The 61,378-nt window shown below is 38.6% G+C and overlaps 1 pseudogene; it reads right to left on the bottom strand.

Moving 5' to 3' along the window:
- Nucleotides 1–2,839: 2,839 nt before the first annotated feature.
- LOC141336085 (uncharacterized) lies at nt 2,840–42,311 on the bottom strand (annotated as a pseudogene).
- Nucleotides 42,312–61,378: the final 19,067 nt, after the last annotated feature.

The following is a 61,378-nucleotide window of genomic DNA, read 5'->3' as shown; positions in this document are numbered from 1 at the left end:
AGTAACATTATTAGGTAAGTTGCGTTACTTGTAACACGTTACCCCAGCACTGGTTATGATTATTGGTACTGATATAGTTATTGTAATAGTCTGTGATGTGATGAGGGTTATGTGAGCGCAGGTGCGGCGTCCCGTACACCAGATGTGTCTGGATCTGGACGAGCGTCTCTCTGAGCGTCAGAACGATCCTCTCAACGCTAACCTCATCTACGTGTGTAATCTATCCTCCAAACCGCATCGGCATGAAGACCAGCTCCAGACCTTCAGACGGTTCGGCTCTATTCAACACATCAGCGCTACAGATCATTCTGGGAAACGCAACAGACAGGCCTTCATCAGTGCGTATCAATCCACCAGAGTGTGTTAATGTGTGAATGGTGAATGACTCGGGTGTTTATGTGTTATTGCTAGGGTTCGAGTGTGCTGAAAGCGCTCAGGCCGCAGTGGACCACGCTCTCCAGAACAACAGGAAGCTGTCAGTGTGTCACGCTCTGACTCCGCCCCACTTGACCTCATGGATACACTCGTGCCCTGTTACCACGGAAACCAGCCCAAACACAGACGAGCAGGGGGAGGAGTGTGACGTGAGTGACAGCTGTCAATCAAACACAAACTCTATCTTTATCATCTCATAATGCTCTCCTGCATAGAGACATAATCTGAAAACTACGTCCATCAGGGGAAAACAATCCAGTGCTCTCCATTGACTTTGTATTACGAGAAGCTGCCTCCTTGTCATTTCTGACTTATAACAAAAATCAGAGCCATGTCTAAAAGCTGCGATGAGACAAAGTGAACAGTAAACAAGCTAAAAAAAGACACGACTACATTTTTATAAGCTGTCGACCTAAAAAATAAATGAGAATGCAATAAGTAGCCCAATGTGTCTTATTACTCAGAGCTATGTCTGCTGGAGGGAAATTTAACGGCGACAGTAAACAATCATTATTTATTTATTTATTTATTTATTTAATTGTTTGCCCACAGAAACAAATAACATTAACAATATCAGACTATATATATATGTTACAGAATGTTCAAACCCCTAAAAAATAATGGAAAAAAGCAAAGAAAAGACTTGATAAAAAAGGGTCACACCATTTCAAAGCAGTTCTTAAATAAAGCATTAAAGAAAAATTTAAGGAAAATAAAAGATTGTACATCAGAAGAGCGTTTTTATATATTCCCAAAGGATCAGCCAGAATTTGTCAGATTTTTGATGTTTATCATAAGTGAGCTTTCAAGCGGCAATCTGTGATATCCACATTTTGAAAGATGGAGCCTGTGATGCAAACCAAAGTAACAATATACTTTTTTTTTTTGCTAAATATACCAGGACAGTAAATAAGTGTATTGCAAACTGTTCACACATTCATTATTTCTAACCATGTCAAAGGACTATTTCACCACCCTGAAAAGGAGGAGATATATTGAGAAACTCAATCGTATTGGTCTACATCAGTGCTCCTTTTCCTGACCTTCCTTTTGTTGGAGAAATGATCTGAACGGCCCAACGTGAAATACCCTGACATCTACAACTATTTGTGTCTTTAAACTCTCATTTTTTGTCAACAGCTTATAAAAACGTAGTTGTGTGTTTTTTAGTTTGTTTACTGTACACCTGTCTCATAGCAGCTTTTAGACATTGTTCTGTTTTTTGTTATAAGTCAGAAATGACAAGGAGTCCGCTTCCCGCAATACAAGTCAATGGAGAGCACTGGATTGTTTCTCCAGTGGGCGTGGCCTAAATGTTCTCTGTCTCTGATTATTGGTGTCATGTGACCCTCAGGAGCAACTGCTGGAGCGGAAGATGAAGAAACTGGATGCAAGAGTGGGGAAAGTGTTCAGAGCGCTGGAGGACAACTGTCTGAGTGTTGTGATCCTGCCCGGATACAGAAGGTCCGTCTGACACACACACACACACACACACACACACACACACACACACACACACACACACACATAAGTGTATGAGTTAGTTTCAGAAAGACTGATGTTCTGTGTGTGTTTACAGCAAGAGCGGTGATCATCCTGGTCTCTGCTTCATTCACATCAAGCAGAGCGACTGAGAAATGCCTGAAGTTCAGAGGCCTTCCTGCTTTGACTCCGTCCAGCTCATCTGTGATTGGCTGAGCTGATTGACACCTATTTCTATGAATGTTTTTACAGCACAAACTTTCATAAATGTGAGCAGATTTTTTAATGTATCTAAAAACTGTTCAGAATAAACACAACTGAAATGAGCTTTTGTTCCTAGACTCTGAGCATCACCAGAGACATTGAGATACTCCGCTGCTTTACTGTATGAATGCTCATCTCTTACAAATAACTAATACACGACACAGAGGAGAAGAAGTGCCTGATGCATCTAAAAATGGCTGTCTTTCTACTAATAGTGAAGCTGTGAAGCAAAAGATGGGTCATGCCTCACCACTTTGTGCCAGATTTCATGGGAGAATAGTGAAATCATATTTGTATTTGGGTATTTTACCGACTACCATTCATAATATGTAACTCTGGCACAAAACCAGTCTTAAGTAGCACAGGAATATTTGTAGCAATAGACAATAATACATGGTATGGGTCAAAAATATAAAAAGAAATTTAAGCCAAAAATCATTAGGATATTGCATAAAGATGCTTTGTACATTTCCTACCATAAATATATCAAAACCTATTTTTGATGAGTAATATGCATTGCTGAGAACTTCATTTGGACAGCTTTAAAGGCGATTTACTCAATATTTAGATTTTTTTGCACCCTCAGATTCCAGATTTTCAATAGCTGTATCTCAGGCAAATATTGTCCTGTCCTAACAAACCAGACATCAATGGGAAGCTGATTTATTCAGCTTTTCTATTTATTTTTATTGACCCTTATGACTGTTTTTTTTGTGGTCCAGTGTCACATATTGTGAAAAGATTCAGGGAATCCAGATAAATGTCAGTTCGTACAGAGAAAACTCCTGAATGTGACGTTTGAGCCTCAAATGGCATGAGAAACAGCGTTACAGTAGTCAACATTTGAAGTGGATCAAAACCTTTTATCAGTTGTCCTAAAACTAAAATAATACCCGTTCTTGTCCTATGACAACTTTGATGAACTTTTTTTGATCCTCTTCAAATGTTGACTACTGTATAGCCACATGGGCTCAGGAGAACCTCAGAAAACTGCTGTCACTTAAACGAGTCAAGACATGGATTTTTGTGTTATTATTTTAATGTTTCTTAACCCTTATGTGTTGTTGGGGATGTTTCCGTCCACTGAGGGATGCTGTTGAGTCTTAACTTTTTCTCTGTTAAAGCAAATTAAATGATTTTTTGTGAGACATCTTATTTTGACACATATTTTAAGAAAATGCTTTGACATTTTAAAAAAAAACTTAACCGTATGCTCTGGGCAAATTTACTAACCTCTCATTATGTTTGTGGATTAAAACATCCACTGAATTAAACTGCTGTAAAAATTTATCAGATAAATATATTTTTTGTTTATTTGTTTTGCATAAACCTCTTAATCAACCTTAGTCCTGATCAAAACTACCAAATCTTTTGAAACAGTTCAGGATTTTGACTCTTTAAATGGCAAGGTCATAAATGATGTCACTGATTTTGGTTAAAAAAACTGACTTATTTCCAATATAAAAGGTAATTGTTGACTGGATTTTTTTTAAACCTATTTAACAGTCTTGGACATGTGAAAGATTAGTAAGAACATTGTCTTTCATGCATTGTTAGTTTTGGCGCAGCATCAGATTTTTAGCTCTCAGAACTACATGAAGTAAACAAATAAACAAAGCAAGTATATTTATGTTTACCATATAGTTCTGAGAGCTGAGGTGCTTATTTTGATTTTCTCTTGAAGGTCTCTCACACACACACACACACACACACACACACACACACACACACACACACACACACACACACACACACTATAATATGCCGTTATACTCCATAGATCTCAATGTAAAACTAAGCTTTTTTTTTTTTTGCAAAGGCCTATCTAAAGGGTTAATGGGGCCAACTGATAATCAACAGTAAAATGGACTAATTTTATCTCTTCCCAACAGAGAAAACCACAAACATCAGAAAGAGGATTTACAGACAGTCTCTCTATCGTTTAATATCACACAGAGACACTGAGGAATCAGGATAAACCCAAAATCCAGCACAGAGTGGTTCAGTGAATGTGGTGTTGAATGTGTGTAAGTGTGTGAGTGTGTGTGTGTCAGAGACTCTGTAGAAGGACAGAGAGCCGATCGACACGTCCACATACACTCCTACTCTATTAGAGGATGAACTGATGTCAGGTATATCAGTGTAGTTCTTATTGTGATAGACAGTGAATCTGTGATCAGAGCACATAAGACTCCAGGATTTGACATTAAATCCAAACTGACAGTCTTTACTCTCTCCTTTCCTGTTGATTCCTTTATATGACACTGATATATCAGCATTATCTCCGCTCCATTCAGTCTCCCAGTAACAGCGTCCAGTCAGACTCTCAACACACAGAACCTGAGGATATTGATCAAATCTGTCTGGATGATCAGGATACGGCTGATGATATTCCACAAATGTGATCTTCCTGTTGTCATCAGACAGAACGAGTCGAGTGTTTGCTGTGTTTGGATCCAGAGTGAGATCACAGGCATCTGAACACAAGAAGAGAGAAACATCAAGAACAGCTCAACAGTGAAGATGTCTGTGTGTGTTTACAGCTTTGACTAGATTTGTCCAGAATGTCCTCACTATTCACAGATGTGTTCACTAATATAGAGAAAGCTGGTTTAAATGTTAAAGCATAACGATAGCAGGTTTCTGCAGCAGCGGCTCGCTTTGGTTTTCAGATGATCCTGTGTGTGTTTGTGTGACTGTGAACAACATCAACACTTTCTATTTACAGTGTGTTTCTGCAGCGTTGATCATTGGAGCCAATCACAGACGAGTTTGTTGAGAGTGTGAACACAACGGCCAATCAGAGTCATTTATTCAGAATCTGCTCAATACACCAGAGTTTGTTCAACATGAGCTCTCCCAGAAATATGAGAATAAATATATAAATATTTGTACTTAAATATATTTTAGGAAATGTTTTTCTTGGCCATTTTTTGTTTATACAATATGTCACGACTTTCACTTTGTGTGTACATATACATATATATATACACACACACACACACACACACACACACACACACATACAGTATATATTTTTTCACAGTATATTTTAAATGTATAAATATACTTCTAAAATTTATATATATATTAGGGCTGTCAAACGATTAATCGCGATTAATCACATCCAAAATAAAAGTTTATGATTACATACTGTATGTGTGTGTACTGTGTGTATATATAATGTATGTATAAATACACACACAAACATGTATATTAAAGAAAACTGTTTTAGATTTATATATAAAATATTTATAATTCTATATATAATCTAAATTAAATACAAGTATAACTATCCATACATATAAGTATTTTTTTAAGTCTATACATGTATGTGTGTGTATTTATATATACATAATAAATATACACAGTAAACACACATTTAGTATGTAAACATAAACTTTTATTTTGGATGCGATTAATCGTTTGACAGCCCTAATATATATATATATATATATATATATTAGGGCTGGGCGATATGGCTGAAAACTATATCACGATATCAGTGTTTCATATCGGTCGATATCAATAATTATTGATATTTTTATGACCCATTTAAAATAAGGACCAGGAGAAAAAAATATTACACTCAAGCATTTTTATTTTAAACTTAACCTGCCTCTGATCATAATCCCCTCAGTTATTAAGACAGAAATGTCAACAACCATGGAAAACTCAAATAATGTAATGTAAACATAAGTCTAAAGTCACAATATACACTTAATTATCTCTTAATCTTCAATTCAAACCCCATTCATTGTGGATGAAGTGAATGGTCAAGCTAATGTATGGCCCAGAAGTACGGCTTGATCACAGGTCAGAGGTTGTTGCAAAGTACTTGGCTGATAATATTTATTTCTGCACAGATTGCTGGTTGCCAGTAGCCAACGTTACACCTTTCCCGGTACTTTAGCCTACTTTCTGTAATAACGAAAACATTTATTTCAGTGAAAAAATAAGTCCAAAACTTTCAACATTTTGAACAATAGGGCCCTACAATCTATTGCTTTTTTCAGAAATTTTTCTTTTAATTTTTCTGATAATCAAATGAAAGCAAAATCACTGATTTATTTTTAAAAATAAAGATAATTGGAGCTTTACTGTTAAAATTAATACATAGGAGAAAAAATATATACAGTTATAAAAAGGTTTAATAATAATAGTATTTTCTCAACAATTAAGTGGTGACTCTTTTTATTTTATTTTTTATCATATATATTGTTTTATGTAAATTATTTAAATGTGAACATATAAACACCTGCATTATACTGTACAGTAATACAAGACTAAAATTGTTCTGTTACATGTTAAACTGTACTTTTATTTTGACAGGTTGCCGTGAAGTTTCAGTGTGTAATACAGTATGAATGATGCTAGTTTCACTAATGAAACGACAAAAAGTGACACGTGCGCTTCAGTATGCGTGTAGTGAAAATAAAACAAGTCTCCTCTATTCATACATATAGAGGCAAACGGAACATGCAGGATTCTTATTGAAACGGTCCTTTTGCATTTCAGTTTTCACAGACACTAGTCCATATCGCGATCGGAATTAATTAACAGACCAACTTTTGATCTATTGGTCCAAAATAGAATGGAGTCCGCGATCCCGTCTGTGAGGAGAATATAGGTGTGTTCGAGCTCATGCTGCGCTGCACAGACCGATCAGCGGGATTAGCCGAAAGCAGTCGGGAGGAGCTGAAAATGGAGCCGGTGTTCTGAAATATTCAGTGTTTGAGATTTTCTGTGACACTGGGCGGGGCTAACATGAATATTCATGTATTTCCTGTTGTTCATGAGTTTCGTCTTAAAGTTGCACTTAAATATTAGTGCTCCTGATTCAAAAAATACAGCTTTCTGTAACGTAATTTAATTTCAGTTTCGAGCTAATATATATTGCGCACAGACATTTATTAATTACATAAGAAATCCAGATCCAAATTTATTGTTAGAATATGCATCATATAGCCTAATAAAGCCAACAACTCTCGTCTTTTTGTCATTTACCCTACTTCGGTTTTACATTTGAGTGCGTTTTAAATGGCTTGATTTGATTTGATTTGTACAGAATATACTTATGCATTTGATTTGGCATAATAAAGTTTGATTTGTGATCAATCATGTCCAACATTCCTTTTATATGAAGGTATTTTTGGTGCAAAACTACTGAACATATGTGAGAGTGAAATGTGTAGCTGTAGAGCACACCCACACATGTGTGTCAATAAATTTGAAGTCACAGAGAATAACCAGCGCATATATTAAAACTACTTAAACAAATGTATAACGGTGAATGATTCCAGGGGGAAGATGAGAAAAAAGCATAGCTTTATTGTTTCTTCACATCGCCAGCGCGAGAAGATGGTCACGTTTTTTTTCCCGCTTTCTCGGTCGCGCGCCGACGGCTCAAACGAGCTCTTCTGATTGGCCGAAATTCTCTGCTCTCTGAACAGGGCCTGCCGCTGCCTCACAGATGCACAGATCACTTTTGCTCCACATTTCACGGAGTATATGGTGCAAAAGTGAGAGCGCGCGGAACTTGTCATTTGAAGGCGAAAAATCTGCGTTTGAGACTCGTAGCAGCAGATTCAAGCAGTTGTAGTAATTGGACTTGCGATTATGTTAGAAAACTATCCAAGAAAAGTAATGCATTTGTGACCAGATATTCTACAAGTTTGCAACTCTCATTGTATGGATTCACATATTAATTTGCGGGTGTGTAAAATTTGTCCGTGACTTCACATTTTTGATACGGGTGTGTGAATGCGTTTTGCACCATATTCACTGCAGCAACTGGACAAAAAATGTGAGCGTATGAGTTTCTTCATGTGTGATTCGTAGAATAGGATTTGTGCACCTGCAGTGAAGAATGTGTGAAGGTGTAACTGTTGTGTTGTGTTTGTAGGAGAGGAAAAAAATCTACAAGTTTACAACTCCTAAAAAAATTTCCTCTGTGACTTCAAATTTATTGACACACATGTGTGGGTGTGCTCTACAGATTCCGCTCTCACATGTGTTCAGTAGTTGTGCACCAAAAATACCTTCATACTTTTATTGCTGGTTCAGCTGTTAAATAAATTAAGATATTTTACTTGCTTTTTTTTTACTTTATTCACAGAGTAAAATTAATTAAAATGTAGCATGGACTATATTAATTTGCACTTTAGTTGGCATTTAATACAATCAAATGATTATCATCCTCCGTATATATATATATATATATATATATATATATATATATATGTATATATATGTATATATATGAAGTTACTTTGAAGTAACGTAAGCTTGTACTGTAGAATTGTAGAACATTTTGAAATAAAAGCATGGATTCTGACTTCACCATTAATGAATTCATGAAAAAGAGAAACATTAATAGAACCATTAATTTAATATTAAAGTCTGGTTGAAGTTATGTATGCTACCAACTAAGCCAAAAATAAGGAACGACAGAAATATCACAGCGGAAACTTTATTTTTTCATCAAAGATGCATTTTATACCAGTTATCAACAGTTTTACAGACTCTCGAAGTAAAACATCAGCACAAAGCAAAAATGACTTAAATATACCACAGCGTTTTTTACGATAGCGTTTTAGTGCCACATAAAAAAATTGTAAAATTACGAGATTAATATGTCGATAATATAGTCGAAATATTATGAGAATAAAGACAAAATATTACGATAATAATGTCAAAATATTACAAGAATAAAGTCAAAATATTATTTAATTTAATAAAAATGTGGGGAATAAAAGATTGGACGCCACAGACATTTTTGCGGAGCAGGTGGAGGAATTTTCACAAAGAATTTTGATAAGAATTTTCAAAGATTTTGAGACTTTATATTAGAAATGTTTTATATTACAAACAACGAATGCCATCTAAAACATATTATTTCCCAGCATACTGTCCCCGTATGACACAATATATTTCTGCTAATAATCCCACATACACTGCGAAAAAAAAAAAAAAAAAGAATTTCTTACTTGTTTGAGTCTTGTTTATTTGCTTACCCCAATGGCAGATTATTTAGCTTTTTCTAAGCAAAAACTCATTTAATTTCGACTTGTTCTTTCTAAAAACAAGTCCATTTTTTTTACTAGAATATCCTTCTTGATTTAAAAATTGTTAAATATTTTGGCTAAATACAAGACAAAAATTCTAAGTAAGAAAATGATTTTTTTCGTAGTGTATATATTTGTAGTGTATTATTACACGCTCTTTGGAATGCTTGATTCTGATTGGTCAGTTGAGACATTTGCAGGTTCGTTCTTTTCAAATAATCACCGCTCCAAAGTAATAACGCATAGCCGGTACTACTTGTATGTTTAAAATCCCTCCGTGCCAACAAAGATTACCGTTTGGCGCCATCTTGTGACAAACACTGGACAACCACAATTAACAATGGAAAATTTCGACATTAATCTATTTAAATTGTCTTACTAACGTACATAGTTTGAATGTTAGTCACGTGGTACTATATCGTTTCGCGGAAGGATAAAAATAAAAGGTTTCAAATTCATATTCATGTCCAGTTTTTTTTCCTTATGTGGCAAGTAGCCGTGTAATAAGCGGGATAATGCACAGGCAGCCGGTAGTTATCGCGAAATAAGCCCCTTCAGTGTGATACAAGACCCTCCTGATCACACTATCGGGGCTTACTTCTGCGATAACTACCGGCTGCCTGTGCATTATCCCTTACTTAAAATAGTCAAATAAGAGAGCTAGCGCCCCCCAAAGGAATGTCCAATGGGTGTATGAGCTGAATAAAAAGTTGGTCCTGTTCAGTCTTTTAATAAATATAAAATATTTTTAATATTAAGCTGTTTTCGCAAGTCAGTAAAATGGCTCTTCCTCATCCCGGTAAAATGATGCGGCCACTCGGAGGCATCAATCCAGGCCTTTGCATGCGCAAAATAGGCTATAGCCTACTCTAAATTTAACTGAGTTATAACTTTAATTTCTATGATTTAAATTCTTGAAACATTTCGACTCTATTCTCGTAATATTCCGGCTTTATTATCGTAATATTTCAACTTTATTTTTGTATTTCGACTTTATTCTTGTAATATTTTGACTTTATTCTCGTAGTATTTCAACTTCATTTTTGTAGTACTTTGTCTTTATTCTCAAAATATTACAACCTTAATCTTGTAATCTTAGATTTTTTTTTTATGTGGCACTAAAACGCTGTCCTACAAATGCCTATAGGCTCATTAGTTAGAACATGTCCTTAAATTAAATCATATTAAAAGCATAATATCTATGTCAAGTATTATTTTCAGTGAGTGTATATACAACATATTAAAATGAAGCCATTTTATTCAGGTCATATCAAATCAAACTTACAGCACACAATCTACAAATGAAATCAACAATCTAAAGGAATTAAAAATTAAAGGAATAAAAAACTTAAATTAGTTCGACGCTGAAATTAAATTAATTTACAGTAACGAAAACAGTTTATATGGTCCAAGGAGCACTAAAAATTTTAGTGGCGCTTTAAAGGTCCACTGAAGTGCCTTGAAACACGCAGCGTTATTCTATGTGGTGACGTACTTTTAACTGAAACAAAAACATGCCCACTAATTTTGAATAGCCAATAGCGTTCCATTAATATCTGCTCGGGGAAGAGCCGTTGAACTCGGTAAAGCCGCGTTTGTAAGCTTATGACAGCCACAGACTAATAAATTACCCCACAGATTCAATATGAAACTTGCTAAAACGAAATAGTGATCATTATCATGCTAAGGCTGTGTAGTTTAATACATGCCGTCCGCACATATGAGCGCATATGATCTGCTCCGCGTCTCTGTGTAGGGGGTGGGACACTACGGACTCTAGAGAGCATTTGATTGGACAGAACATTTGATGAGAAACTGAAGTGCACAGTGATATCATCAAAATCGTTGATTCATATTGGCGGAAGTGACGAGACTGTAAGTTTTGAATGCCCATATCTTGTAAATGCGAATTTTGCCTTTGTTTTGCTGCACACTAGCTTATAGATCACCTTAAGGCTAATATATTCATACTAAAAGCTAAAAAAATTTAATTTTGATTTCAGGGGGACTTTAACATGAAACAGGAAACTAATGAATATTCATGTTAGCTCCGCCCCGTGTCACAGAAAATCTCAGGCACCGAATATTTCAGAACACCGTCAAGTCGGACACGTTGGGGATCTCGTTGCTTCCTCAAACATGGCAGATCACGTGGCGTTTGCCTACTTTATTGCAGATGAACTGGAAGCTATAGAAATGCCTTTTTTGTTGAAAGAAATGCAGCACATGCAAGTGAAGCAGAAACTACAGATTTCAGCATCAATCAGTGTTGACCACATTACATTAAATGTCTGTGACATTTTAGTTACTCCATAAAAAATATCACTTAAATATGCAGCTGAATACTATAAGTGGTCTGTATGAAAAAAGTACAATAATAAACTTATGCACAAATCCAATATAAAGAATTTAAGGGAAAAAAAATGTACTGCAGTCAAAAGAACGTAAACTATTTACGAAATGGCATGCAAATTGATTTGTTATGCACGAAACACGTGTGATCATCGTCACGTGGTGGATGTGGCCAATCATGAGGAGCTGTGACGTCATCACAGCCTATAGTCTCCAACGGCGTTCCATAGTGCAGTCCCTATGGCAAGCCAAAAGGGTCAGAATTACGCTATAGATGAAACGCGTTTACATACAAAACGCCTTTAAATACGGCGTTTTAAACAGCATTGGCGCCGCAAAATACGCTGTTGTGACTATAAACGCCGTAAAAAACGCGCGAAAATAGGTCAATGACGCCGTATTTTACGGCGTTTTAATGTGCAAGAAAAGCGCCGCTTTTTACGCCATTCATTTTGCCATTTAACGCCGTAAAAAACGCCGTTTTGGTTGCGCAGAGCGTGCGTCACTTACGGCGCTTTGCTTATAGTATAATGAGTCACACCCATTGATTTCCATAGCCAGTAATATTGAATGGTTCTCATCCAATCAATGATGAACAGAACCAGACCAGACCAATTCAGCACAGATCATTTGTGGTAATCCAATTTGCATTAGTTATTTGCCATTAAATAAGCTGAAAAATCCAGTTTGCTTTAAAATGAACAAAATAAGCTTAATTTTGAGCTGCAATCGAACATTAAATGTTTGCACTTGCCAGCTTACAGAGAATACGGTATGAAGGTAAAACAGAGGCAACACTTGAGAGCTTGTTGATTTGAACGTGCACGCTTGTCATTATAATATTCCTATTTGTAAGTTGAAATTTGAACTGGCAGCTATGATGTGAGAAGCTGAATATGCCGATTTGCACACACAGACAATGATCAAAGCACCCGTGTTTTGAATCTGAATAGCTACAATTGTGTAAAATGACATCCAACAAAATGACAGACACAAACGTGTACGACATACCTGCATATTGCAGAGTAATATCGCTGTACCAGAACCGCTGAGAAAGAGTTGTGACATGCTTTGATCTCGTGCCACACGGTCATGTAGTTCATGGAGCTCTCAATAGTTCCAAAAACTCCGTGCTGTGAACATATTTGAATAAGATTAATCAGGACAGACGTTTGGCTGTGTTTGCAGCAATTTCTAGAAATTATTAACACATAATGTGCATTGATTTTGGTTCTAAATAAAATGCTCCATATTTTGGATGGCCATTTAAAAACAAAATGTTTTTTAATATGCCTATTCTTCCAGTGCAACGAGGCAAATTGGAGGCATTTAGTGGCGAGAAAGAAAATACTCTTATGTAATGCCATGTTTTCACCACTAGATGCCCTAATGGCTTTTTAACGAATTCTTTAGCTCTAGTTGCTCAAAACAGTATTGCCGGTCATGACTGCTTCTATTTTTAATACTTTGCTTTATGATTTACATTTAGGCATTATCAAGCACTCGATTTTTATACGTTTTTATTTTTTTTATTTTTGCATTTAAAAAGGTTCATTAATGACATACCATGTTATTTTATGATAGTCATATAAGCACAAGTGAATAGACAAGCAAATAAGGAAAGACAAGCAAATAAGGAATTTAACCCAATAAAGAATTTTAAATTATATATATATATATATATATATATATATATATATATATATATATTATATATATATATATAATAAAAACAACAGTTATATGTCAACTTTGGTACAGCTAATGCTACTGAGTTGGTTCATTTGCGGTTCACGGCTCTGCGAAAGTTCACGGAAAGGACAACGAGATGCCAGAAATAAATGTAAACACTGTTTTGTTGTCTTGTTTTGTTCTGAAAACCATTTAAAATAGTATAGGCTATTTATTGTGTTTAATGATTGTACATTATAAACAATAGGCGGAGCGTGTGTAAGGCTATAGGGAAGGCCACCGGGACCTGGGGCAAAAAAAAAAAGCACCTAAATTGGACATAGGCCCTACTCCCCTGCACAAACAAATTCAATATATTGCGTCTGTTGCTAATAAAATGAAAATGAATAGAAAGCAATTGCGGCATTACATTAAGATCTGCACCGTAATTCTTTTTAGGCGTTTTTACAATGTTGTTGTATTATAACCAATCACACACGATTGTGTTGAGTTTAGGAATGCGTTCAAATGAGTCTTATCAGTTTTGTTGAGTGCTTCAACTCTTGATAAAAAAAAAAAAAAAAATTCATAAACAACAAAGCTCAGACGCACCTACAATGTAGCTAAGTAAGAGATTCATTACACAGGGAATACATCGAAATCATGGTTTACATTTAAGATACAAGAACATTTAAGATATAAGATAACATGTATATTGAAAAGTTCTTTAAAAGCATCTGGATGCAATAAAGTAATTTTTAAAGGTGTTATTAAAGCATTTGCGGTATGGATTAAAATACTAATAGGCTAATAAATAATTTGCATATAGGACAAAATTGCGTTACAGCAAATCCTCTAAATTTTAAGATATTTAGAACAGGGAAACATAAAAATCAGAAAATATAAACAGCTACAATAATTAAAGTTTTAATATACCTTATGCCAGTATAATTTGTAATTATAATTATAATTTTATAGTATATTCTATAAAATTTTAATTTGAATAGAATTATAAAATAAATATAATCGGGCCTGTTTTAGGCTTTTCCTAATTTTTAGATTTTAGACATTTATCAGTAATGGAGATGAAGAAATAAATTACTCGCCATCTCTTCTTTGGACGTGCCTTTATATAGAAATATCTTTACATCTTTACAGATTACATAATGAACGGTTCTATTTTCGATTTGAATTATTTCATTTTAGAGTGGTAATTTAAAGCTTTCTGTGTTCATTGTGAAGCGATGCTGTTCAAGAACAGACGGCAGAAAGCGCATTCTGTTTTCCTTTATTTTATAAACGCACCACAAGTTGTTTATAGGCTATTGTGAGTGCACTAAAAAAAAAGACACGTTACAGGTCAGAATGATGTATTACTCCTACCTTTATGAGTAAAAATGAAGAAATGTTTTTTGATTGTTTTCGCACACACAAAAAGTGATTGCACTGGTGCCTCCATTTCAAGCTGCTTCAGCTCCCTTCAAGTCTCCACACAAACGATTGGATATTCATCCAACAGCGCGCATTTATCAAGGTTAAACGTTTAAAGTAACATGTGTGATATGCTTGAACTGTTTTATACATATATTTTTTTTTTCCAAATGGAATTTACTTTAATTTTTTTTTTTTTTTTTCTTTTTACAAAATTTTAAAGTGGAAGATGGATGGACTTGCAAGTGCAATTTGTGTCATAATATAAAACAACAATGCCAGAAAAACCATAAGTCTTTGTGTGGATAAAAGGCCAAAATATTGAGAAATACTTGCATTTTCCAATGTATCTAGATTAATATGGATGTAGCTTACCGTTTTTGTCATCTGCTTACACACACAATCTTTACTTGTCACACAATTTGTGAAAGCTGACACTCAAACACCAGAAGCACACACCAAATCTGCAAAACCATACGCTAATTCTCAGTCTTTGACTCGGTTTTTAATTTCGTAAAGCACTTTTTGCAAAACAACACACAATTCTCTATGTAACACATAAATCTCAGGAAGTATCTTGATTTCCTTTTTCAAACACAAGCGATGAAGATGCCACACTAATAGATCAGTGCCTCATTTTTATTGTCTTCTGCTCACCAAACCTGCATCTATGTGATCCAAAATACAGCAAGACCAGTAATATTGGGATATATTTTACTATTTACAGTTTTTCTCAGTTGCAAAAACACTATAACCAGGCTTTTTAACTAAAATTTCAAAACCATAAAAATGACACCCATTTCCCTAAACTATAAACACTATTCCCCTGCTTTAGTCAGATTTGGTGAACTGTTGCTGCAAAACTCTACACACAAATCTCTGCATTTCTCCTCAAAGACCATGTGGTCATTTAGAAACACTAGCATTCAATATTGTTCACTTGAGTCTGCAAAGTTTGAGCTCAATTAGCACACAATTATCCGTAATTACAGAGAGCCAGTATTTATGTGCTTGTCAAAACCATTCACACACTTTTTTGTTAACTGCGAAACAGAACGTTGAATTTTTCAAGCAGCAGATCTGCAATTCCTCTCCATAACAAACTCCCTCTTATCCAGATTTTTGTAGTCGCTCTGGCGTTTGTCAAAAAGCTCTTTGTGTTCAGACACCAAAGACACCAGCAACTCCACATTCATCTTGTCTTGAGGACTCTTCATCTACTTTCCTCTTCCTCATTACATCCTCAGCAACACAAGAAAGCAAAAGTGAAGCACAACCGCAACACGGCTGTTGTCATTTACACACAATAATTCAAAATTCTTCACACTTGTTTATAAATATTTAAATATACAAAATCAAAGCCAGATGGCAAGGCTGCATCCGTGGTTTTGAGAGTTACAGAAGAGTGCAAATACCAGATGCAGAAAGAGGAGTAAGAGCAAAACCAAAAACAGTCTTTTCAGATTAAATCAGAGCTACTGTAATAGACCATGTTCTTGTGCATGGAATGACAGAGACAGAACAAAGAGTTACACAGATTTTACTATTTATTATCTTTGTTCTAATGTCCGTCCTTCAATTTTACTTCTTCAAATGTTATTTCAATTTACTTGATTGCTCCAAATTACCATCTGTTGTATATATTCTCTATTCTTATGTATGCTTTGGCAATGCAAAATGTGCTTTTGTCATGCCAATAAAGCTGTTTGAATTGAATTGAATTGAATTGAGAGAGAGAGAGTGAGAGAGTGTGTGTTTATAGACCTACACTTTCGTATTCCAGCTGTCATCCTGATCTCTCCTCCATGATCCATACTATAAACACACAAACACACATTAATGTCGATCTGCATCACACACACACACACACACACACACACACACACACACACACACACACACACACACACACACACACACACATTTAGTATGTCAGAATCAGTGTTGGACATACTTGAGTATCTGCAGTTTATAGTTTGGATCCTCCAGTCTGTGTTTGAGCAGCTGTACTCCTGATTCTCCTGGGTGATTGTAGCTCAGATCCAGCTCTCTCAGGTGTGAGGGGTTTGAACTCAGAGCTGAAGACAAATAACCACAGCCTTCCTCTGTCACCATACAGCCTGACAACCTACAGACACACACAGTCAGATCATCTACAGACAAACACAATCAATATTATGACCGGCTGACTGTACATTATCTCTTGTATGTTCTTCAGTACCTCAGTATCTGCAGCTGACAGTTTGGACTCTTCAGTCCATCAGAAATAATCTTTACACCAGAGTCCTGCAGGTGATTGTTACTCAGATCCAGCTCTCTCAGGACACAGTTTGAGGATTGAAGAGCTGATGACAAACTCTCACAACACTGAGCAGAGAGATTACAGCCAGAAAACCTGAAAGAGAGCAGAACACACACATCAACATTCAGATCATCTACAGACACACATCAACATTATGACCGACTAACTGTACATTCAATTACACTTAATTACACTTTATTGTTGGAATTTCTTCCAAAAATGTTCTTGCATCTCACAGTGTGTACTGTTTCACATCAATACACTTCCACACCAATGAATAACCAAACAGTACAATAGACTCAACTTAATAAAACAATAACAGCAATACAAATACATGGCTACAGTGCATTAGTATAGTCCTTTCTACTTTCCGGAGCCCAGAGGCCTACAAGACCCCTAATTCTCATTTATAAATATTACAGACTTATAAACAAAGGATTTACATAATCTGCAACTCTAAGCCTCTGCTTGAAGACAAAAAGTGATATGCCTCATACAAAATGTGAGAAGGGTCAGACATAACTTTTCCTATGACACCCTGAAGCCCCCTGCAGTGACAGACCCCTTCACCCCCAGAATATGATTTTAAACACGAAAAACTAAACCGAATGCGATTTGGACTGAAATATCGGTATCCCTCTGATCTGACTGTGCCACCTCAGATTCAATTTCATCCTCATCTGCAGAATGTTTAAAAAATTTGTCTAGTCTTTCTATAGCCTTCCAAAAAAAAAAAAAAAACTTGTTCAAACATCAACTAAATGATCTGACCACTCAGGTATGAATGGATTAAGAATATTAACCCTGACCATCTCATTATCTACTACTATAGGTTTCTGTGTTGTTGACAATCTGATCTCCTTTTCTAGAGGATTTAATTCTGTTGTATCCTTCTTCTTAAAAGCATTTTTCTCTAGATTCATCACATGCCTAACATCTTTAGTAATGTACATCTCATTATTCGGACAGACTGTAATCTCCTTAGTTGGCATCACTGACTGCACACAGAAACCTATGTAGTCTGTTAATGCTTTTTTCTCTGGTTTACTGCTTTTCAGCTTAGATTTATACATTTCTACTAGGGATGCAACAATACAGTTAGTCCACGGTTCAATACGTACCTTGGTTTTTAACCACGGTTTTCGGTTCGGTTCGGTTCTGATATCTTGCCACTTCAGTGTGGGTTTTTTTGGAACAATTTAACAAAATACTCCTGTAAACCTCTGCACACTAGATAAAGTGTGGTTTAGTATGTGTCTGCTTCATTTTTCTTTTGAGAGAGGTATAATTTTTTAGATTTTTACGCAAAATAGAATGGGTTTCATTCATACTGGATGCCAGAGGGCGCCCTTGTGCAAAAAAACAAAACACATATGCATCAAATTAGTAGCGCTAACAACGTTCCGTTCCAGCTTCTCTAATATGGATAAAAGCATCGCTATTGCTGTAACTTATTAAAAACAAGATATAACGGTAAACGTTTTGAATGATGAAATCTAAGGACAATAAACACTCGTCTGCAATAATATATGGTTTATCTGTGTTCTTCAAGCCATCTCGGGTATTTTCATAAGCCATTGCTAATCGACATACATTGAATATGAGTATAGAATTTATCGTCTGCCTCATTCTGTGATGAGAATCCACATCAGATCACAACATAAGGAAGTTATTTCACACACTCGACTGATGTTGTGAATTAAAAACAAGTTATAATGTTTTTGTAACTTTATTTTATAACTTTTGTTGGACAACAGGTTTAGAAAGGCTTATCATTGCATGTCATTAGAATGGAAGATGCTCTGCGTGTTGCGTTATTTTTTTCAAATATAAGAGGGGAAGCGTTTTCTCATTTCAGCACATGAAATCATGGGCAAACATTCAGCAAATTCCAAGAGAAATAAAAGGAAGGAAGATATTTAGATGCAAAACCGAAAAACCGCAAATCACAAGCGCGTATTGAACCGTGGATGTCGTACCGATCGGTTCGATATTATATTGAGTATTGTGACATCCCTAATTTCTACAAGATGTACCACATTATGATCCGAGTTTGCAACCAGTGACCTTATCCTGGACACACATGCTCCCTCCACATTTACTAAACAATTAGCAGCAAGTTACTCTTCTTTGATTGGCCCTTTACATATCGCTTAAAACCCAGCATTGTTATTTCCAGTTTAAAATAGTTGATATCAACAAGTACTGGAGCGTCTGGATGCTGCATATGAACACAATCTGCCACAGCAGTCACCACTCTCATTGACTTTCCACTGTGAGCTACATAAACCACCACCAGAACACAACCAAATTACCTGGACAGGTAGAAATCAGACTCAAATACTAAATCTCCATGTCTGTGTCACAAATCTTTCCATTCACTTTATACTGATGACACCATATATCTTTATATAGACAGATCCCACATTATCTCTTGTATGTTCTTCAGTACCTCAGTATCTGCAGCTGACAGTTTGGACTCTTCAGTCCATCAGAAATAATCTTCACTCCAGAGTCCTGCAGGTCATTGTTACTCAGATCCAGCTCTCTCAGGACACAGTTTGAGGATTGAAGAGCTGAAGACAAACTCTCACAACACTGAGCAGAGAGATTACAGCCAACAAACCTGAAAGAGAGCAGAACACACACATCAACATTCAGATCATCTACAGACACACATCAACATTATGACCAGCTAACTGTACATTCAATTAAACTTAATTACACTTTATTGTTGGAATTTCTTCCAAAAATGTTCTTGCATCTCACAGTGTGTACTGTTTCACATCAATACACTTCCACACCAATGAATAACCAAACAGTACAATAGACTCAACTTAATAAAACAATAACAGCAATACAAATACATGGCTACAGTGCATTAGTATAGTCCTTTCTACTTTCCGGAGCCCAGAGGCCAACAAGACCCCTAATTCTCATTTATACATTTTACAGATTTATAAACAAAGCATTTATATAATCTGCAACTCTAAGCCTCTGCTTGAAGATAAAAAGTGATATGCCTCATACAAAATGTGAGAAGGGTCAGACATAACTTTTCCTATGACACCCTGAAGCCCCCTGCAGTGACAGACCCCTTCACCCCCAGAATATGATTTTAAACATGAACTAAACCGAATGCATTTCGACTGAAATATCGGTACCCCTCTGATCTGACTGAGCCACCTCAGATTCAATTTCATCCTCATCTGCAGAATGTTTAAAAAAATTAGTCTAGTCTTTCTATAGCCTTCCAAAAAAATAAAAAAATAATAACTTGTTCAAACATAAACTAAATGATCTGACCACTCAGGTATGAATGAATTAAGAATATTAACACTCTGACCTAAAATATTCCTTTCATCAAAACTAGAGAAAAATGTATCCGGCATTGTTATATCCAGTTTAAAATAGTTGATATCAACAAGTACTGGAGCGTCTGGATGCTGCATATGAACACAATCTGCCACAGCAGTCACCACTCTCATTGACTTTCCACTGTGAGCTACATAAACCACCACCAGAACACAACCAAATTACCTGGACAGGTAGAAATCAGACTCAAATACTAAATCTCAATGTCTGTGTCACAAATCTTTCCATTCACTTTATACTGATGACACCATATATCTTTATATAGACAGATCCCACATTATCTCTTATATGTTCTTCAGTACCTCAGTATCTGCAGCTGACAGTTTGGACTCTTCAGTCCATCAGAAATAATCTTCACTCCAGAGTCCTGCAGGTCATTGTTACTCAGATCCAGCTCTCTCAGGACACAGTTTGAGGATTGAAGAGCTGAAGACAAACTCTCACAACACTGAGCAGAGAGATTACAGCCAGCAAACCTGAAAGAGAGCAGAACACACACATCAACAGTCAGATAATTTACAGACACACATCAACATTATGACCAGTTGACTGTAAATGATCTCTTATATGTTCTTCAGTACCTCAGTATCTGCAGCTGACAGTTTGGACTCTTCAGTCCATCAGAAATAATCTTTACACCAGAGTCCTGCAGGTGATTGTTCCTCAGATCCAGCTCTCTCAGGACACAGTTTGAGGATTGAAGAGCTGAAGACAAACTCTCACAACACTGAGCAGAGAGATTACAGCCAGCAAACCTGAAAGAGAGCAGAACACACACATCAACAGTCAGATAATTTACAGACACACATCAACATTATGACCAGTTGACTGTAAATGATCTCTTATATGTTCTTCAGTACCTCAGTATCTGCAGCTGACAGTTTGGACTCTTCAGTCCATCAGAAATAATCTTTACACCAGAGTCCTGCAGGTCATTGTTACTCAGATCCAGCTCTCTCAGGACACAGTTTGAGGATTGAAGAACTGATGACAAACTCTCACAACACTGATCAGAGAGATTACAGCCAGAAAGTCTGGAAGAGATAAATAATAATAATAATAATAAAGACATGTAAAGAGGTTTTTAATAGTACAATGACAAAACAACAGAAAAGAACAAGTAGAAGAAGAATAAGTTACTAATCAACTGAAATCATTAACAAAATTCATTTGTACTACAGAAGTGGCACAGAAGAACAAAAGTGTCTTGTAGGTGTATTTTCATGTTTAATGAAGCTCAGAGGCAGCAAGAGAGCAATCAAATTCATAAATTCATGTTGAAAATAATGTTTTAAACATAACATTTTGAATATAGAAATATTAAATGATTTAAATCACTGAAAAGATATTTAAAACTGATTTAATTACTGAATCATATCATCCATTTGATTTGTTTGAACGGCTGATTTATTCAGGAATAAAACAAGTGACTGTCTTTATGAATGGGAATAGTTTATAAACTAAACACCGCTGTGTTTGAATGGAGATGCGCAGCGGCTCATTTGTGACTTGTTTCAAACTATTTGTGACGACAAATTAGAGCAAAATCAGACAATAGTGTTACAGTCAGACAATGTAAGACACTTAATAATAACTTCTTGTGTAACTGTTGTATTAAAGCTGTCGGCTGATATCCTCATGGGCAGTGCATTGATATGCAGCACCTTTGCACTTCGGGCACTTTAGTTTGGGCACATAATGTCCTTACGACAGAAGAAAGAAAGACACAAACATCTTGGATGACAAGAGAGTGAGTACATATCTGTATATCTGTTTATCTGTTTTGTTTGTTAAATGTAAGTTTTCATTTTTTTAAAGTAACGATCAAGCGGCAGACAGTGAGTTGATCAGAGCATATGTTTGATCAATTTAGTCTTCTTAAATCATCACGACTTGCCTAAAATAAAAATTCTAGATATACAACAGTTCAAGCATATCACAATGTTAAATGCTTAACCGATATAAATGTGTGCTGCTAGACCCATATCCAGTCGTTTGTGTGGAGAGTGGAAGCTGAAGTGCAGGACATGGAGGCTTCAGATGATCACTCTTTAAGATTTTTTTCAGTGGAAATAATTTAAAATACGAAACCCCATTCGAGACGCTGTTGATAGTCGCAGTAGCCTGGTATCGTGTTGTTTCCATCAGCATGCCAAGTTTTTTCCTCACCATTATTGATGAATGTGTAAAATATAAACATAAGGAGAAGCCTAAAACAAGCCCGATCCAGACCCACATCTGAGCTATGACCTGAGAATTGTCCAGCTCAGCCCTAGGGCCGTAAATAAGTCCGCTGGGGTCCGTCTGGCTCTGGCTAAAATGCAAGGCTCCAACCCAGAAGAGTTTCACTGAACTTACAATTGTGACATAAATATTATGATTGTACTTCTGACAAATTGTGACCATTTACTTGTTTCTTAATACATAAATACAGCGCTTTCATGTTTTAACTCATTCAAAGGAACAATTTCATGAAAAACTGATCATCATTTTCTTATCTCATGGACATATATTTGTTGTCTTGTCATGAGGACTGTTCTGTAAACCAGAATAGATGTGTCAAAGATGGACAGATAATGAATAAGAACATGTGTGACCTGCTGAAATGTTTCTAAACCTGTTGTGACATTAATTTGATCCTGATGGTGACAAAGTAATTATGTGTTAGAAAACTAAACCTATATCTCTCATAATAGTTACTGTAATAGTCCAACAGCTGGAACATTAAACATTTATTATGAATAATTAGTGAAGATTAAATGCTATATTATTATTGCTATTGATATTACCAGTAATGTATATCACTATTTTATCTTCATTCACAAGTGAAAATGTCTGAATTCCAGCTTTACTGATGAATAGTGTCTGTCTCTTTGCTTCATCTGCTGCTGATTTAATGAATGAGTTTCACATCAGACTGAGTGTATTTACTGCAGCACTAACACACATTTTGATCAACTATCTACTGTATTAAGAGTGTTGTGACTCATTTAAGATTCTGGCCTGTTATTTAGGAGAAAATCTCTCATTAGGAACTTTTATTTTAAAGGGGTCAGATTCATTATTTAATATGATAGTTTAGTTAATGATTAAACACTCACAGAGCTTTTCTGCAGTTGATCACAGCTGGTATCAGTCTTCTTCTGCCCTCATCTGATGTGTTGTATTTCATGGTGTCCAGCTCATCCAGCACCTCCTCTGACATCTGAATCATGTAGGAGATTGTTGAGCAGTGAGCAGGAGTGAGTTTCTCATCTGAGTGTTTGTCTGATTTCAGAAACTTCTGAATCTCTCTGGACAGAGTCTGATCTTTCACTTCCAGCAGACAGAGGAACAGATTGATGGATTGACCAGCTGAGAGATCATCATCATCATTATCTTTGATCTTGTCTTTAATGTCCTCTGTGGTTCTCCTGATGCTCTCTGATCTGTTCTCTGTGTGTGTCAGTAGATCCTGTAAGAGTCTCTGATTGGACTCCAGTGAGACGCCCAGCAGAAACCGCAGAAACAGATCCAGATGACCATTCTTACTCTCCAGGGGCTTTATCTACTGATGATCTTAGTAGACCATACAGAGAGACTTCTTTAGAGTCACTTTCAGAGTCATATTCAGAATCAGAGCTATTCTCATTTTCAGAGTCACTTTCAGAGTTGCATTTCGAGTAATATTCAGGGTCAAGTTTATATATTGCTTCCAGACACTGCAGTGATTCCTTGTCCTTCATTAAATAGCAGTAAAGCTCATAGAAAGCAGCCAGAAACTCCTGAACGCTCAGATGAATGAAGCTGTAGACTTTCCTCTGATGAATCACAGATTCCTCCTTAAAGATCTCAGTGCAAATCCCAGAATACACTGAGGCATCAGTGACGTCTATGCCGCTCTCAATCAGGTCCTCCTCATAGAACATCACATTGCCCTTCATCAGCTGATTGAAAGCCACTTCAGCAAGTTTCACAATCACTTCTCTGTTGGACTGCAGGAGTTTCTCTGGATCTCTCTCTTCATACTTCTGGTTCCTCATGTTGATCTGAATCAGCAGGAAGTGGATGTACATTTCAGTCAGAGTTTGAGGGATTTCTGCACTCAGATCTTCTTCCAGGATCTTCTGAAGCACAGTGGATGAGATCCAGCAGAAGACGGGGATGTGGCACATGATGTGGAGGCTTCTTGCTCTTCTGATGTGTGAGATGATTCTGCTGGCTTGATGCTGGTCACTGATTCTCTTCCTGAAATATTCCTCCTTCTGAGGCTCATTGAATCCCTGAATTTCTGTCAGACGGTTGATGTATTTGGAGGGGATCTGATTGGCTGCTGCTGGTCTGGAGGTGATCCAGATGAGAGCAGAGGGAAGCAGTTCTCCTTTCATGAGGTTTGACATCAACACACCCACTGATGAAGTCTCAGTCACATCACAAACTTTCTGATCATCTGAAAACATCAGTGTGATTCTGCTTTCATCCAGACCATCAAAGATGAACACAACTTTACACTCCTCATAAATCTTTGAGTCCAGATCTTGAAGTTCAGGATGAAAGTCCAGCAGAAGTCTGTGAAGACTGTACTGATGATCTCGGATCAAGTTCAGCTCTCGAAATGGAAGCACAAACATGAAATCTACATCCTGATTGGCTTTTCCCTCGACCCAGTCCAGAATGAACTTCTGCACAGAGACGGTTTTTCCGATTCCAGCGATGCCTTTAGTAAGAACAGTCTTGATTTTCTTCTTCTTCTTGTATCCTGGTTCAGGTGAGGCTGTAAAGATGTCATTGCAGTAGATCGGAGTGTCTTGTGAGTGTTGTGTTCTGGCTGTTTTCTCCATCTGTAAAACCTCATGTTCTTCATTCACTCCTTCACTCTCTCCCTCTATGATGTAGAGCTGTGTGTAGATGCTGTTCAGGAGGGTTTCATTCTTCTGGAGTTTCAGTCCCTCAAATAATCTCTCATACTTGTTCTTCATGCTGGTTTTGTGCTGCTCTTTGACTCTCTGTAGTTCATCATTCACTGGTTGATCATTTCTATCCAGGATCGGTGTAACGCTCGTGTTGTTCAGACAGAAGACAGAAGCAGCTTCTCGAGAGATACTTCGGTCATGATCTGCTCTGCTGAAATATAAAAAAAAAAGAACTGATTAAAATGACCTAAAAATAAAGGATGAATAAATTGAAATCAAAATTGAAAGAGATGTCAGTCTTGTATTTCCTGTTTAATCTTAGTTTCAGTTTCAATCTGTTTATCACATGGTGCATTACAAAATAATTAATCCTAGTTGTAATATTATTAACAATATTGCCATTTTTCTTTAATCACATATACAGTAAAACGGCAATATTGTTAGTAATATTACAACTTGGATTAATTATTTTCTACAGTGACTGGGAGGAGACATGTTCGGTTCACTTAGTTTTGTCATGGCTATGACATATTAATATAGCTGGCGCATTAATACAGCTTCTTATATATACACTGCTGTTCAAAAGTTAGGGATTAATTAGATTTTTGTAATGATTTTTACTCTCTAATGCTCATCAAGCCATTATTTATTTAATCAAACAACAGAAGAAAACCATCAATATTGCGAAATATTAAATATTGGTTTTCTATTTGAATATAGTTTATAATGTAATTTATTTCTGTGATCAAAACTGGATTTTCAGCAATATTACTGCAGTCTTCAGTGTCACATGATCCTTCAGAAATCATTCTAATACGCTGGTTTATTATCAATGTTGAAACTGTTGTGCTGCCTAATATATATATTTTTGGGAACCTGTGATACTTATTTTGTATTCTTTAATGAATAAAAGGTTAAAAAGAACAGCATTTATTCAAAATAGTAATCTTTTCTAACAATATACTTTGCTATAACGTTTTATCAATTTACTATCCTTGCTGAATAAAGGTATTCATTTCTCTTTTTTTTCTTAAAGAAGAAACAATTTACTTTCCCTAAACTTTTGAATAGTAGTGTATATTTTAACACAAAATTTATATTTTGAATAAACAGTGTTCTTTTTAACTTTTTATTCATTGAAGAATCCTGAAAAAAGTATGAAAGGTCTCAAAAACATTTGAAGCAGCACACCTGTTTCCAACATTGATAATAAATCAGTTTATTAGAATGATTAGATCATGCAAAGACTTTAGTAATAATGCTCAAAATTAGGCTTGTTTCATGGGAATAAATTATATACTAAAGTATATTAAAATATAAAATAGAATGTTTAAAATTGAACATGTCTTTTATATAATTTTCACTAATTAATAGACTATACTTATAAATGCTATAGTGTTCCACTGAGGATCATTCACATCGTTTCATTTGTAAATAAAAACACGCTCATTTATCGTCCCACATGTGCATTAATACAGCCATTTACAGTAGTCTATTTGCAAAAATATATGGTAGCAAATACTAGCATAATTATACAGGACGTTGGGTAAAGCGATACACAAATTAAAAGGGAAATAAGCATATAGAACAATAAATGTAACACTTTATTTTGATGATCCTTTGAGCATTCTGTTGTAATAAGTAACTTTGTGCCTACATGAATATAGACTGTCTGATAAATATCTACTAACTCTTTTATTGTGATGGTGTCTCAACAGACATTCTACTGACTGTAAGTAAGTTTGCAAGTAGATGTCAACTTCTAACCCTAACAGTCTACTAATACTCTACTAACACTCTAGTGAGAGCTGCAGCATTGCTTATAGTCAACAGAATGTGTTAAAGGGACCATCAAAACAAAGTGTAACCCAAATGTTTAATGTTAATAACTTTTTATCTATCTCTGATAATCCTGTCTAACTTTAGTCACTCAGGTTTGTTCACGCATTAAACTCCTATTTTCTAGAAAAGAACACCTGTTTCACACATACTCCGTCTGTAGTGTGTATGCGCTGCATATTGTTTTCCGCATCCATGTTAACGGATTGGAGCGTTCACTCTAGAAAGTCTAGATTTTGGCTAGATTTAACACTAGGGAAAGTGCACTTTTAAATAAACAAGGCAACATAATAGATGCACTTGTCCAGATAGAAAAGTTCCTTAATGGATTGTTTTAAATAAAGATTTAATGCGAAAGAAAGGCACAAGTGCCGACTGTTTCTGTCTGTGGTAAGTTTTAAAATATTTGTGATATTTTGTGCCCAATTTCAATAAGAAAAGGAAGCTATTCCTGTTGAGAAAAACAGCATATACTGGTTAGGGATGTTTTGGTGCTGGGATGCTGGTTTTAGCTGGTTTATTCTGGTCCTTATCTGGTCAACGACACCCATAAACCAGCACCAAAACATACCTAACCAGCATATGCTGTTTTTTCAACAGGGATACTGATACTGTGTTTAAATGTGCTGCAACTTTCTTGAGCAACCTTATATTCGAATCTAGAAGTCAAGTGCATTGAATAATACGTTGTTTATATTTATTGAGTTTAAACGTGAATATGTCTAGTATGATTGTATTAGTGTACTGTGATAAAAGAGGATCACAATGCTGGGAAAGTATGATTGTATTTGAAATCAAAATAACGGATAAATGGTGTGTTTGTGGTAAAGAGCCATGGATCAGGAACTGAGGACTGCAAACCTGTGTGAAAGCAAACCGAGTCCGTGCTGCTTCTGCACCGCATTCGTAACTCACACAGACTGCAGACGGAGGATGTGTGAAACAGGTATAAGTCATGGCTACAACAAAATATGACATTTCTACAATTGAATATTTCATCACCATGACAAAACTAAGTTATGGTGAACAAGAACTGTAATTTTCTCTTTAAATTTATATTTTTTGCTGTGCTCAAAGCTGATTTTATTCTGCATCATTACTCTAGTTTTCAGTATCAAATGATTCTTCAGAAATCATTCTAATAAGCTGATTTTCAGAAAGTGCTGTAATTGTGTGTGTGATCTCTTTGCTTATAGAAGGTTGTAAACAGACCCAAATCATCACTGCTGCATAGTTACATTGTTTCCAGTTCCCAAATATATTAATGTTATAAATGTAGTGATTACTTGCACTATGTCAAAGAGGTTGACATGTCTAAAATAAAATTAGTCACAAACATTATCCTGTCACGCTGTAGGCAGGAACACACGAACAATGACGTAGTAAAAAACAAACATTTAATAAATCCAATGGGAACAGGCAGACACAGGAACATGGAGTGGAAACATCAGGATAACATCAAAGACCGACAAGAGTACAGGGGAAAACACACACCTTATATACACAGACTAATTACAAACACAGGTGCAGACGATGAGGGAGAAACCAAAACACACTGAACTGCGGGGGAGAATGGGAGAAACCAACATAAAGTCCAGGGGTGTGACATTACACCCCCCTCCCGGAAAAGGCGCGTCCACGCGCCGACCGAACTACAAAGTCCTTAGGAGGGGGTTTGGGTGGAGGACGTTCTTCCGGAAGGGGGGCCAGGAATGAAGTCCAGAAAGGTGACAGAAATGTCCATGGAGGTGATGACGGAGGGAGGAGCCAAGGAGGTGACAGGAGGGGGCTGGAGCAGGAGGAGCCAGGTGAGACCCAGGCCGCAGCCAAGATGTAAATCCACGGTGGAGCCGATGGTGGAGGAGAGGCTGACGACTCCATGGATCCGACCGACGGAGGCGGAGCAGGTGGTGGTGGAGCCCGAGGCGGAGACGGAAAGCCGAAGATCTGGCGACCAAGGCGGAGATGGAGATCCGGAGATCCGCGGCGGAGCCGGAGCGACAGAGGGCCGAGGCTGTGCCCGCGGGAGGGAGGAGGTCCAATGAGCCGGTGGGACGGAGCGACGAGGCACAGCCGGAGGAGTATAGTCCTGAGGCGAAGATGGGGCGACGACTGACCAGGGCGGAGCCGGAGGGCCGATGGAGCCCGGTGGAGCTGGTGGATCGACGGGCGACGGCGGAGACGAGGGAGCAGAGAGCCGGGGTGGAGCCGCAGGGTCGGAGGGCCGAGGTGGAGTCCAGGACTCTGAGGCTGGAGGCGATGGTGAGGGATCCCCCAGCCATGACACCGATGGAGACTGGCAGACCTGCGGCGAACCCACCGCACAGATGGTGGGCTGAGGGTGAGCAAGGGGACAGACAGTCGACAACGGGAATTCAGGTAGGCTGGGCGGGACCAGCGGAGATTCAGGACTAGGCAGAAGAGGGAGGGTGGGTGGGAAATCCAGGCAGATAGGTATTTCCATGACACAGTCCATTAAGTCCCCAGAGTGCTCTTGCTCACCCCCAGTGGCGGTGCAGTGGACGGGGCTCTCTACAGCCCTCTCTTGCTCTTCGAAGCATTCCACCGGCGCGGATGTAATGGTTGGCTCACGCACCTGATCAGTAGTTTTGACCTCTTCGGCAGTCCATAATGTTGTCGCTCCGGGTTCAGGCTTTCCGTCTGTGACGGGCTCATAATCCGCGGGTCGGGGTGGCTGGCTGGGCTCTGGGTCCGGAGTGGCACTGGCGAGATTCTCCGTGGAACAGGCGGGAAACGAGGATCGGTTTCTCGCCAGTGTCCACTCCACAAACGAGGCAAAGTTCGCTCGAGGGCCGTCTTCGGACGACGGCGCTCTGCAAGACGCATTGAGGCTGGCGTCATAGAACGCACAGAGCGCGTCGTCCGGGTAGCTGGTGTTATTAGCTACGAGTTGGAACATTAACGTGTAGCCCTCGAGCGGTAATTCCCCCTGCTTCAGCCGTAGCAGGATGAATTCTGGTCGGAGGAAGGGATCCATGGGGGAAACACACTACGGAAATAAAAGACTGGAGAAAACGAACGGAAAACAAAACGGAGGTGAACACGCAAAAAAAACTGTATCGGTCGGTCTTTCTGTCACGCTGTAGGCAGGAACACACGAACAACGACGTAGATAAAAACGAACATTTAATAAATCCAATGGGAACAGGCAGACACAGGAACATGGAGTGGAAACATCAGGATAACATCAAAGACCGACAAGAGTACAGGGGAAAACACACACCTTATATACACAGACTAATTACAAACACAGGTGCAGACGATGAGGGAGAAACCAAAACACACTGAACTGCGGGGGAGAATGGGAGAAACCAACATAAAGTCCAGGGGTGTGACATATCCCTGCACAATCTCACATGTGCCATCTTATTCATTTGCTGTCATGCATTGTGTGCATTATTTGTACCTTAAGACCTCTTTTAAGGGTTAAGATGTTTTCTGAATTATTTTTTCTTTACCTTTCTTTATTTTTTTTCTTTACCAGGATCTTTTCTTTAATTTTAAGAGGAAACACTCACATTTTTAAATTTATTTTTTAGAATTATGATGTTCTGTGATCCAGTGATTGTTCTCGCTGGTCAGTGTCTATCAGTGCAATATGAATTGACCTTAAAGGTCCACTGAAGTGCCTTGAAACACGCAGCGTTATTCTATGTGGTGACGTACTTTTAACTGAAACAAAAACATATCGCCCAACCCCGCCCACTAATTTTGAATAGCCAATAGCGTTCCATTTATATCTGCTCTGGCAAGAGCCGTTGAGCTCGGTAAAGCCGCATTTGAAAGCTTATGACAGCCACAGACTAATAAATTACCCCACAGATTCAATATGAAACTTGCTAAAACGAAATAGTGATCATTATCATGCTGAGGCTGTGTAGTTTAATACATGCCGACCGCACATATGAGCGCATATGATCTGCTCCGGGTAAATGCGTCTCTGTGTAGGGGGCGGGACACTACGGACTCTAGAGAGGATTTGATTGGACAGAACATTTGATGAGAAAATGAAGTGCACGGTGATATCATCCAAATCATTGATTCATATTGGCGGAAGTGACGAGACTGTAAGTTAAGAAATGCCCATATCTTGTAAACGCGAATTTTGTCTTTGTTTTGCAGCACACTAGCTTATAGATCACCTTAAGGCTAATATATTCATACTAAAAGCCAAAAAACTTTAATTTTGATTTCAGGGGGACTATTATATCTCACCTGGGGTCAGAGGTCACTGGATCATCACTGAATTTAGGAGGATCACGCATAGATCTGTCACTCTTCAGAGACACACAGCTGGGTTCAGGAGATGAAGGTCTCTGTCTCTTTCTCCTTCTGGATATACTGATAAAAACACAGACATAACTCTTCCTTTAGTTCTGTCTGCTTTTTAATTTATTAGAAGTCAGTCTGTTGTGTCTAACACTGCATTATATCTCACCTGTGGTCAGAGGTCACTGCATCATCACTGAATTTAGGAGGCTTGTTCATTGATCCATCACTCTTCAGAGACACACAGCTGTTATCAGGAGATGAAGGTCTCTGTCTCTTTCTCCTCCTGGATATACTGATAAAAACACAGACATAACTCTTCCTTTAGTTCTGTCTGCTGTTTCATTTATTACAAGTCAGTTGCTGCGTATAGTAAATAATATTCAAAAATAGAATTATTATGTCCCAAATCGGGTTTGAGTGATAAAAAATCAATGTGTAACCTGATATTTTTTTTTTTTAAATGTTATTCATGTTATATTTCATGTGCAGCAACATTGTGAACTTTTATAATGTTAGGTTTGGTCATTAACATTTAAATGCATAATTATGCAAACACAAAGGCAGAGTTCTTCGCATGAAAGACTCGAGAAAGAACGTGCCTCTTCATTTCTCTCTAATACTATATGAAAATAAATGAAACAAAATGTATATAAATATTAACTGGGATGATTGACAGGGCAGTTTAAAGATCAAGCATCCGTTAAAGAAGCAGTTATGATGAAGTAGTATGTCCCAAAGCTGGCCTACTATTCTGCTACATACTCAACAGTGTGTACTTCTTCTTCACAAAAACAGTACATACTTTTAGGGCATAGTATAAGTAGGTGAATTGAGACGCAGCAAGCCTGTTGTGTCCAATACTGCCTTATATCTCACCTGGGGTCAGAGGTCACTGGATCATTGCTGAGGTCAGGAGGAAGAGACATTGATCCATCACTCTTCAGAGACACACAGCTGTGATCAGGAGATGAAGGTCTCTGTCTCTTTCTCCTCCTGGATATACTGAGAAAAACACAGACATAACTCTTCCTTTAGTTCTGTCTGCTGTTTCATTTCTTACAAGTCAGTCTGTTGTGTCTAACACTGCATTATATCTCACCTGGGGTCAGAGGTCACTGGATCATCACTGAATTTAGGAGGAATAGACATTGATCCATCACTCTTCAGAGACACACAGCTGAGTTCAGGAGATGAAGATCTCTCTCTGTTCTCCATAATGACAAACTGATATCAGTCCTGAATATGGAAACACAAGAGAAGAAATGACACAGAATATTGTGATTATTATTGCAGTAAACAAATGTTACACACAATGAGAGTCAAGAGAATGTGGGTCTTCAGACTCAATATCTGCAGCAGTTTGTGGAGGATCCTCTTCTGATGAATCTATAAAGTGATGGTTTACTGACTGTAGTGAAGAAGATCTGAACTCCTTTGAGATGAAGTCTTTATTTTATGTTTTTCTAAAAGTTAACTTGCTGTCATAATTTAAAGGTCTCATATTGTAAAAACTGAAATTTCCTGGCTTTTCTCATGATAACTGAGGTCTAGGGGTTATGTAACTACCATATAAGTTTCAAAACAGTCAATCCACAGTAAAATACACACAGCGCCTTCTTTAAAAATGTAATGTCCGATCTACTGAGTGACCTTCCTGAGCACCAAACACTGTCCCACCGTTCTTTTGTCAAACCCACAGACAACATCACATCAACGTTAGCCTCTTTCACACAGCAGTTCCAGAAAATACACAGATAATGTGTCCCGAGATTTGTTCCAGAATTGTTTGTCTTGGTTCATTCACACAGTGATTTTTCCGAATCTGTGCGTGCTTTACACACAACCCCTAAAGATCCTGTGAAGACATGTGACAGTTGGATGAGACATTTAATGTGATGCATACATTGCACTAAACTGAAACTAAACTGGCAAATGATCTGCACTTCAGCGCTGATAGTGAGGATCTCTCTGATCGCTGCTTCATTCCAGTCCGCTCATATTTTATCATCGTGAAGAGTCGAGCGATAACATGCATCACCACTACAACACAGTTCACACAGACTTAGATGAGTGTTTGAGCTTTAAAAGAATATAAATTGTCAATTTTTTTCAAAAACGACCAATTGTTTCGCTAGCTAGGACCTTCTTCATTGGCTTCATTCTTATGTTTTAAATATATATATATATATATATATATATATATATATATATAGCCTATATATATAGCCTATATATATATATATATATATATATATATATACAGTATATATATATATATATATATATATATTTTTTTTTTTTTTTTTTTTTTTTTTTTTACACAAACACATCTGATCGCTAAAGGAGGCTTTTACTGACCGCATTGGAGCCATGTGAGGCATTTTTGATTTATTATTATGTTCGACTTATTTTCAATCTATGCCAGAATTGATTTAATATAACTCCGATTGCATTCGTCTGAAAGAAGGAAGTCATATACACCTAGGATGCATAAAGGGTGAGTAAATAATACGCTATTGTTGCCCCCCCCCCCCCCCACCCAAAAAACAAAACAAAAAAAAAACGTATAATCTGCAGAGCCAGGAACAAATAAATTCAAGGACAGGACACCAACAGAATGAAATGGTAAAGTAAGCGAAATCACAAATACTACCCACCCGTGTCATATTTAATAAACCAATAACTTAGATTACACTCTTAAAACTGTGGTGATTCTGGAGTCAGACCTCAGTTTCAGTGGCCATGTTAAAGCAGTAACTAAATCAGCATACTACCATCTCAAAAACATTGCAAGAATTAGATGTTTTGTTTCCCGTCAAGATTTGGAGAAACTTGTTCATGCCTTTATCACCAGCAGGGTAGACTATTGTAATGGTCTCCTCACCGGCCTTCCCAAGAAGACCATTAGACAGCTGCAGCTCATACAGAACGCTGCTGCCAGGATTCTGACTTGAACCAAAAAATCAGAGCATATTACACCAGTCCTCAGGTCCTTACACTGGCTACCAGTTATGTTTAGGATAGATTTTAAAGTACTTTTACTTGTTTATATAAAGCACTCAATGACCTAGGACCTACATACATTGCAGATATGCTCACTGAATACAAACCTAACAGACAACTCAGATCACTAGGATCGAGTCAGTTAGTAATATCAAGAGTTCACACAAAACAAGGGGAATCCGCTTTTAGCTATTATGCCGCCCGCAGTTGGAATCAGCTTCCAGAAGAGATCAGATGTGCTAATACGTTAGACACATTTAAATGCAGACTCAAAACTCACCTGTTTAGTTGTGCATTTATTGAATGAGCACTGTGCTACGTCCGAACAGTTTGCATTATTTTATGTATAATCATTTTACTGTGCAAATTAATTTTAAAATCAATTTTTTAAATCATCTTAAATGTTCTTAAATTCTCTGTTTTTATTGTTGTTAGTGTGATTATTATTTTAATTTTTTATGATTTGTTTGCTGTTGTGATTTTAATTCCTTTTTATGTACAGCACTTTGAATTACCATTGTGTATGAAATGTGATATATAAATAAACTTGCCTTGCCTTGCTAGATAAACAGCAGGTTTACACGTGGGTTGTCAGAATGTTGTGGAGAAGTGCGCTCATGTAGTTGAGAGGTGGCCGGGCGTTATAGCTTGCCAGATGCAAGTTGACATGTATAAATCTGACGATGCGGTCAAAATAATATGTGCTGTGAATTTCTTGCCAACTAGAGCCACGGCGGGCAAATGATAAATGAAACCTATTGTCCTACCTTAAAACTTCGTAGCTACAGTTAATGTTGTCGTTAGCTGTGTGATCCTTTTGTCTTCTTGCCGGCTCATGGAAGTCTTTATCAGTTTAAATTTGCGATTGTAGATCTACTTTTATTACATTACTTTTCGTTCTTTTACTTTATGCCATATAGATTTAGGAGGGCAACTATAATACAGATTGAAAAAAAAAAAAAAAACACGTTGCGCCACGACAAGAAAAACATATCCATGATTTCAACTTGGGAATGCCCACTAGAAACGTCTACCGCACGCCCATATAATTCTTTTCTTTTTTTCATTTAAATTGCTTAATTTTCTGTCAAATCCGTGTGCATTTGCTATACTGACCAATTGGGCTGAAATTAATGATACCCTTGTTTAAAAGCATGGCTTTTCTTCCCTTAACAACCGTTGGCATGGGTAAACAAAATAAACTAAGCAATATGATCTAGTATGTATTTGGTACAATAAGTAAGGAATAATTGACGACGGGCCGTAGAATTCTTAGAAAATAATGCATACCCGAGGCTAGGCCTTAAACAGGGTTTGAAAGTTAGTGAGGTCCGATGTAAGGTGTTAAGAATAGTGCTATAATAACACCCACAAATGCACTACATATAGCCTAAACTTCAAAATAGACAGACATGTAGATGATTGTGAAAGATTTTTTATTCAGTATAATGTTTTACATGGAAAGTTCGTTTTTTATAACGTGGATTAAAATTGCATTAAAACAATGTATTGTATGCAGAACTTCCTAGAGTAGAATAACACCCTAGAATCTTTGATCCGAATATTATCATCATTCCATCACCTGCGTGAAGCAGCCATAGACTGTGTATTGGCAGCAGCTGGTGGGCTGGGCTCTACACTGGCAGCCAGCATGTGTCACGTTCTTAAGGGGGAGGGAGGGAGATTTTGATACATTTGGAAAATAATTCACCATGAACCAGTGAAACTTTGGGGACTTTTTGTGCAGCTAAAGGGAGAAATAACATTTAATTTTACTGTTCCTACTCCAAGTCACCATTTTGTATAATATGGATAACATTTAGGTCTAATTATAGATATTTTGTGAAAGTAAAAAAAAAAATGAAAATGATAAACCACCTGTCACTAACCCTGTAATGAGTTATGACGTGGTTCGGTGAAAACCAATTCTAATATATAGATTTAGAAACGCCCCATGGTAACAGGCTAAATCAAACATTCCAATGAGCGAACAAAGTGAGTAAAACAAATTCAACAATGAAGCTTCTTTAACGACCTTGGCGACGTGTTCGCTTTGTTCTCTCCTAGTGTGAACGTACAGTGAAAGCCATGTTGGGGCACGGTTAGTGATCATACTACATGTGTACCGTGTCCAGCTGAACCATGCCAGAATCCACCTGTGTACCATATCCCCGTACAGAACCGAGTGATCAGGGGTGTAGTGGTAAAATAAGAGGTGGATGAACTACGAATTCTGTGATTTTGTGCATAAACTATACTTTGATGTGCATTTAGATCAACTGAGAAGTGGGTAAACTCTAATTCTGAAATTTCAGAGGTGGGTAAACTGTTTTTACTTGCATTTAGCCTCCACTACAGTCCTGGGAGTGATTACACTGGTCAAACTCTTACACTGCTACACTGGTCTGGGGGCCACTCAGCGGGCAGGTTAATCGCCTCCATCCCACCATGCTACCGCTCCATAGTCAGGGGGCCTTCTGTAAGGCCCCCTCCCATCCCCCAAAAACCAGGGGCCCCATGGTAGGGGCCCTTGTAATCAGATGGCCCTCTAAAGGTACACTACACCCTCCTCCCTAGGGCCTCCTAGTAGGGCCCTCATAATCAGAGGGCCCTCTAAAAGCCCCAAAGCCCCATCCTCCCTAGGACCCCCAGTAGCCAGAAGCCAGGACCATATTAGGAGGGCCTAAGAGGGCCTTCTAAAAGTAGGCTCCCATGCACCCATTTCCAGAGCCGGGGGCCCCCTGAAAGCACCGACCCCCCACCACCACAAACACCACAATTCAAGGGCCTCCCTATAGGGTCAGGGCAGGGGCCCTTGTAGGCAGAGGTTTAAAGAATGTAGGCCCTTTAAAATAGACAAACGAAAATACATTGTTGATAAGCATTGCAAATTGTTTTGGGCTAGGGGCCCCACTGGCCCCCTGCACCCCAAGGGCCCCTGGGCAGCAGCCCCGCTGGCCCGGTCCTTAATCCGTCCCTGATTGTTGCTCCTATCGTCAGCATACGAGATCGTGGATACGTGACATTATCATTATTGTGCTAATGTCTTTAATTATTGGCATGCCTGAAACCATAAGGCTAGTGAAGCTATCTACACTGTATGATAAATAAATCTCTTACCACATACTGCACATATCTACGGCGCGGCCTAGACATGTGCTAGTTCGTGTTTACATGTTTGGACCCTTTGTTCAACACACGTGAATGGCGCTGCTTCAGCACGGCTACCGGAGCAGTTCGCGAACCTTTAGTTAAAGCTGCGTTTAAACGAGCCGACCTACGGCTCGCTGTAGCATCCCAAAAGCGGCTTTCCGTAATACTAGGGGTGTGAACCTACAGTGGTCTTACGGTTCGGTTCGATTACGATTATCATGTCATTGATTCGGTTCAATACAATATCTCGATGCATCACGATGCATTGACTATGCACTGCATACTCATTTTTCAATTTTACTTCAAATTTATTTTTCTTTTCTATTTCACAATGACGTTGATGCGTTTTTATTTGATTAGATTTTTTTGTCAAACCACTTGTACAAGTGTAACTGTGCATCCTATCCAGTCTTTTTCAATCAATATCCCACATACAGTAATGTGTAATTTTGATGAGGAAGAGTGAGAGGTGAAAGAGGAAGAGGAGGAGAAGAAGGAGGACAATTACGACAATGTGGAAAAGACAAAAGAAGGGCAAGGGAAAGAAGAGAAGCAGTCTCATATAATTTAGTTGATGAGTGCCAGGGTTGGATCAGGCATGCAGGAGGATTTGACCCCTGCTGCCTGGCCAGGGCTAATTTAGCCTGTGATGCTGAAGAGGTTCTTTGGCCTGTCCCAGACCAAACACAGGATGTTGGGCAGAATGAGTATTTTTGTTGTTGTTTGTTGTTTTGTACTGTACTCTAAAGTAGGCATTAAATTAAGGAATAAAACATACTTATTTTTCAATTTTACTTCAAATATATACAATTGTGTTAATAAATACAAACAGTCAGATATATGAACTGAAACTTTAATCTTACCTTCTCAAAGAAAAAACACTTCTTGAAAGTATCAAACAAAACTAAAAATTTCAACCGAGAGGTACCGCTCAGATCTTATTTAATTGAAACGAGGGAACGAATAGAGTCCTGCATGAGCCCAGCCTGAGACTCTCAGACCCGAGCCCCGTCCTTATCGGACAATTTATCAGAACAGAGTTCGTGTTGCAGCCATTAAAATAGTTCAGTTTTGGATTCTAAAGGCAAAGTGGCTAGATTTCGTTTTGTTTCCTTTTTAAGTTAATTTAGAAATATGTTTGGAACATTTTATGTTAGTTAAATTCAAGCTTTTGTCTTTTTAACCTAATTTAACCTAACGAACAAGCGGCCAGCGGCAATGAGTTGAGCATGTTTGATAAATTTAGCCTTCTCAAATCAACACGACTTGCATTAAATAAAATCTGTAGACATAAAACACTTGATGCATTTCAGAATATTAATTTAAACATTTAACCTAGATAAATGTGCGCGGTTAGACACATATCCAATCGTTTTTGCGGAGAGTGAAAGTGAAAGCGAAAGCGGTCTTTGCAGCTGACATGGAAGCTCAAACGCGATCACTTGCATTTTTTCTTAATAACAGTGGAAACCTAAAATACACCATTTTTGTTGATAAAAGTAAGGCATAAAAAGGCATCATTCAAAACTGCAAAAGGTCTACTATTATTATTTATGTGCGCACTCACAATATCAGCAAAACATTATATTTGTGTAAAACGGTGCTGAGCCAGATAGACGCGCTCAGTGCTTTTAGCCAGTCTTTTCAACCAAATAAAAATAATGTTTCAGTCCTTTAAATGAATTACTAACAAAAAAAGACATTTGTTAAATGCACACTGATGTTTGTTAGTTCGTTAAATGCACCGGTGTGTAAAGAAAGTGGCAATAATCCTTTCAGTTAAAATCTGAAGACTTATTTTATTCATGTGGAGTACTCCCCTCGTTAGCCCATCCCCCCTCCCGGAAAATCATACAAGCCCCCTGGGTCGCGTGTTCTGGCACTGGACTGAGTCCGTTATAACCGGTTATGGTCCATTACTGAACCGATACCGAATCGTCCTTGTCTGCATCGCGATGCATCGTAAAAACGATTAATTTTGACACCCCTACGTAATACATGGGTAAAGTTAGGCGAATCCCCCACCCGCCAACGAATTGAATTTCAGTAGGCGGGATACCGCGTTGTGACATCATTGCATCCGGAAAACAAACGCTGTAGTCCAAACCAGTCGTTCGCTGTAGTTCTTGAAAAGTGATTTTTTTTTAAACTATATCTCCGTTTGGAGTGGACTTTGAGATTTGTAACTTTGTAGATGTTTTTTATGCCCAAACATACACACCACACACTGGCTAAAGTTCAAAACGTGAAAAAGCATAATAGCACCCCTTTAATTATGATCATTATGAGACTGAAGAAAAAAAGACATGAACATTGGATGACAAGGGGGTGAGTACATTATCTGTAAATGTTTTGTTCTGGAGTGAATTTCCTCTTTAAAAGATATGAGTGACAGGTTTAATGAATCTATCTGGAAATATTTAGATGTTGACGAAGTTTGGTCATTTTGTGGTCTTGCTGATGAAACGGCTTCTCTTTTATTGTGATTGTAGTATAACTAATAATTTTGGGTTGATTTTATGTGTTCAGATGTTTAATTCTACTAATATGACCCACAGACATTCTTTTTTGACGAACATTCTTTTCTCTCCTTCATCCATCACCCCTGAAGTTATAGTTTCATTGGATGCAGAGAAAGCGTTCGACAGGGTGGAGTGGGAATACCTGTTCTTTGCATTAGGAAAATTCTTTATGCTTTCCCATTCGCCTCAGTACATCCCAATGGTGTTCGTTCGCTACACGTTTTGCTCCAACAGGGGACTAAATCTCTTCCTATCTCTTCATTCCCGTTTAAGTTAGCCTTGAATGGGTTTAAATATCTGGCCATAATTATAACCAATTCATTTAAAGACATTTAAAGTTTTTTAGGATTTTTATACCAATTTTGGACCAATGTAAATCAGATTTTGCTCGATGGAGCTCCCGCTCCTTAACTTTAATAGGTTGTGGATTCAGGAAACAATTAGACCTGCACAAAGCCTCAACTTACATGACAATTTTAAATAATCATTTATTTCCACTATCCCTTTTAGACAGTGTCTTCAATATTTGGGCAACTAAAGGTCTTTGTACTTTGAATGACTAAAAAGACTAAAATATTTCAGAACAGAAGTGATGAGTGCAATACTTTTATTAAGGGATCATTGAGATCCTTTTACAAAATATGGAGCCCTATACTGGGTACTATTGGACTAAGGAAATGTAACATCTGGACCTTCTCTTTAGAGACTTATTAGTGGATCAATTTAATAAAAATCTAAGGAAATGTAAGCCCTTATTCCACAGATAAAGTAAAAAATATCAAGTTAAGCGTTTTCTCCCCCATTGAAGTTATTTTTAAGGAAACAGCTCAATGTGTTTTAACATACACTATATTGCCAAAAGTATTCGCTCACCCATCCAAATAATCAGAATCAGGTGTTCCAATCACTTCCATGGCCACAGGTGTATAAAATCAAGCACCAAGGCATGCAGACTGTTTTTACAAACATTTGTGAAAGAATGGGTTGCTCTCAGTGTCATTGCCAGCTCAGGGATAAATGTAACGCCCTCCTCAACTCATTTAGGTTGTTTGGCTCCTGCAAATCACTTACTGCACGTACGTTTTCGGGCTCTGCATCCACAATATGTCCAAGGAAACTCAATTCTGCTTTCCTGAATACGCATTTGTGTTTATTCAGTTTGAGACCCATATTCAGCTCAGGGCAATGGACGCTGAACGGCCAGCTCAAACAGCGAAGCGCATTCTGAAACAGGACCCAGTGCTAGCATATTCATATTTGAATGTTTACATCTTTCTTTGTGTGTTTTGACTGTAATAAATCCATGAAATTAATCTGAACTTAAAGCAGAATTCATGGTGTTCGATATCATTATAATCCTGAAGATGTCCATGTATGCGTAAAAATGGTGGTTAAAAACGTCTAAGGCCGGTGACACACTGGATGCGTGGCGTAAGCGTCTCAGCTGCGTGGCGTGTCCGTTTTTATTTCGGCTCCCATGTTAACAGGTTAGAGCTTGCACACTGCCTGCGTGAGACGTGCGTCTCAGGCGCGGCTCGAGCCGCGCGGAAAACGCGTGCTTGCTAGAAATAGAACCGACGCCTATTTTTCACGCGACACGCAAGCGTGTTGGAAGCGTTTCCAGGCAAAATAGAATAGGAAAATATGTTTATAAGTCATTTTGTACACAAATACATATTAATTAATAATATTTTGATGTTTGAAAGTTTATAGGTTGACATAAATTCAGATATATATGTAATTTAAAAATAAAAAAAAAATACAAATAATTGTCGATTTTCAAATATTGCACCTGTCAAACAGTCTATTTTGCCGTAAATACTGTTGACGGTGTCCTTTATCAGTAGGCTTTATACTGAAGTTGAAAATGTTGTCGTGAAGACAAGAGCCTGGTCTGTCGGAGGCCTCCCTATGTCACCTACAGCAGCCGCAGCGCGCCAGGCACGGTTCTGGTGTGTAAAGACACAGAAAAAGCGACGCAGCTGACACGCATCAGAAACGCCACGCTCACGCCACGCATCCAGTGTGTCACCGGCCTAAAGGTCGAGTTTGACAGCGACGCGACTACGAAAACAACAAACAATACAACAACAAAATATCAGAAGACGACAAATAAACTTACTGTAATGTGATGTTTCTGTTCGTTTTTAAGGCTTCAAAAGTCCTCTTAGTATTTGGGGTTTAATGGCGATGTTGCAAACGCGCATTTGTTTTCCGACTGTACTTTCGGTTTCAAGGGAGTAGCCCTAAAGTGAAAGTGCGCATGCGCAGGAGACCATTCTGTAGCTGTGGCAGAGATTAGGCTTGTTTGAGAAGTTCCTCGTCTGAAGGGGTGGAGATAGGCTGCTGCAGTCAAGACTAGTGCTGTTATTCACACTCACATGCTCTGTGTTGCTGATAAACATGATATAATTCCAGCTCTGTTGTTTTTATATTCAAATAAATATGATGAACAAGACACACAAAGTGCTTGCTATTTTATTCCACATGCAAAATGCATATTTATCATCAATTTTTACTTCAATACAAACGTGTATTTTAGATTTTTATATAAATATGACAACAGTCATCTGTCATAGTGTAAAGGAGGTCAGGATTTAGGGAATGTCTGGCTTGAGTCCAGCAGGAGTGACCACAAGAACACAGAGTCCACTAACTCAATGCTATATGAACACTTTATTTGTCCATTAAAGCAGCAGATCACAGAGGAGCAGGACTACATGTGTGTGGACTCTAGACAAGAACAGAAATACTAACAAGGAAATCAAATCAATCATACTTAGAGTCAAAGATACACAACACAAACCAAATGAAATAAACTAACATTGTTCCTGATACACACACACACACCATACAAACATCAGGCAGATTCAAAGTCTCAGTCTAGTGAGCATTAATGCAGACATTTATAAATCAGGACTAGTGTTGTTTTTGGCGGCCTGTTTTAATTTTAGTTTTAGTCAGTCTTTGTGTGAAGCTGTCATTTTAGTTTTTATTAGTTTTAGTCACGTTCATACTCTTTATAGTCTAGTCCAGTTTTAGTCAACTAAAAGTCTGAGCATTTTAGTCTTATTTTAGTCAGAATTATCCATGACTATTTTCGTCTAGTTTTAGTCTACGCAAACTGATGACATTTAGTCTAGTTTTAGTCAGTGAAAATTGTATTTTAGTCTCTTTTTAGTAATGCAATTCTATTAAACCCAGTCAATATAGTATACGTACCTAGTAGTATAGACAAAACCAAAATTTTATTTTAGCCAAACCCATTTCAAACATGTTATCTTATTATATTATTATTACCTTATAGACTCAGGAATACATCCATTCCAGACACGGAAGCCGCTCTGATTTTAATTTACAACATTTATTTAACCAACCAAACATGTTAGAAGTACACACAAAAATTTAATAAAATGAATAAAAACAATAAATAAAATAGTGTCATATGACAATATAAGAAAAAATGAATACATTCAAGTTTAACAAAGAGAAACGAGGTGCTTGAAGCTACAATAACAAACTAAAAAGTGCAAATAAAATGTGTGTGTCTGTTACTTCTATTGCTTGTAAACTGATATAACAAAAAAAAAAAAAAGATATAACACTACAAATAGTTTGAACCTTAACAAGATAAGACAAGTACCTGTCCAGTAGTACACATCACTCTTTGCTACTGGTTATATTTTTGACATCAGATTTTTTTTCTCTGGTGGTTGGCACAGATAAAGTATCTCTGTATGACTGCTATTTGTCAAACTGTTAAAAGTCTACACCTTCAGCTTTCAGCTGTTAACACTGTGTGTTGGCTTGAAATTACCTGAATATATTCAGGAATAAAACAATATAAAGTCTTCACAACCAAATCAGAATCAACAATTTAAGAGCAGCTCAGAGTTTTTTTTGGACATAGGAAAGGTTGCTCATTAAAATGCTGTGTGTGTGTGTGTGTGTGTGTGTGTGTGTGTGTGTGTGTGTGTGTGTGTGTGTGTGTGTGCATGTGTGTATACAGAACATGCATGCATCTTGCATGTCTGTTCAGGCCAGCCTTTGTTTACTTTGAGGAAAGCGCTTCTTTCCAAAATGGTCCTAGCCCTGTTCCTGCGGCCACAAGAGAGGTAACCAGTTACACTAAAGACCCTTTCTGTAAATGCCTGAGAGGCTGGCATCGCCAGGTCCAAAGCCAGAGGTTTAAGTGTTGGAAACGCAGTGGAACAACACTGAGTTAACCAATACTCAATGCCGGATTCTTCAACTTCAGTACTAGTAGCAGCAGTCTGGTGGGACTCAGACAGCCCCTCTTTATATTTTAAAATCTCCTGCCTAATGTTTGTTGTCTTGGCTGTCTTAGGCCTCGATGGTCGATTAGCACTGAAGAACTTAAATCTACGCCGTTTTGCAGGGGTTGACTCTGGAGCCTCTGTACCCTCATTTGCGAGTTGCTCATCATCGGTCAACTGCTCTTCTCGTACTTGCACTCTTTGTGGCACAAGATGAGCAATGTAGTCCTCTGCCTTTCTGACAAGATTCTGTACTTCATTGTCATCATTTTCCAGAAGGGTTTCAGCTACACAAGGGTCCACAAAGCATGCTGCTGCAGGAAGTGGTGAGAAGTTGTCAGCCATTATGTCAAGAAACACACTAAAGCTGGACAGCATCTTCTGAGCCAGAGTAGCTGCATCTTTGTAGGTTCGCCCATGTGCAAGTGAAAACTCCGACAGGTGGTTTTTGAGATCCAGGAGTGCTGGCACAACAAGGGAAAGTGATTGAGTGTCACTTTCAAGTGACTTAGTGTGCTCCGCAAATGGCAGAAGGTGGTCTCTCAGCATCCCGATCTTCTGCCACTCACTGGGCTGCAGGCTGTCCCAGCCCATGGACTCAGCCACAGCTGTGAGGTGCTCCTTGACTTCAAGACAGCGTGAAATCATAGCAAAGCAACTTGACCACCTGGTGGGACAGTCTTTTACCAGAACCAGAACACACTTCTGCAGCAGCCGCTCTGTGGCGACAGATGACTTCCTAAATTTGTTCACCAAGTACCTCACTTTCTCCAACAGCCTTCGGATTGAGGGTTCCTTCTGGACCATATTCACTACAAGCTGTAAGGTGTGAACTACGCATGGGGTCCTCTCTATGGCTCCATAGTCGTATCTACATGGAAATAATAAAAAAAAATGTACATATTTAACCATTTTAGCCCTTACATTATTGAACCAAATGAAATTCTAGTAGTTAAGTTCCTATGATATGAACTTATTTAGTCTTTATGAATATGATATTAAATCATGACCAGTTTGATAATTGCTGAATGAATTAATAGCATAACTTTTAATCTTAACTTTCTATGGCATTATTTTTTATTCATAAAATATGACCAGTTAAATAAATGTTGAATACATTATATTGTATATAGTATTGCTATGTTTCTTACTGTCCCCTTGTGTTTTTACTCTTTATATGTAAAGTGTGTGTTGTGTACTTTGAGAGCAAAGACTAACCGGAGTCAAAATCCTTGTTTGTATATGCAAACCTTGCCAATAAAGCAGATTCTGAATTAATAGCACAGTTTTATACACAGGCTTATATTACCTGTCATCCTCCCCTTCCTGATGCTCATTGACATCGTCGTGCTCCGCCTCGGAGTCCTCTTCAGAAGTTGTGGCAGCTTCTGCATGTGTGTGGAACGAAGCCACCATATTGCTGCCATTGTCAGTAATCGTTGTGAGGACCTTCTCTCTGGGGATGCCCCATTCTTCCATTGACTCCTCCACAAGTGTACTAATCGACTCTGCGGTGTGAGGGTGAACCATTTCCTTCAGGTTCAATAGTTTGTGCTCAGCCTTGTTGTCCTCAGGGTTGAAGTAACAGGCGCTGACTCCCAGGTAGGATGCTGTAAGCCCCTTTTTAGTCCAAATATCCAACCCTGTAGTTATTCTGCGTGCTGTGGCCAGGTTTTGTTTGATCTTTTCTTTCTCTTCTTTGTACATTTTGTCAATCAAGTTTAAAATTTTATGTCTTTTTGGCACTTTGAACTTTTTGTCCATTTTTGCCATCATGGCAACGAACTCCTCATCTTCAACAATTCGTGCTGGGAGCCCTGTGCAGCCTATCCACTGCGCTATCCCCTCCTCTTTGGTACGTTGCTCTGGGGAGTTTTCGTTGTACCCCCTTGTGGCAAAGAAATCCCAACCACTGTCACGTATCAGCCGTTCCTCACGCAACTCATCTTCACAGATCACCGTCACCTGGATCCAATCACCCGCGCACCTGCACGCCATCATCACAGCCATCTATAAATACTCACGCCACACACCACTCTATGTCCGGGCTCGTTCCACGAAAGCGGACTGTAGTGTCACTCTTCCCAAGAGTCTCGCTATCCTATCGTTACCTGAAAGTACTTACCTGAACTCTGTCTCGTTCCAGTTTTCCAAGTTCCTGTTTTCCAAGTTCCAGTCTTCTGAGTCCAGTCCTCCGAGTGTTCCCATCGGCAGTTCAACGTGGTGTGTGCCGTAAGTCATCCTCTGCTCCGTTAAAGGAATCAGCATTCCCTTCTCTGCTATCTGGATCCTGCAAGGAAGGATATCATCCCATTCAGTACCTAGTTCACTCAACTCCAACCTCTCATCGTCTGCCATACTCACCTAGGATTGGGTCTTCTCACATCTTCGACATCGCTGCTCTCTATAAATAAATATCATTGTTTCACTTACCTTGTTGTCCCGTCTGCTTCATAACAGAAGCCCGGACCTGAAAACAGAAAGCAGCATGTGCAACCCCGATCCAGAGCCCAGCCAGCAGCTATCACCCTACAGCACGGAGCACCAGCCAGAACCCGCCGCAGCCGCAGCGCAAAGATCTGCCGTATTAAAAGCGACAGAGGACGTCGCGACTGACCAGGTGTGTGAGCCGGCTAGCGTCACCGTGGGAGTACTCGTGGAGATCGAGGGCTTGGAGGAAAGCCCCGCCCACACTCCTAACCCTGAGGGTGAGCTGAAACTGAGCTGTGGAGGATACTTTGAGGAGTTACTGGAGATATTTGAAGCCGATTTAATTGACTGGTTTGGAGAAATAATGTCCTACCCTCCTGAATCCCCGCTGGTTCCGCCCAGCCGTCCTGAATCCCCGCTGGTTCCGCCCAGCCGTCCTGAATCCCCGCTGGTTCCGCCCAGCCGTCCTGAATCTCCGCCGGTCTCATCTAGCCTTCCAGAGCGCCCTCCAGTGACTGCGCCCCCAGAGCGCCCTCCAGTGACTGCGCCCCCAGAGCGCCCTCCAGTGACTGCGCCGCCAGAGCGCCCTCCAGTGACCACTCGCCCAGAGCTAGCTCCTTCAGTGTCTCCACTGGAGACGCCCAGCCCTCCTGAATCTCCGCTGGGGTCGTCCAGCCGTCCAGAGCCCGCTCCTCAAGAGCGCCGTCCAGAATCTCCGCTGGTTCCGTCGAATGCTCCAAGATCTCCGAAGTTCCCACCCAGCCTCCCTCTCCCGCCTCCACGCAAGCCAGCCAGTCCTCCAGCCCTGTCTCCGCTGCCGCCCATCTGTCCCACAGCTCACCCTCAGGCTGCGCCACCTAGGAGTGTGGTGCCATCGTGGGACATCCAGGCTCCAGCTGCGCCAAGGCGGATCATTCCCCAGTCCCTGCCTACATCCTCCGAGTCCTGGACTCCACCTCGGTCCTCCGACCCTTCGGCTCCGCCTTGGCTCCTGGCTCCCTCATCTCCACCGTGGCCCGTCATCCCACCAGCTCCACCGGGCTCCCTCGTCTCTCCGGCTCCGCCTTGGTCAGTCGTTGACCATCCGTCGCCTCAGGACTCCACTCCTCCGGCTTCACCTCGTCATTCCGTCCCTCTGGCTCCGTCAGGCTCCTCCTTCCCTCCAGCTCCGCCTATGTCCTCTGTCGCTCCGGTGTCACTGCGGTCTTCCGGAGCCCCAGCTCTGCCTCGGTCCCCTGAGCCTGCTGCGTCACCTTGGCCCTCCAGACCTGCGGTGTCACCCTGGCTCTCCGTCTGCTCGGCTGCTCCTGGCTCATCTTCCCCAGAGGCTTCGTCTCCGTCGCTCGTCCCCAGGGTGTCGTGGGCCAGTTCTCCACCATGGCTCCTCCCTCCCTCGACTCCGCCCTGGGGTGTCATCCTGGCTGGGCTCTGGACCATCATCCGGCTCCTCCTACTCCTGACTGCATTCTGGCTCCTTCCTCCTTCCACTCCACCCTGGCCTCACGTTCCAGATCACATGTCCAGCTCCCGCTCGTCACCTACTCCACACCCGCCTCCTAAACCCCCACCCTCCCTCCGCTGGTGTATCCATTTCGGCGCGAGGACGCGCCGTTCCGGGAGGGGGGCCATATGTCACGTATCAGCCGTTCCTCACGCAACTCATCTTCACAGATCACCGTCACCTGGATCCAATCACCCGCGCACCTGCACGCCATCATCACAGCCATCTATAAATACTCACGCCACACACCACTCTATGTCCGGGCTCGTTCCACGAAAGCGGACTGTAGTGTCACTCTTCCCAAGAGTCTCGCTATCCTATCGTTACCTGAAAGTACTTACCTGAACTCTGTCTCGTTCCAGTTTTCCAAGTTCCTGTTTTCCAAGTTCCAGTCTTCTGAGTCCAGTCCTCCGAGTGTTCCCATCGGCAGTTCAACGTGGTGTGTGCCGTAAGTCATCCTCTGCTCCGTTCAAGGAATCAGCATTCCCTTCTCTGCTATCTGGATCCTGCAAGGAAGGATATCATCCCATTCAGTACCTAGTTCACTCAACTCCAACCTCTCATCGTCTGCCATACTCACCTAGGATTGGGTCTTCTCACATCTTCGACATCGCTGCTCTCTATAAATAAATATCATTGTTTCACTTACCTTGTTGTCCCGTCTGCTTCATAACAACCACTAGTTGGCTTGTCCATCTTTTTTAGTGGGACTTTCTTCGCTGGTGTTATTTCTGGAATCTAGCACAGGAATAGATACAATGTCAGGACAGATGCAACCTCTGGAAAATCTAACTGTTGTAAATATTAAGTAGCATAAATCCTTGCTATGATTTTTACCATAAAGTGGAACATAGTCAACATAATCAAAACAGAAGTAGTCTAAGCAGTAGTCTCGGCAGGCATGTTAATGCCAATACCATTTGCTTAAATGTATGTATTGGTTTAATACAAGGTATTTAAAGTCATGTTGTTAAAGTCAAGTCAGGCACCTACATGTTATTGCTCTTTTGTTGTTTTTGATTGCTTTCATTATGCTCTTTTGTAAGTTGCTTTGGATTAAATCGTCTGCTAAATGTCTAAATGTAAATGTTGTTGATGCCAAATTCAGTTCAGTGTGATTGCTATGTGAATGACAAAACTAGCTACAGTATTTGGCCAACAAGGGATGCTTAGTATAGATGTAATCAGTCAGTCAGGTAGGAACTAAAAACCCACTTTACATTCTTTCACACAAACAAAAAAAATACACACACACACGCACGTTAACACACTTTTCACTTTCTCACAAACAAATATCCACACACACGCTAGTCACACATGTTTGTCTCAGTCGTTTTCAGCTCCAGTGGCTAACGTTAAAATGAGACACATTAACCACAGCCTCATGAGTTGGCATGAGCTTTCTAAACTAAAAATTAATGTAACGTTAATGTCTTGACTTACCTCAATTTCATTATGGAATGCTTTAAGATGTCTCTTAAAGGGATGGTTCGGAGTAGAATTGACTTCATTGCTATGCACTCCGAAGCCCATGTAAATACCCCATCCGAAGTTTTTTTTTACCTTAGTCAAACATTTATGGAGATATTAGAGTTTTTCGAATTGCTTGTTACAGGAGTGATTGGTACATGTGATGTATCTCATAAATTGCACCACTAAACGTGCAAGTAATCCTACCAAACTTGTACAGTAGTGTAAATAGGTTATGTACTCACAAAACGCTGCATCGGAACATTTGTAAGTCCACCATGAGTGTTTTAAAAACACGTTTTAGCCGATCTCTCCTAGTCTCAAAATCTACAAATGGCGACACGTCGACGTCACTTCCCTGGTTTGAAAAAAGCACGTAAAAGTCCTCCTACTACATCTGTCTGCATGTCAACTTACATTTACATTTACATTTACATTTATTCATTTAGCCGACGCTTTTATCCAAAGCGACTTACAATTGGGAATACAACAAGTGATTCATCCTAAGGAGGCAGATCAACATAGGAAGTGTTCAAAAATACCATATATCAGGCGTTGTTAGAAGAGTGCAGGCTAGAAGGAGAAGATCAAGAAAGAGAGGAAAAACAGGCTAGAAGGGAGGATATTTTTTTTTTTTTTTTTTTTTTTTTTTTTTATTGAGTCAGATAGTGTCGAAAAAGATGGGTTTTCAGCAGTCGTTTGAAAGCTGTTAAGGAGTCTGCATTCCGGATAGGGGTGGGAAGATCATTCCACCAGGCAGGAACGTTGAACGAGAATGTTCTGGACAGTGATTTAATACCTCTCTGTGGTGGTACAATGAGGCGTCTTTCACTAGAGGATCTCAGTCTTCTGGAAGGAGTGTAGATGTGTAGTAGTGAATGGAGGTAGGCAGGTGATGATCCGGTGGCTGTCCTATAGGCCAGCATCAGTGTCTTGAATTTGATGCGTGCTGTAACCGGTAGCCAGTGCAGGGATATGAAGAGAGGTGTAACATGGGCCTTTTTGGGCTCGTTGAAGACCAGTCGTGCTGCTGCATTCTGAATCATTTGTAGAGGCTTGATTGTACATGCTGGAAGACCAGCTAAAAGAGCATTGCAGTAGTCCAGCCTGGAAATGACCAGGGCCTGGACGAGGAGTTGTGTAGCATGCTCTGTTAGGAAGGGCCTGATCTTTCTGATGTTGTACAATGCAAACCTGCAAGATCGAGCGGTCTTAGCTATGTGGTCTTTAAAAGTCAGTTGGTTGTCAAAGATAACACCCAGATTTCTGGCTGAAGTTGATGGGGTAATTGTTGATGAACCTAACTGGATGGAGAAGTCATGCTGTAGAGATGGAGTGGCAGGAAAGATAAGGAGTTCCGTCTTTGCTAGATTGAGCTGTAGATGGTGTTCCTTCATCCATGCAGAGATATCCGCTAGGCAACCTGAGATCCGTGCAGCTACCGATGGATCGTCTGGTTTGAAAGAAAGATAGAGCTGTGTGTCATCAGCATAGCAATGGTAGGAGAAGCCATGTGCCTGTATGATGGGGCCCAGAGATGTAGTGTATATGGAGAAGAGGAGAGGTCCAAGAACTGAACCCTGAGGAACCCCAGTGACCAGTTGATGAGTTTTGGATACCTCGCCTCCCCAGGCCACTCTGAAAGACCTACCAGAGAGGTAGGATTTGAACCAGTGAAGTGAAGTCCCTGTAATACCCAGCATTGAGAGGGTGGACAGGAGGATCTGGTGATTCACAGTGTCAAAAGCTGCAGATAGGTCCAGCAAGATGAGTACCGATGATTTGGACTCAGCTTTTGCCGTCCGCAAGGCTTCAGTGACAGACAGTAGCGCAGTCTCAGTTGAATGGCCGCTTCTGAACCCTGATTGGTTAGAGTCCAGTAGATTGTTCTGTGAGAGGAATAAGGATAGCTGGTTGAAAACAGCCCGTTCCAGTGTTTTTGCTATGAATGGAAGGAGGGAGACAGGTCTGTAGTTGTCTATGAGTGAGGAGTTAAGTGTAGGTTTTTTGAGCAGTGGGGTTACCCGGGCCTGCTTAAATGTAGTGGGAAAAGTGCCTGTGAGAAGAGATGTGTTGATGATGTGTGTGAGCGCCGGTAGGATTGTAGGGGAGATTGCTTGGAGAAGGTGTGAGGGGATAGGATCTAAAGGACATGTCGTCGGATGGCTGGAGAGGAAAAGTTTGGTTACTTCTGCCTCCGAGCAAGGACAGAAGGAGAAGTGGGGGGTTCCAGCCGTGATTGTGGTCAATTTTAGTTCCTGTATGTGTGGAGCTGAGAACTTATTATTGATCGATGTAGTTTTGTCTGTAAAAAATGTGGCGAAATCATCAGCTGTTATAGAAGTTGTGGGAGGTGGTGGAGGGGGACAAAGCAGTGTATTAAATGTTTTGAAAAGGTTGCGTGCGTCCGGGGAATTGTTGATCCTGTTGTGGAAGTATGAAGATTTGGCTGTATGGAGGACTTTTACGTGCTTTTTTCACAGAGGCGGAGTTGGAGGTTTTAATGCACACATATGAAGAATTCAAGCCAATAATAATGAATTAAAGCAATACGGCTGCATCGCCTAAAGAAAGAGAGTTGGCTTGGCAAAAAATAACGGACAGAGTAAATGCGTGAGTGTTTTAAATTGCAAATTTGATATCGCCTCCCCTTTTATTATAATGTAAAATAATTAAACACCCCTTCCGCATTCTTTTGATTGTTAAATCAGCATGAAAGCATTTACTTTTCCTGCCATTAATTTCTTTAGGTTAAAATAACAAAGTATATTGACTAGGAATAGATTGTTTCTTATTAAAGGTGCCATAGAATGCATTGAGGGAATATTTTAAATTGTTCTCTGATATCTACATAGAAGGTATGGCATAGGAAAGGGCAAAAAATCTCCAGAAATGGTTTTACAGCTCCATTTACAACCCTAGGATTTGTCCCTAGAATGAAATGCTCTGTTATTGCCTTATTTGGAAGCTTCATGAATATTAATGAGCTCTGCTCTGATTGACTGTCTCACAGAGCTGATCAACTATAGCTCACACATGGATAAAAATATATATTTAGTTTTGGAGCTCTAGCCGCTTTTAATATGCGGTTTGTTGAATCTGCTGTTTTGAGTTTTAGTCTCATTACTGTGATGCATGTGCTCTGTGTAAAGCTATTTTTCAGTGGTCTTTTGCAAACACTAGATTTATATAAGAAGGAGGAAACGATGGTGTTTGAGACTCATGGTATGTCATGTCCATGTACTGAACTCTTATTATTTAACTATGCCAAGGTAAATTCAGTTTTCCATTCTATGGCAACTTTAAATAAGGTGTAATCCTTCTGGAGCCAGAAGAACTTTGAGCCAAGTCAAAATGAAACACAAAATCATTCCGTAAAAAGGTAATATTTGATTACACAATTACTGAACTATTTATTAAACACGGTTTAGTATATTCTTTCTGTCATTTAGCTAATAGAAAGAAGGCTAAAGGCGTTCTCATTGGCGGGGGCCCACCATCATCTGAGGAGCTGGTTCTGTCCCTTAATAAAGAGCGGCCAGTGGTTGCTGCATTTCAGGGGGCACTTCATCCACACACCATGCAGCACAAGTAACATGGTGAAATGTAAGTTTACCACTATGATTTGTTTTCATTATATGACTTAATAAATTACTATCTCTGTCACTTACAGGCTTTTTGAACATACTTTATTATGCAGGCATACTTTATTTAACTATATATGATGTATAGGCTACTGTGATCTTAGTTGTATTTATTTGACGTGTTTTTTCCTCTGCGTTATTGGATTTTCTTTGATAACATTGAGAATTTAATGGCTTGCATTTTCTAATAGATGCTGATAGAGGGATTGTATTATTGAACTGTCACAGTTGTAAGTGTTTTGTTGCCAATTACCTTAAGTTGCTTTTAGATATTTAGTTTTATTTCTTTTTGCCAGATAATGTACACTTGCATATTTTCACTGAAGGATGAAGATGATGACGATGAAGAGACCACATCTGCTGTGACAGAAGTGGACAATGCTGGTAAATCCACTGAGGTATGATGCAAACCATTATAATGCATTCCCCCTTTTTACATTAGAGTAACAAACTGTCATTGTCCTTTCACAGATCATGGGGATTTGCCCACAGATGAAGGTCCTTCAACCTCAATGCACAATCTAAGCAGTGTAAGAATTTGTGTGCAGTTGTCTATATTTTAATTTATTGTCTGACATAATCTGATTTATTTAATTTTTTCTGCTTTTCAAGTTGTCAAAAAAGGAGCTGTATAAGGTCCATCTTCAAAAACAAATAAGAAAAGGTGACATGGAGATGGACCTTATCCAGCTTCAAATGGAAGAGAAAAGGCTATCCATTAAAAAAAGCAAGACTAGAAATTGAATTACTGGAGCATCGCCTTAAGGTGAGAACTTGTGTGAATATAAATCTGTTTCATGTTAAAAGTGTTGTGTATATAAAGCAATGTAATAAAAAACACATTTTATTTCATTTTACTTTCATTGTTTTTCAGGAAATCAAGAAATGAACTGCACAGCAAATTCGACAAAATTTGATCAATTCTGTCTCAAAGTCTTCCATCTCTGTTGTGTGCAAACATCTGTAGGGGTTCCTCTGGGCCATCTTCTTCAATACAAGGAGGGTGGCTCTCTCCTCTTGAAGCACAACATTCTGGCATCATGCACAGATCTCAACATTAGTAATGATGTGGGTTACCTCACATATTACCTATAGTTAGTGGAAAAAAGTAGTGAGTTTAATGATTTTAACAAGGCAAAAAATGAATGACACAAAATTAAGTTATTATCTGCACATTGATAGTGAATAGATAGATTTCCTATTAACATAGGCTCCCTCATTTACTGAAGGAGCTTTAATAGTAATGTGGGCGCCATCAATGCACTCAATTACATTTGGAAACCCTGAAATAGAAAGTCATATATGGAAAGTATCAAGTTTGTGTGTGTGTGTGTGTGTGTGTGTGTGTGTGTGTGTGTGTGTGTGTGTGTGTGTGTGTGTGTGTGTGTGCAGGATAAATACATGTATAGATATAAGTAGTATGATTAACTATTAAATGTGCGTCATAGATTTTGCGTCTTGATAGACATCAACATGTGGTCTTATAACAAATAAAAAACCTGGTCTAATTTGTGCCTCCACGTCCACAGGATGGTCATCAAAAGGGCCCATCTTGCTCAGTAACCTCCTGAAACAAACTGACCCTGGAACATAAGCTGCTACCGAGGAGGTTATCTTCAGAGAGTAAGTTGCTATGGTTACATACATACCCAGAAAGTTGAGGTTATACCTGGGTATGTCACATAACCTGCTTTCTGAAATACCCCTCCAGGAGTTCAGTTTGAGACCTCTGTTATATACAATGGCAAATAAACCAAAAAAGGATGTTTAATACAAAGTGTTGGGGAATATTCATATATAATTTAAACACATAACCACATTAAATTTAAAAAAAAATAAAACATTTCAGAAGAGAATGGCAACATCACGGTTGTCAGGACCAATGAGCATTAAAGAAGTTCACTTCCAGAACAAAAATGTACAGATAATGTCCTCACTCCTCCATCTTCACAATCATCCTCCATCGCTGCAGAAATACAGACCCAGTGTTTACAAACTGAACATACAGAGAAGATCAAACACTCTTTACAACAAAGGTAGAACAGCGAAGGAGGATGATTTTGAAGTAAAAAAAAAAATAGATTGTTTTTCGGCAGTGCTAAACCCAATCATTGTTTACGGATACCATAGGAATGAATGAGAAGTGCTGTAAACTGAATCCCACCTGTGACAAATAGTCAGTGACTTCTCTGATAAAACAGCATTTTTTTGTGGTAAACTCTAAAAATAGTCCAATCCAAAAGTATTGTTCAGTGTAAAACATGAAGATTATCAGAGCTGACCTGCTCCAGATGTTCACCCCTGCAGTAGACTGACTGAAGACTGTGTCTGAAACCACATATTCTCTAAATATTGACTGAAGTACTTACACTAGGAGTATGTGCTCTACATCTGAATGTGATTCAGACATCATCTCTCTCGAATTCAGTGTCAGAGTAAAAAGCTGTATAATCCACACACACCGTTAAAATAATATCCACATTTCCCTTTTGACAGTTTCAGTTTATTCTACTCTATGTGAGTTTGACAGCAAGATTGTTTCCCTCTTTTGATATAATTTACCCGTTTTCTTCCTCTACAATTAACACAAAATCAACCATTAGTTTGAGTTCAGCAGATTTAGGGAACACAACGGCCGTGAAACGCATATCACTGTAAACTACACCTCAATATTATAATGTTTTTCCTGAACTCAATGTACCTTTTAAAAGTCATTTGTGGAGAAGATAAAGCTAATCTGTCTTTACTTCTACTCACAAGGATTAAATATTATAATTAACCACAACTTACTGAAGTTTAGTGATAAAATGGCTGGCGTTAGTCGCTGTCGATCGGTTTTAAATAAGTTGATATTTTAAAGAGTCTGGTTGTGTTTTGGTCAAATAATTACATTAGTATGTTCGTAGTTTAATTTAAATGCACTCGATTTAAAAAAATAAAATAAATATTCTACACACTGATGATTTGGTTTTATCTTCTTCCAATATTTTACACTGATACTGTTTTGTTGTTAGAGTTAACATTTTTTAATTTTCTAATTTAAAAAGATATTTATTTGTATTTTATTTTTTAATTAACTGATACTTAAAACACTTTTTAGTGTCACTCTCAGTACTTCATAATTCACACAAAAGTGCAAAGTGTAACCAAAACAGTCAGAGATGATCAAATTCACCTTCATTTAACTTTAACCCTAAATCTGAGCAACATCCAGAAATCCCTGAATATCTGAACCCATCATTTAGTGATAATGTGATAAATAGATGACAACAAACCAACAGGAATACTCCAAACTGATGAACAGTGTTTGACTGATATGATGTTCTTACAGCAAACCCTCATAAAGTCCAGATGTGCTGCTGAGAACTGAACATCTTCACTGATCGCTCACATCTGCATCACAATCACAATTAAAGCTCACTTTCACCACAAAACAACACAGAAAAACTCAATTATATGTATTTTCTGACTATTAAAGGAGAAGTTAACTTCCAGAACACAAATGTCCAGATAATGTACTCACCCCCTCGTCATCCAAGATGCTCATGTCTTTCTTTCTTCAGTTGTAAAGAAATTATGTTTCTTGAGGAGAACATTTCAGGATTTGTCTCCATATAGTGGACTTCTATGGTGTCCTGAGTTTGATCTTCCAAAATGCAGTTTAAATGCAGCTTCAAAGAGCTCTAAATGATCTCAGATGAGGAAGAAGAGCTTCTTAGATCCGGCTCAAATGAAGCAGTGCTCCTACTCTTGACATTAGATTATAGCTTTAATAAAGAGCAGCTCTCACCATCTGTGAGTCCATGACAGTGTGCAGGAAGCTGTCTGAGGTCACTTCCTGTATGAGGGACTGTGTTTGCTGCTGTAGTTTGTGTCCCACCAGATGTCTGTGTAAAGGACTGTAGGACACGCTGAAGTTCTGGATGAAATCTGCTGCTCCACAAACAGAGAGAACAACAATAACTGCTGCAGCATCAGTGAGAGAGAGAGAGAGAGAGAGAGAGAGAGAGAGAGAGAGAGAGAGAGAGAGGGAGAGAGAGAGAGAGAGAGAGAGAGAGAGAGAGAGAGAGAGAGAGAGAGAGAGAGAGAGAGAGGGAGAGAGAGAGAGAGAGAGAGAGAGAGGGTTAGTGTGGGGTTCTGGGATTTCTGCATCGAATTTGAGCCACAGTGACATTGTGTGTCATTCATTTGGAGGAATATGAAAAAACACGTGCTAAAATGTTGGACACAGTGTACAAGGACCTTAAGTGTGTGTTTGATTGTGTGAGTTAGGGCTGTCAAATATATATATATATACTGTACATTCGAATGTAAAATTGTTTCATTCTAATTTTAGTTGTGCTTTAAGGAGGCAGCTTTATCAGTGTTCATGAGAAGAGATGAAGATGTAATTGTCATTGTATTATAATGTTTTATTTGTCTATTCAGAGTTGAAGACACTAGATGCAGAGCTGCTGCGTTGTTCATTAAAATATTAACATCAATGCAGAGAACATTTAGTTTGTGTCAAAACTGAAAGCAAGTCACTCACACAGAACACATTATTCACACATTTTCTAGAGGGACGTCTGTCATCGTTGCATTTTTAGACATATATTTAGAAAGCCATGTCAAATTAATACAATTTCAACTTTGCAAAAACGGATAAAAATGATAAGAAAATAAAAATTCTAATTCTAAATAAAATCCTAAGCATTAAAGATCATTCTAGCACCTTTTATATATATATTTATATTTATATATATATATATATATATATATATATATATATATAATGTATTTGTTTGGAAAACGGTGTAAATGCACTTTGTTTTTTTGGGCTGATTTGCCTTTAATTTTCTCCAAAACAATACAGTAAAATGAGTTGACAATAAATACAGTAATAGTCAGGGTGACTGTGAACAGGAATCAATTGAGAAAATGAGCAAAAACCTATGAAAGAAAAGAAAAAATTATGAGTGTCTGAAAATGTGGAATGGTGAATGGTTTTTTGAGATGATTTGCCATTTATTTGAGTCCAAAAACAGCAAAAGCAGTAATATTGTGAAATATTTTTGAATATTATATGAATAGAAAATAATTAATAATAATTTATATGAATAAAAAGATCCAAAGATCAGCATTTATTTGAAATAAAAGTTTTTGTAACATTATACACTATACCATTCAAAAGCGTGGAGTCGTGTTTTATTTTTTTATTTTTAAATTAATCAAAATTGATGATAACGACATTTATAATGTTACAAAAGATTTCTATTTAAATAAAAAAACTTTCTATTCATCAAAGAAACCTGAAAAAAATCTACTCAGCTGTTTTCAACATAATAATATAAATAAATGTTTCTCTGAGCAGTAAATCAGAATATTAGAATTATTTCTGAAGGATCATGTGACACTAAAGACTGCAGTAATGATGCTACAATTTCAGCTTTGAAATCTTTTTTTTTTCTTGAACATTGATTTTAATGTGAATACATTTGTGTGTGTGTGTGTGTGTATATATATATATATATATATATATATATATATATATATATATACACGCACATATTTATTTATTGCTATTTTCCATCAAGACAAAAAAAGAGTATGATTTTAATGTTTCTGAAAAAATTATATTTTGTACATCATTTGATCATTTGTATTGTACATTTATTAATATATATTAGACGCACACACCAAAAAAAGTGACTGTGTATTTTCAAGACCTTGTTCAATCATCTATACCTCAGTAAACACGTTTATATCTCTCTCAGTACGCTATCTTACCAGTACATACAAAGATAAATGAAAGTGACACTAAGTTTACTAACCATTCAGAAACGCCCTGTTCAAGCCGTAATTGCCGAACTTGTTCGCGGGTGTCATCTTGTCCCGGGTCCAAACAGCTATGGTTGCACAGGTGTGTTTTCAAAGCTTCCCGCGACCATTGTTTCCCCAAACTGTCCCCTCTACTGTTGTCTAGACAACACCTCATGTGTGATGTGATGACGCCCCACAGAACTGAGGGCTGAGCAGAGGTTCATATCATTTAGCTTAAACAACAGTAAAGCAGGACAAAGAATTAGAATAATGAAGAATGTCAGCGTACCTGTTGAGGAGAGTGATTTTGATCATCATCATCAGTCTTTGACCGCAGGGACACAGTTGTGGCTTTCCATTCATCTCAGTTTCTTCATCTTACAGTTTGGATGTTTGTGTCCATCATTAACTCTGCACCCAAACCATTCATCTTCTTTATTCTCTCTCAAAATCTGTCCCTATAATCCCAGATAGCTTTGAGCAATTATTTAACAACAGATTTAAACTTTAACCAAACTACTGAATTAGACAATCTGACCTTACAAACCCCTGTTTATTTGAACTACTGTCATTAGTAAGAAGTGTGGAGAAGTGAGTGCATTACCAGCCAGAAATGTTTGGGCCACAACTGAACACCACTACACACACACACACACACACACACACACACACACACACACACACACACACACACACACACACACACACACACACACACACACACACACACACACACACACACACACACACACACACACACACACACACACACACACACACACACACACACACACACACACACACACACACACACACACACACACACACACACACACACACACACACACACACACACACACACACACACACACACACACACACACACACACTACACACACACACACACACACACACACACACACACACACACTACACACACACACACACACACACACACACACACACACTACACACACACTACACACACACACACACACACACACACACTACACACACACACACACACACACACACACACACACACTGGTTTACATGCTTTATGGGGACATTCCATAGGCGTAATGGTTTTTATACTGTACAAACCGTATTTTCTATCGCCCTACACCTACCCTACACCTAAACCTAGCCCTCACAGGAGATTGTGCAAACTTTTACTTCCTCAAAAAAAGTCATTGTGCATGATTTATAAGCCTGTTTCCTCATGGGGACCTGAGAAATGTCCCCACAAGGTCAAAATCTACTGGTATTCCTATCCTTATGGGGACATTTGGTCCCCACAACGTGATGAATACCAGACCACACACTACACACACACACACACACACACATGTCATTCATTCATTGCTTTGGCTTAATAGTTTTTCTATTGTACAAAGTGTATTCTCTAACTCCTTACCCTAACCCTACCCCTCACACAAAACTACAGCCATTTTTTACATTCTTAAAACACCTTATTTTTGTGATTTATAACCAAAAAATATCCCCACAAAGTCAAAATGTACTGGTATTTCTGACGTTTGCTCAATATAACACAGTTAATACTAGGTACACACACGTCTCTCTCATGCACTCTTTCACTGAAAACAGAAATCTTTACCTCTGTCTTTGTTCAGATTAAATTTTAAATATATTATATATAGTCTCAAAAGACTAGTTTCATATTGTATTTACAGCATTATATTAATGCACATGTTTGTAGAGATGAATCTAAGCAGACAGTGATGTGAATGTGATCTGAGTGAGAGCTGAGGCTCAATCTGTTGTGTTCATGGAGATCTAGTAAAGCAGAAAAGACCATTATTTCAGAAGAAGAGATGCTGATGAAGATTTTCTAGTGATCAAGAAGCAGATTGAAGCTCCTGAAAGACTGGAATTACAGCCAGATCAACTGTGTTCAGCAGCGATACTGTGAGTGTTTGGACACAATTCATTTAGAGAACTGAGTGTTAAATCACCGCAGACACAAAAATAAAGCAGACGATCAGGAGACAGATTCATTCTGAGTCAATTCAGCCTCTGTTTCATTCTGATCTCAGTCACATTCATGATTATTCACACTGTCATCAGTTCATATCAGAGATTCATCAATAAGTTCATCATCAAAGGAATCACAAATGTACTTTTATGAAATTCTGATGATCAGTTTACAATA

This window comes from Garra rufa, chromosome 6 (assembly GCF_049309525.1).
Source record: "Garra rufa chromosome 6, GarRuf1.0, whole genome shotgun sequence".
NCBI lineage: Eukaryota > Metazoa > Chordata > Actinopteri > Cypriniformes > Cyprinidae > Garra > Garra rufa.
Note: the sequence above shows the minus strand (reverse complement) of the source record. Positions and strands in the feature narration are given on the sequence as shown.